The sequence below is a fragment of the Ptychodera flava genome, chromosome 8 (genome assembly GCF_041260155.1).
Source record: "Ptychodera flava strain L36383 chromosome 8, AS_Pfla_20210202, whole genome shotgun sequence".
Classification (NCBI taxonomy): Eukaryota; Metazoa; Hemichordata; class Enteropneusta; family Ptychoderidae; genus Ptychodera; species Ptychodera flava.
The window spans coordinates 44,348,638-44,420,726 of record NC_091935.1 but is presented as its reverse complement, the minus strand read 5'-3'; the positions used below and the strand labels follow the sequence as shown (position 1 = coordinate 44,420,726).

At 36.7% G+C, this 72,089-nt stretch overlaps 1 protein-coding gene across 2 annotated transcripts; it reads left to right on the top strand.

The window, feature by feature from the left end:
• The first annotated feature begins 21,317 nt into the window (after positions 1–21,317).
• LOC139139419 (glutamine-dependent NAD(+) synthetase-like) lies at positions 21,318–44,111 on the top strand. Of its 2 annotated transcripts, none has more exons than XM_070708326.1 (20): positions 21,318–21,430; positions 23,239–23,366; positions 23,732–23,792; positions 24,607–24,723; positions 25,298–25,351; positions 26,270–26,411; positions 27,338–27,426; positions 28,813–28,930; positions 29,225–29,356; positions 30,182–30,256; positions 30,649–30,822; positions 31,344–31,446; positions 32,426–32,594; positions 33,763–33,898; positions 35,601–35,707; positions 35,937–36,068; positions 36,783–36,852; positions 37,095–37,223; positions 37,952–38,128; positions 39,867–44,111. In XM_070708326.1, exons 2-20 carry the CDS (start codon positions 23,282–23,284, stop codon positions 40,476–40,478), a joined length of 2,682 nt encoding a protein of 893 aa, XP_070564427.1. In that variant the 5' UTR covers positions 21,318–21,430; positions 23,239–23,281; the 3' UTR covers positions 40,479–44,111. The 2 variants fall into 2 exon arrangements, with proteins under 2 accessions (XP_070564427.1, XP_070564426.1); XM_070708325.1 differs by having other exon boundaries at positions 21,407–21,494.
• The last annotated feature ends 27,978 nt before the right edge of the window (positions 44,112–72,089 follow it).

Genomic DNA, 72,089 nt, shown 5'->3' with positions numbered 1-72,089 from the left:
CTACAGCTTACTCTCACACATTGTTTCGGCTACATAGTTACTTTTCAACATTTACAATAGTGTCGTTCATGGGGATCTTTGTTTATGTTTAGACTTAATAGTGATTGGCGATATTTTCCCAACACATCTTTACGAATATATATATATATATATATATATATATATATATATATATATATATATATATATATATATATATATATACATATATATATATATATATATATATATATATATTATATATATATATATATATATATATATATATATATATATATATATATATATATATATATATAACATTAAAAGGTTTTCATATGCTTTGAATGGGTATATTATAGTCCATACAAAGGGCATGTTTGGAGAAACACTCTCTGACCTATAAAAACTAGACATTGGTATCGGATAATAATGCAGACAAGAAGAGCTATTCATGTGTTTTGAAACATACATTAAACAAACAAAATATTCATTTCCAGACCCCATTTCAGCTGTTTGTTCTCCGTGTTCTGTGCACTTTTTGCACATCATAATGCATGTGGTTGCATTGATACTGCTGTTTAAATTTTTGGAATACCGTTATTCAAAAGGGGAAAATAATTTTTTTCACTACAAATATGAAAATATTTCAGTAAAACTACTTTGTATATCTCTTTGGATGTCAATTTTGTTTTTTACATGCAAATACTTTTCATTTGATATATCACTCGATAGCTTAGAAGTATGTTTAGAATAGTTAATGAATTTTGTAATTTTATATTGCATTTATGCAAATTGCTTACCTATGTAAATTATGCAAATTTAGAGATACGGCCTTACTTGTTAGTTCAACATTGTCAATTTTCTTGAATTAGAGATAATAAGCTATAAAAATGACCTATGATGTGTCTGTATAATGTGGCTGTATGTGATGAAATATTTATAATATTGTTATTGAAAAGGGGAAAATATTTTTCAAATATGAATATGAAAATATTTCAGTGAAACCATTTTAAATATCTCTTTCGATATCTATTTCGTATTCTACATGCAAATACCTTTCATGTGATATATCACTCGATAGTTTAAAAGTATGTTTAGAGTAGTGACCAATGAATTTCTAAATTCATATTGCATTTATGCAAATTGGATACCCTTGTAAATTATGCAAATTAAGGGCTAGGGCCGTACTTGACAGTTCAACATTGTCAATTTTCTTGTAGTAGAGATAATAAGCTTTCAAATGATGTATGATGTAGCTGTATGTTGTAGCTGTATTTGTTAACATTTTTATAATATTGTATTCAAGAGAGGAAAATATTATAGTCAGTATAAATATGAAAATATTTCAGTGAAATCAATTTAAATATGTCTTTGGATATCAAAGTTGTATTCTACATGTAAATACCTTACATTTGATATATTATTCGATAGTTTAAAAGTATGTTTACAATAGTTAACAGTGAATTTTCTAATTTTATATCGCCCTTATGCAAATTGGGTACCCGTGTGAATTATGCAAATTAAGGGGGTATGGCCCTAATTGTCAGCTCCACATCGTCAATATTCTTAAAGTAGAGATAATAAGCTTTCAAATGACGTATGATGTGGCCGTATGTAAGGTGGGTACATTAAACTCCTTAAATAAGGCCCTTTTTGTGGATTCGCCGCTCGCCTAATATACCAGTAGATGAGAAAATATTTTCTCTAATAAAGTCTATCATAGTTGCAAACTTTCCAGATACTCAGTAATTCAAGCTCACGGATAAGGTTCTTGGGTTCATGCCGTTGAAAGGTATTCAGCAGCCGGCAAAAACAACTGGCAGTCAGCTAAAATTTGCTTGCTGTGAAAATTTAGATTGAGTAAAAATCAAGACATTTTGCACAAATTTAATATACACATACACTACTTGTAACCGCCTATTTATTTTTGCCACCTGTGACCAAAATTTTCTACATCCCTGGTATCTAAAGCAAAGAGAAAGTGGATCTGGTTTTGCTAGTAAAGTTTTCATTGTTCAGAGGATTTAGACGCAACCTACTTACCATTGCATTTTAACATTACATGTATTTTATGTAAAGCAAAGATGACAAATGTGTATTGGTCATGCTGGATTCTGTCAATATTCTGGTAGAGTTACCACATCAACAGCTTCCAGTCATAATTTAAAAACCATCGGTCAAAATGTCATGCACTTTTGTACAGAGCACCATCAGAGGGAGATCTGGATCTGCTTAGATTTTGGTAGGGACATGTGAAATTTGATATATGTTACGACTTACAAAGACATTCATCAAAACAAGAAAAGTACTTTGTGAACTCAAATTTACTTTTATCCTTTGTTGCCAGTTCTTAGCACTAATTTTTATGTACAGCAATAATCCAATCATCATAACGTTGGTTGGGACTGTGTCATTGGTAATGACTTGGATAGTGACAGTTACACTATAATAGTTATTCTATCTGAATGGAGTACAGTAGTAATGAGACTCTACAAAATAATATAAGGTTATTCCCCAAATACTGGGATTTATGTCCGAGTACATCTTGCAGCAGAGGTATTGTGTGAGACGCGTAGCGTCAAGGACAATACCAAAGCGTACGATGTACGAGGACATAAATCCCAGTATTTTGGGAATAACTTTATTATTAAACACCTTTTTAGTTCAACTTTACCAGATAAAAGTTAAAATTAAGGTGTTTTTGTACATCCGTTGCATACTGTACTAAGCGATGGCTAGCAGACTGGGAACACGTTAAGCGAGTCTGTTAAAGGCGCAGATCGAAATTTCAACCCGCACTGCACATTGCACATGGTAGAAATTGTAGGTCAGCAGCATAATTGTACTCAAATTCATAGGTTTTGGACTTACCATGACTTACTTTCTGAATAACTGAATATTAAGAAGTATATATTTTTGTAAAAAATGTAAAATTTTCTCTTCTTTTCCCCCCTTTTGACGGAAAAGTGTTTCGAGGTCAAAGGTCAAATAGCGTCCAATAACACCTAAGGTACTCCGTGTCAAAGTTATTGGACTCCGCGTCCTCTGATACCCAAACTTACTGTACGATGAAACTCCATAGGTTACAGACGCAGGTGTGTAATAATATAACGCATGGTTGATCATGAAAACTTTGCTATCAATAACTGTTTACACATTGCGTTCTGACCTGTTTTGCTGTTGCATATAAAGCGCTAGAGTCAGTCATATTGATTTCACTGATTTGAATTTCTCATTAGAAGCAAAGGAAGTTTATTTTAAGTACAACCGACCATTTAGGTCAAGTGTACCATATGAGTTGCAAACAGTGTATCATATATGACAGTGAATTCCATAAACAACAAACTTTATAAATGATGACAAGGATTAATTATGCAGGCTACAAAATCTTATTAGATCTACACCTTCCCATCATTCTATAAACCAAATTGCATGACACTCTCACAACCAGTTTTCAAGTCGTGGTTGCAACAAAATGATATGGACGGAATGATGCATATACACACATGCATAGACATTGTGGAAAAATTGGACATCAGGCACAAGACCACTAAATAATTTCCCATTGGCCAACTCAGTAGCGTTGAGCTCAATTTTCCTATTTTAAAACATTCGACGGCACAAATCCTCTTAACAGGTGTTAGGTCAATGTCAGCTTCAATTGACCACTGATGAATTTTTCGTGTGGGCATGCAAGTCCACGGAAATTTTGAGATGGCAATTAAATAGCGCCCCTGAGTGGTGTTTTTGATAAAATTCAGGCTTATTGTTATGATTTCTATGGGCCCTAGAACTCCTCATATTACCAACAAATGCTTCAGCCATTGTTGACAACAGTCTGCATTTTGATTCAGGCAGAAAAATATCTTTACAAAAATACTTCACATTTAAGTTCAAACTGAACAAGCATCCATGCAGGTATCAAAACTTCAAGGTCTGCACTATTTTTCTTCCAAACTATCTCCGTGGGTAAACGAACCCAGAAGTGAATTAGTGGTCTTGTGCCATCACTTTTACCACTTGGTTCATAAAAGGTTCATATCTTTGGTATTATTTGTATTTACATCATGTTATATATAATAGGGCTACATTTTATAAACCTTCCTACATCACAGTTACTAGTTACTCAGTGTAACATATCATATTCTGCTGTCAACAGGAGCTGATACTGATAGTGTAATGAAGTGACAGCGTTGGCTATGACTTCTGGACATACAGACACTAAGGGACCGTCTCGGATTGTAGCAGAAGTTCAAGAAACGAAATTTCTTCGTTTAGATCAAAACCCCCTCCCCCTAAACGAAACTTCAAAAGTGCGAAATGTTCATGTCTGCCTGGGACTACAATGTTGCATTTTGCTATAGCTACTAAAGATGTATGCCCCTTGCCACATTACAATTAAAGTAATCGATCAGATTTGAGTACTAACAGGGCATTTTACCGCATAAAAGTTTCATTTTATTTTATTTCCCCTTTTTGAATCTCTTGTGCTGTTCTTTGTCTTTGTGAACACGCAATTTGTACTTGGTAGGGGCGGTAAATATGTGAGAAACTTTGACAAGGTGGCCTAGGTATGTTCAATGATATTAAAACGACTATGATCAGGTGCATTACAAGTGAGAATAAAGAAATCTAGGGGTTAGAGCAGACGCTTATAAATAGCACATTTAAAAAAATGATACTTTGTTCTTTGTATAATATGATGAATGAAAGGTTTAGGGCCGGATACAATGTTACTATCGGTAAATTGTGTTTGTGGCACAAACGAGATGGAAACAGTTACAAATTTGTTGGCACGAGTGTGCAGTTTTTTAGCTCCCATAGCCATATGTATATATGGCAATGGAAGCTATTCTTATAGGCTAGGGAAATGTCTGTATGTCTCTAAGTCTCTATGTCTCTATATGTCTGTATGTCTCTCCGTCAACATCAAAAACTCCAAAACCGCTGTACATTTCATCTTGATATTTGGTGTGTACATGGATGATGGGCTGTAGATGAGATTTTGTTCAAATGAAGTTGTCATTGCCAAAAATATGCAAATTAAGTGAAAAAATGTAAAAACAGTCAAAATTGAAAAAACTCAATAACCACTGAGCAGATTACATGAAAAATTAGCATGTAAGTACTTTGGGCTGACATGAAATGATTGTGCACATCTTGGGTCAGTATCTTGGACTTGCTATTTTTCATGAATTTTTTTGTAATTTTCTCCCATTTTTGGTCAAAACATCTCCTGCTCTGAAACCACAAGTCCGATTGATTTGAAACTTGGTATGGAAAGTGCATAGGAGTGACCTTTCCCAAATCTGGGATTTTCTTTATATGCCTTTGTTTTTTTTTAATGCGCTCTTAAAGGTGTTAGATAAAGGTGCTTTTCAAGGAATTTTAATTATCACGCCATATAATTTGAATGGAGCCTCCGGGAAAAAATCGCACACACGGTTTTGAAGGATATTGTCAAGGCTTGTCAATGAAGAAATTTTAACCGGAAATCTTGCAGCGTGTTCGCATAAGGCGGGAAAAACCGGTTTTTGGAAGGTTCAGCAAAACGCTTGTCACGTGACTCTTATGCAAATAATGACCGTGTACTGTGCATGGTCGGATAGCTCTATATCAGGGCTTTCAGAAAATGTATACTTTATTGGGATTTGGGACGTGTTCAATTGAGAAAAAAATAAAAATCTGAAAGTGGCTAAAAGGTATTTAGCTACCTTAAAGTGCGTAACAATGACATCTACATCCAAGAGTTGCAGTCACTTGACTCGGTATGTTCACATTGGTAACGTACTGTGCCAGTAGTACTGTCAGTCTTGAATTTTTCAAATCGAACGTACATTTTCCACCTAGTACCGAGTGACACGAACATGGTTTTATGATGTTGGTTTATACTGTAATATCTCCCACGTCAGCATTTTACACGTAAGCATCTTTAATTTAAGAAAGTGACGTGATTGTACACATGTATAACGCGTGATGATGGCAATAAAAGTGCCAACAATGACTGTAAGTTTGCAGAGTCAACATATCATGAAGAGTCAGCATTTCGTTGTATCACGCGAGATGGTGTGTCAATAGAATACAATGTGTATTACCGTTTGAGTAAAGGTAGATTTGTAAGAGAGTAAACTTAAAAATTGTGATAAATGAGAAATGACAGTCAGAGCGAGACGATGATGAGAGAGCTTAAGTTGTTACTCGGGCTGAGTTCCCGAGCTGTAAATAAAGCCATCAATCTCAATTCTACCGGCGTGTTCGTCTTCAATCACACAAGTATTACGGTCCCGTGGTACCTCTGATATCTGGTAAGGACTGGACAACGTACAACTACTGTTCGCAACGGAAAGCTTGAGGCTATTCCCCAGTAAAACAAACAGTGAAGCTGAACACAGTTGCGACATTACTGAGCGTAAGTTAACACAATTAATAATAATGTTTATTCCCAAAAAAACAATTGAAGATCAAATGTAAATTTACAATGATTCGATTACACAGAAGGAGGGAAAAGGAGTGCGGAAAATAGTTGTCCAGCAACTAATCGAGTCCGCCTCCAGCCTCATTAACATATTTCGGCAAAAGAATGTGGGCAAGCTGTTCCTCAGAAACACACGTAATTACATTACAGAAAACTACTCAGAAAAGAAAAAAAAAATATAAAGAAATCAGAAATATATTACAGTGATACATTTATTTAGACAAGAGATTGGAGATGTTTTCTATATTCACGTTTAAAACGATTTCTATTTGTTATGTTCCGTATGATATCAGGTATGCTGTTCCAAGTTTTTGTTGCTGTATATTTTACTGTAAACTGACCTACTCTGTGTTTAGCTTTGGGTATTTCCAGATCATTTCGTTCCTTTTGTCTTGTACTATATGTATGTGAAATTGGAGTAAAAAAGTCATGAAAAGTACATGGAAGTCTGGCGTGAAGAGCATCATAAACAAAGACTGCAAGCTGTAATTTATGCTGTTTGTAAATATCAAGTATATCTAGTTTTTTAAAAAGTGGTGCTATGTGTTCTGTCCATGTACTAAAGGTCATTGTGCGAATCATCTTTTTTTGAAGTACAAATATTTCATTAAGGTATGTTGGATATGTGGCTCCCCACACCTCAAGACAATAAGTAAGATGGGGAAGAACAAAGGCGTTATACAACAGGACTAAGATCGATTGTGGCATTATGTGACGTTATTTGTAAAAAACACCAGTTAATTTGCTTATTTTCACACATACCTCATCAATGTGTTGTTTCCAAGAGAGGTTACTGTCGATAATTACTCCAACAAAAGAAGCACATTCCACTTTACGAATGTTATTGTTCTTCAATTGAAGTGAACCGTGACACTCAATATTTTTTCTACAACTTTTCATGATCATGTAATTTGTTTTTGTGAAATTGATTGTCAGTTTGTTGGCGTCACACCAGTTACTCACATGCCTAAAATCGTCATTAATAGTATGCAGATTAATACAATTTGAACTGTTACAAAATGTGTGGAATAAATTCGAGTCATCAGCATAAAGTCGAAAGTTAAACGCGTCTGATGACATAGGAATATCATTTATATAGATTACGAAAAGGGTAGGGCCTAAAATTGATCCTTGGAGGACTCCACATGTGATTGTTTTTGCGTGAGAATTAACACCGTGTACACCAACGAACTGACTTCTTGACGATAAATAACTTTGAATCCAGCTAAGAGGTAAACCCCTTATACCATAAAATTCAAGTTTTGCAAGTAAAACATCGTGATTGATTGTGTCGAATGCTTTTGAAAAATCTAGAGTGGGATTGCCATTGTCAATTTCATGAAGTAGATATTGAGAAAGACTGATCAGTGATAACTTTGTACTATACTGTTTACGGAACCCGTACTGGTGATCATAGAATAAATTGTGCTTGTTAAAGAAGAGAAGAACCTGTTTGTTAACAGTCTGTTCGTAAATTTTGCTGAGCACCGGTAAAATGGAAATAGGCCTGTAGTTGCCCATGTCATCTAGATTCCCTTTTTTGTGAATTGGTAGTACCTTAGCAATTTTTAAATCATCTGAGAACACCCCTTTTGAGAATGAAAGATTTATCAAGTGACGAAGTGGCTTGGAAATTTCTTCGACAGCATCTTTGACAAGTTTAACACTAATGTTATCATGCACGTGACACAATGATATCCCTTACTTCAACCTCAGTTACAGGACGTAAAAAGAATGACTGTTGATTACGATTCTTTAAGTACTTATTAAAATCTGTTGCAGTAGAAGTATCAATACTCGATGCTAAAACCCTGGAATTTCGCCACAGTCGAAACAAGATACATAAACGAAAGTTTGACAAAGGAAAATGCTGGAATATCTTATAGAGAGCCTGGAAGATGAGAAAGGAGAGGAAATGGCAGTGTATGGACAAAGTCGGTACAACTTTCGTGAAAACTGTTAAAAACGGCAGAGAAGTAAATTTAACGAACTCAACGTGTAAGGAAACGTTGAAAACGTCTTTCAAAATATTTGTTTCTGGCACTTTTCAGCCTTCGGCTACAGTGTTCTGAGAGTAATGTGTGACAAGGGCAAGTTCAGCCAATATCTTGCTTTCCTTTACTGCGTGCGCACCATTTCTCAGGGTTTTTTGTTCGCTCGTTTCTTTGTTTTTGGCGTGTTTCTTTTCCGTTTGTTTTTCTCGTTTGTGTTTCTCTTCTTATTGTCATGTTTGGTTTAATTTCCTTAATATTGTCACCAGCATTGTACCAAGAAGTAGAAGTAGTTTTTCTAGTCCATTCTTATCAAAAGTGCAGTTTAATGGTGGTTATTGTAAACGAATTTTATCCCAAGTAACTTATGAGTCAAAACTTGATTATTATTTCTTTAAATATACGCGTTTTGCGTGACACATCTTAAAGAAAGGACGTGATGAATTGGTCAGGTAAGAAGGACACATCAATCTTTTGTTTGCAAGAAACCCACTGCTCAGAAAATGATTTTACCAGGTGACGCTTAGAATGGGTGCACCGGTTTATTTTAGTGTAGTAACAGCAGAGGTGTGATGGTGATTTTTTTTTTGATTTTTTTTTCTTTTGAGGTGTGATGGTAATGTTCAAAAATAATTTTGAGTTTACAGTTCATTGTGTGCAATGCAATCATAACGGACGTTATATCCTTCTTGACCTTACAGCAGAAGGAATCTGTTTCACTCTGGTTTGTCTGTATGTAGACTCTCTCACAGCCCCTCGCTGGCTTCGCCTCAGACCATTATACCGCCCTCAGCAGTTGAACAGAGCAAAGCTCAGCTCAGCGTTGCTTGTTAGAAAGACTGTTGAGGGGCGCATAACTGCGTAGCCAACGAAGGGGCTGTGAGAGAGTCTAGTCTGTACACAGGCGGCCAAAACACTATTAATAAGCTTATTATTGAATATTTCTCAGTTTTCTCTGTCACTGTCAGTCCCTCTCCTTTTCTTCATGCTCTGACTGATCGTAGTAAATAAAATAAATGAATATATAGCCTAACCTAAAGCCTCTTGACTCTTTATTTATTTTACATCCCATTACAAAGACGTTTGTCTCTCATATACACATCTTGTATTAGTCAACACAACTAATTATGCTAATCCGTGGACTTATCAAGGGTTGGTCAACATTGCAAAGATAATAGAGATGTAACCTTTCCTATCTTTCGCGATGTTGACCAACCCATAAAATCCCTGATAAGTCCACGGATTAGCATAATAAGTCATGTTGACTAATTAATTACAATTATAATTTGACGGATATCTGGCGAATGCCAAATGAATCCACTCATCAATTTACATAGCGCAGGGGTAACCCTACATGTATTCAAAGTAGATTAGATTATTTTCTCTTTTCACCAGACTTCGTTCAAATGACATCTTTAGCCTCTATTCGTGCTGGATATTGTGTTTAGATCAAATTCAGTATGATAAGGGTTTCGGGAAGTCTAATACTTCGCTCCTTCGTGAGGATACTTACGCTGAGTTGGTCAAAAACACTTTTCCTGAAAAGGTCAATGAGTATATAGTAGCAGATCACAATGAAGGTGGGTCTGATTTTATTATTTCTGATGAGTTGCTGCTTGATACTATATCAAAATGAAAATTCGTGGTGCTACACCCTTACGCAGCCCGAAAAAAGCTGAACGGATTCAAGATGACAAAACGTTACAAGCTGCGATTGAAGCTTTAGAAAAGTAGGTTTTTGTTTCATCTATGGTGGCACCGTTTGATGAGCTACATGCAAAACAGGAACAGTTAACGGAACTGCGTCGTGGATAGGTCGAAGGCAGTCGAGTTAGAGCACGGGTTAGATGGTCAACTGAGGGTGAAAAGCCTGCAAAGTATATTTTTTTCTCTTGAAAAGAGGAATCTTATCAACAAAACCATTGATAAGCTTACTTTTGGAGACGGTAATACTGTAACAGATGACCATGCTATCACTAATGCGCAATCTGAGTTCTGGAAAAATCTCTATTCCATGCCTGGACATTTGGATAGCAGTGTCGACGGTTTGAATAGTTTTATGAAACATGGGAGTACACAAAGTTGAGTATGGAGGAAAGGGGCAGTTCGGAAGGGCCTCTAACTATGCGTGCGAGTATGTCGATTTATGATGAGTTGCTGACTTCACAATTGGATAATATTCGTGGTTGACTTTTGTTGCTAGACTTCAAGAAAGCATATCATTTGATACTCTTTCATTGAAATTCTTAGACAACGTGCTTAAGTGTTTGAATTTTTGATCTGCTTTTCGTAAATGGGTCAAAGTTTTTTCAAATAATACAAGTTGTGTGATTAATAACAGTAACTTTTCAGATCTCTTTTATTTATTCATCACTTGTGTAGAAATTCTGGCGTATGAAATCAGAGCAAACACGAACGTAAAGGGCATTAAGCTCCAAGATAAAGTTTGCTACTTTGGCAATATGCAGACGATACATTTTCTTTTCTGGATGGGTCTGAAAAATTCGTTTGCTTGATGTATTACACGAGTCTTTACATTTATCTGGTCTTCGCATAAACTATGAGATAACAAAATTGGTCTGCATGGGTTCTAAGTAGCATTCGAAGGATATTATGTTACCAGAAATGAATTTACTCTGGATTGATGGACCCTTTTCTTAACTTGGCATCGTTTTCAGTGTTGATATAGACAGACTTGAGAATCTGAATTTTATACGAATAATGCAGGTGGTGAAAGTTCTTTAAGATAATTGGACATGGCGTCCATTGTCTTAATTCGGTAAAATTACTGTAATCGAAACACTGGCGCCTTCAAAATTTATTCATATTTTTATTCTTTATCTCCTGTAGTATATCTAATAGTACTTCAACTATTTTGTCATAAGTTTTCAATAATTTCATTTGGAATGCAAAGCAGGAAAAGGTAAACAGATTACGCCTCTGCTGTGATTATGAACACCGTGGATTACGAATGACGCATCTCCCTTCCTTTATCTAAGCAGTTCACGTGTCATGGATTCACAGATTGAGTTAAATCAAGATTCACAGTGGGCGGTATTGCGTCAGTGTGTTCCCTTCATGCTCATTGTTAACAGGTGAAGATTCCAACAAATTATTGCCATTAATTTAATAGTAAAGATCATAACTTAGTACGGAAAAAACTGAGAAATGCAAAAGGGAACAAATACGTGGTGGCCCATTTGATTTCGGAGGAAATGGATGTGGCGACAATTTTTTTACCCACCCTGGCAGCATTTTTTCCAAACAGGCTGCTTCACAGCAACTTTTTTTACTAGGAGAGTCAAAAATTTTTTTTTAAAACACAAAATCATTCCATCACTATCTTGTAAAATTGAGCCGTTTTTAAAATTAAGAGGAAATATCCATGTCTTCACAAATGCACATATCCAACTTTTATGCAACCTTTCCAACGTTACTGTCTGATGTCTATTTTTCATTATTTTTTGCCATTTTCTTTAGTTTCGTTTTAAAACAATCTTCTTTGCAGCCGCTTGCCTGGTTTAGAAGTAGACATGGATGTTCTCTTTCACTTTTGTTTAAATCATGGCAGAATTAGTCATTTTGGTCAAATTAAAAAAATTCTCAGAATCTGCTTATGCTCTTTCTTTGAAATCAGGTTTTATCGGGGTATTCTTATCATGAAGTTTAAAAATTATTGTGAAATTATCAGTATCATACATTTTTGGCAATTTTTATCGTTCTAGTCAACATTTTATTCTTAGACACCACTGCTTTAATTGGAAAACGAGTTTAAAATTAATATCTAACAGGTAGACATAAGTGGACTGTTAGAAAAGTGTGAGATTTACATGTTTGTTCATTTTTTCCTTAAAGTACTTGAACATTTTCAGTTAAAACATTTGTAAAATTGTTTGAGTAAAACACAGTTAATTGTTCATTATTTCTTTGATACTTTTACGAAGGATTAATCTAAATAAAGTAATATATATTGTTTATTTTGATCTTATCAGGAAGGTTACAAATCTAATCCTTTACATTTCCAGTCATTGTTTAAAGTACACCACAAAGGCAATGTCAACAAATGCGATTGAAGGCTTGAGTTAAAGCAATTACACACCCAATTATGACACAATTATACGTATTTACTGAGATATGTATTAATTGCAGATTAATATACTTTTCTTCATCATGAAATATCTGATTAGATGGCATAGAAAATGACATTGACATTCACCAGTTGTTTTCTAGTAAAATTTGAGACAAAAAGTTTAACTTTAATAGACATATATCTATTAATAAAGCGTTATCGCTTTGTAATGAGATTTATTTGTTTATCGATTGCAATCTCTTTTGTAGACTTGACAAACATTCTCACGTTTATTCTAACACTGGCAGCATTGCATTTATAACACAGCCTTGCAGTTGGGGAGTGCAGCAGCAGAATACAAGTACACATTCATATACGGTCAGCTGTATGCAACGCCACTCCACACAGAGTGGCGTGATCCGTGCTACTGAGAAGAGGTTTCTGCTTCTATAGATACCCATTCCATAATGCCGCCACAGACGGCAGCTCGTAAAGACAATATAATTGTTATTCACCAATGCTGCCTCCTACCACGCTGCAGAAACCACTGAATGCTGGTGTACCACAAGAGTGTGCATCACAGCAAATTTTTTTACAAACTTCCTAGAAGCATTTTTTTCTTCCCTTATGCAGAGACAATTGTTTATCGAATATTTTTAAATCCCCCTGAATTCTTGCAGCCCTCCTAACTGTATTTTGTGAACGCAGCCTAAAGCATAAACAACAGCTTTCCCTTAACGTGACAGTCTGCTAAAGTTTATTCCTTCAATTTATTCTGCTTTGATATTTAGTCTAGAGTTTATGGTCAAATCAAGAGATCACCATGGTAAAACCTTGTTGCTATGTAAAAAAGTCTTTCCGTCAAAGCTTTGTGTTATGACTCTATTCAAGAAGTCCTCTCAGTACTAAATTTTGATTGACAGGTGTGATGTCACCTATCTTGATGTGTCATCTCTAAGAGGTCTTCTCTGTTTTGTTTAATGTTTGTACAAATGTGATCATGGGAATGTGACATTTAGACTTCAGTATAAATAGTGGTTTAATTCGACACATCGCATCTGCTTCTTTCTTGAAATCGGCAAAACTATTCTCCTCACATTAGTAAAGTGCAACACTAAGTGTATGTCACCCATTCCCTTTTTGTTTTAGTCAAGCTGATTGGCGCGTCACCCCTTCCCTTTTTGTTTCAGTCAAGCTGATTGGCGCTATGTTGGAATGTTTTATAGTCCAAAATCGTCTGTTTAAGTTGCGGTGCGTCATTTTTGTGGAATGATCTGTATAACAACGACAACTCCGTGTTCCTTTCCTCAGAGTCTTCCTTGCTAACTTGTAAAAGTCTACGGACGCTGAAGACCATCATGGATAAAATACTATCGACTAACTCGATCTAAATGTTGCTACACTGCTGGAATTGGTTTGGAAAGTTGTTTTTAACCTTGCTATTACATCCATATTTCTCTCTGAATTGTGGCCGATAGTTTTCTTTCATGGCAGGGTTCTTTGTGTAAACCAATTTATTTTGTAAACTAATTACAGTTTAAAAAGTCGCTTGTGGTTGGATACCATGGAGGCATATCCGTTACCTCAATCAATCTAATTACATGTCAAATCCCATGTATCATGCGTGCATGCATGCTGAGGTGAGGACCACAGAAAAAGGCCGTAATGCGAAAGCGTTTAAAACCGACCCATCGCTACATAGGATTTTAATCAGATTGACGGTGAATGGGATAGGCGGAATACATTGAGTATCGCGATAACTCCACTACATCACTTTAAAAATAGTTTTTTGCACAGACTTTTACGAAGTCTATGTCGCACAGTCTGTATAATGGGGAAAATTGCTACTTGAATTTTACCATAGAGTAAAGTAAAAGAAGAGAAAAAGTCAAGTTTAAATACCTACACCGGGAATCCTAATTGATGTTTGTGCAAGCTAATACAACACACAGAAGCCTGACTTTCCTGAGATAAAACTCAAGTTTCCGGAGCAAGTTATAGAGAAGATTTTGAACAAGTGTGTTTACACAGTAACTGAAAAAATCTTTTGCAAATAACATTATTTTCTGGGGTACGTTTCAAAATAGGGGTATAATTATTTAAATTTAGAATGATTATTTGATGAAGCTAATTATGAGGTATTTGTCGGGCAGGTACATGGTCGAAGTGGCATTCTAAAATATAGCGCATGGACGTAAAACTATCTCAGAAAGTGAATACGTTAGATCGAAGCAAAATTGAATGATTTAAAATGATAGCCAAATTTTCAGTATTTATCGATAATCAGGGAAAAAATGTTTGATTCAGCTTCAAATAGATTTATAAATTTACAGCTCTAATAAAAGCTAAAACACGGCTCCCGATATCGCACTTGATTTGAAAGAGTAGCCATATAGTCTTCGACTCTCTATGAGTAAACGAGGTAGTGATAGGGGTGTGGCGACTGATGATATACTGTTCTCCAAATGGTCTGTAGCTTCCGTTTGCGCAACGCACTAATAGACAAAACCAAGTTAATGCTACCATAGACCCTCGAGGGTCTATGATTCTACCTTCCTACCAACCTCGTAGATTTATTCGGCAAGAAATTATCCATGCGTGCTGTAGCATCATCGTTACGTGACACCTTTAAAAGTATTACAATTTTCTTTGGACCAGTCTTATTCTTTTCGTTTTTATTCGAATTACATTTGAGAGCCATGATTTCCAGGTACTGATGGGACTAGGATTTTCTTAGCTATTCGTACATCTTGCTTCTAAAGTATAACTTTTTACATAAGACTGCTTATGAGACCACGTGCATGGTCACCATGTGGAGTGCACGTGCCACACGACAAAACGCGTACTAAACCATAGACACCAGTTTGAGAGTCTGAGTAGATTGGCCGCTAGTCATTTTTACTCGAATTACATTTGAGAGCCATGATTTCCATGATTTCCAGTTGCTGATGAAAGACATAGAGTTTTCTTCTCTACTCGTATATCTTGCTTTTTAAGTTTAACGTTTTACACAACACTGCTTATAATTACACAGGAGTGCACTGCCGCGCGCTAAAACGCGTGGTAAACCATAGACATCAGTATTGAAGGGTTCGCTGGATCGGTCATAGAGGTATTAGTTTACCGTCTACAATGTCTGTGATTGGCACTAGAATTTGGATTTATTTAGAAAATAACAATTGCAATTTACTTGTTGGTGAACAAAATGGTTTTCAGGAAAGACAGTTGTCAAGATCATATTTGTTTTAACTTCAATCATCCGTAATATGTTGTGTACTCTTGCAACATTTTGATTTGAGAAAGGGGTTTGATAGTGTCGATAGAAACTACTCTTGGATGGTATCGATGGGAAAATGTATGAAAGTATAAGAACCATGTATACAGATACCTTAGCTTCTGTTATGCCTAATACATTTCAAACAAAATTGGTTTTCCGTTAGTCAAGGCTTTAGACAACCTTTCCCCTACTTTATTTTCTGTGTTTATGAATGATTTGGCTGTAGAAATTAAAATATGCGTAAAGATGTCAGCATAGATAATAACAATACAATCATTTTATTATATGTAGATGATATTCTAATTTGTACTGATAAAGTAAATGATATGCAACAGATGTTAAATCATATTGATGAATGGTGTAAGAAATGGAGGATTTGTTTAAATAATGCTAAATCGAAGATTCTCCATTTTTTTGAGTTTCACATTGGAAATTTATCTTTAAGTTATTCTGATAATTATTGGGAGTCGTACTGAATGAATTTGTAGATTATACGGTAACTGCGGGTGTAACTTCTGAAGTCGCAAGTAGAGCTTTTGGAGCCCTAAATGTTAAATTTAAGGGGTTGAAAAGCATGGGTTTTAGAACGTATACAAAAATGTTTGGAGCAAGTGTGGTATCGATTCAAGCTATCGTTCAGTGTTTGGGGATTTTCAAAACTGGACAAGTGTGATTCAGTTCAAAATAGAGCTCTGAGATTTTTTCTTGGAATACACAGATTTTCTCCTCTCCCAGCTGTCACGGGTGATATAGGATGGAGTTCATGTAGAGATCGTAGATTTCTTAATATTGTTGTTGAGATTATAGAAACGCTTGACTAATTTAGATGAACATAGAATAACTAAGAAAGTGTTTCTGTGGGATTATTCCCTGAAATATAATAAACTGGTTCTCAGGAAAATATAAAATCATAGACGATATTGATTTGCATGAAGATGTTCTTTTTAATATGGATATAGTGTAATCATGGAGGAAATCTTGCAGAAAAGCTGTGAAACATGGTCGGAGAATATTCATCATAAACCTTCACCGCGAACTTATGTTAAATTTAAGTTAAATTACAAAGTGGAAAATATATAATGCTTAACTTAAGCCGAAGTCAACGGTCTTTAATTGCTCAGTTGCGCATGGGTAGCCTAGCGCTTTTTATTGAGAGATTTAGACGACACGAACCACTAAAGGATCCAATTTATAGGTTTTGTAAATGTTGTTGGGGATGAAAGTTATTTTCTCTTTGATTGTCACCAATATGATGAAATACGTCAACAACATCTTGGTCAAATATTGACGACTATTCAAGGGATGCAAAATGGAAAGAAGTTTGCATATCTGTTTTTCTGGTCCAGTAAGACAGCTAGCAAATTTTGTTGAAAAGGTGTTTTATAGAAGGAGGGAGATTTTGTATGTTTACTTTTGATTCGATTCACTTGTATTGATTATCTTTCAATTCCTCACTTTCTGTTATTGTACTTGTTGAGATGTAAATGGTGACTTTTAAAGGCAGGGGGAGCCTATAAATACCCCCTATCTCCCTGGGCATTCATAATCCAATATGAGTGGCGTATGGCAACAGCGTCAACGAATGCTCCCGAAAATCTGGAGCTTTCAACAACCATGGTGTAAATTAAAGCACTGTTCCAACATATTACGTTTTGTGAATACTTGTTGCATCAACTTGTTGGTGAAATTCTCTCATTTTTTCCATTTTAAGTTGATTTTTGATGCCAAAACTGCTTCGATGTTGTGTTCAAAGCGTCCACAGAACAATAGATGAAAGCATTCAAACAGCTGCCAATCACGAGGGGACGCGAAAAGGTGCAAACGATCAAACATTTGATGTGTACATCGGATCGATTACGATGTCAACAATGAATAAACGATTCTTACCACTGAGCAAAATACTTGACCAACGGTTACTGAACACGAGTCTCAGATGAGTTCAGACACAAACGGACTGCTTCATGGTTTCAAGCAGATTGCCTCTCCCAGTTTGTTTGTTGATCTGTGTACCTGTAGGCCTATGAATGGGTGATGTGTATGTTGACCTGCAGTACGATATTTTATGATAGATCTCTTTTGGAAGTATATAGTGGCCTAGCCCTGCGTACGATGCCGTGTGTTCCCGGCATTATACGGCCTCCGTGCACCACGGCTCTGCTGATTGCCATGGACAAAACCGGCAACATGCGGATTCAATTTGACGGAGCACGAAAAACTACTTTTCTGACTGTTTTCGGCCGAAATCAACTCGAGTCCGATCCAAATCCAATTGCCTACCCAAATCACTCAACCGCTCACAGAGTGCGAAAAGAATGCTCTCGTGACGTCTAAAACCGTTGTTTGCTGGCGATGCATGGTCAATGGCCGAGGCAGTGGACGCCCATTGGATACGTACATGCACAGTCGTTTGGAGAGCTATTCAGCGCTGGGACTATTCGCCCCATAGACGAGTGTGCAGAAGCGAGAAATACCCCAAGTCTGGAAATGAAATGGCTATTTCGTATAGGGATTGTACACCATGTCATCTTCGACGTTCGATTTTACCGTGAAAAGTAGCAAGTTCATCTATCATGTAACCGTCGACCGTTCCCTAGCATTCTCAAAATTCATACCTGGTACTTGATTTGCTTCACAAACGCTCGTTTCGTGTGATTTTCGGCCGAATTCGACGGACACGTCGCTAAAACATAAGCGTGAGCAACATTCCGGTCACCTCACAGTGGACGTTGGGCACCTCCACTTTACTGACGTTAGCGCCGCGTACCCATGAGGGGTAACTGGAAGGTTGTTCATGCCTTATGTTTTGGCGACGTGTCTTCTGAACTCGGCCGAAAATCACACGAAAATTCATACCTGATACTTCATCTGCTTACAAAATGCTCATTTCCTGTGATTTTCGGCTGAGTTCGAGATAAACCTGGCCAAAACATAAGCGTGAGCAACATTCCAGTCATCCCTCATGGGTAGGCGGCGCCAACGTCAGTAAAGTGGAGGGACCCAAGAGGTGACCGGAATGTTGCTCACCCCCAGGTTTTGGCGAGGTGTCCGTCGAATTCGGTCGAAAATTACACGAAACGAGCGTTTTTGAATCAGATAAAGTATCAGGTATGAAATTTTAGAATGATAGGGAGCGATCGACGGTTGCATGATAGATGAACTTGTTAATTTTCACAGTGAAATCGGACACGGAATGTGACATGGCGTGGTTTTTATAGCCATTCTGTTTCCAGACTTGGGTATTTCTCGCTTCTGCGCACTCGTCTATGGGGCGATTAGTCCCAGCGCTGAATAGCTCTCCAAACGACTGTGGTTCAAGCTCACGATTATGCAGGTGCCCATGAGCTGCATTTCCTGTTGGGTCGGGGCATAGAAACTAAATAGCGATTGACTCATCTCTGTCGGATTTGACCAAAAAGAGACACTTGAAATAGATTATAGCATCAAATGTTGACATTCAGACTGAAACACGATGAAGGGTCTGAAGATCGCCGTGATGTCATTCTTTTCTACACGTTTTTCTGAGTTTGTTTTTTACTAAATTGCTCTAATTATCTGACGTTTTTTTGATCAATTTTCTTTCCCAACCAGGGACCAACATTACCTTTTTACTTTCATAGTAACGTAGGATTCATTTAATTCGCAGATTACATGTAATAGACTCTTATGTTCTTCCTCGATTGTCTGTGACTGATTTTGCTTTCCCGATACCGATATTGCGTTCGCACTCACGTCTTGAACCTTGCGTCATTCACTGAAATAGTTTTCGGACAAACTCAAGAAATTCGACAACTACTAACGAATAGTCGGCAAAATTTACAGAGACTAGCAATAATAATTATGGTCATTTTACCATCTTTAGCTAAGTGGATTCGCTTGGCGGAAGCAGTATATAACGATCTGAGTGAACTTCCCAGTTTTACCCTACCGTGTTAGTAGTATTCGAACGAGTGAGATCATGTTCCGAGTGGCCTGGAGATTTTTATAATATACAATAAATTGACCCTATCAAAATTACTCTGTTTTACATTGCTTGGATATTGATATTTTTTTCTATACTTTTTGACTTTTGATTTTTTGATTCTCCATTGGCGGCAGCACATGTACGGCACAACCGTCATGTGATGACCGGAGTGCGATTGTAAAGTTGTCGGGAACAGTTGTTGTTCAGAAGAAAAATCATTTTGTATTTAGAGGCTGCAGTTCGGGATTGTTCATGATAAACAACCAATTATACATTTCCTACATCTTTGGAACGGGGATTACGGTAATCTTTCATGTGATGAAAATTTTTTGAACGTGTTTGCAATGTGTTCCCCGATAAGTGTGAACTGATTCTTTTTCAGTAAAAATCGTCAGAAATGGTCCGGTAACCACGGTAAAATAGACAAAGATGAAAAAATCATTGCGAGGAAAATAGTAAGAAATTCACGTTGCAATATTTGCTGTCGTATTTCTCTGCAGGAATAATCTTTTTTTACACGTTGTGTATAAGAAGAGCAAGCAGGTGTTCTAGGGCTGGGCAACTTGAGAGTTGCAGGTCACAATAATAAATACAGTCCATTGCAGCTTACCTTCCCGTTTGGATGTCTGGTATGCACGGCCCATTGTGTGCACAGAGCACATGGTGTTTGTATCTAACACAAACAACAGGATCTCTTTTCTGGGTCTGATTTCTCCTCAGATTACTTTAGATTAATTACAGTATGCGGCTGTGTTTGTTTATCGAGTAGGCTGTTGATGTAATCGGTAGTGACTAAAATGTAAGGACTAGTGAATACACCATCTTTTTGCGGTACCCTGTGGTTTGTGTAAGATAAAAAAAAACATGCGTTCAAGCTGAATTGAATATTCATGAGATTTTCGAATTCGAGGATGAGAAACTCTAGCATAAGAACGACAAAGAAATAATGCTACTTGTTTCAAATCGAAACAATGGCAACAGCGAAAGTGCGAGTTAAAATATCAATCAACTCAAATGTAATGAATACAGACGTTATGAAAATGTCATGATCAAAGGGTGCGCTGAAAATGGAAGATGTTATGGAAATAAGGTGCCGAAAGTGCAAACATTGAAAGATATTATAAAATTGGTATGCCCGAAGGGCACGCTGAAAATAAATATGTTAGGCCCTAATTGGGCGGCCGAAGGGCGCGCCCAAAATTTTAGGAAAAAGGTTACCGTACTGTCCGTGCATTTTTTTAACTCCGTATCTGCTGACATTTTTACTTTTTCTGCCATCCATGGCTGGATTTTTTTTTCAAACACAACCTCTTGGAATCTTTTTTCCCGAAATCTTCAAGTCCATCCCCAACCAAAGGATACCAAATGGTCCATCCCACATTAACGATCCATGTGCGCCCTCAACAGTGGAGCTCGAGCGCAGCGCGTGCCGACGCGGACGTTGCTTTATACGGATAACTCGGCGATAGAGCGATGTCATCGCGACTCGCCTGGTTTAACACTTAGACGTGTCACTCTGAGGTAGGAGATCAGAGCTACGTACAATGACTTTGCGGAAACCACACCCGGAAACCACAGTCACAAAGGTGTAGGTCAAGTCAGTGACCTACTCCGCTAGGGGTAAAAGGTCACAGGTCAAACCGACGCCAATGCTGTGGAGTGAGGCGATCGCCAGGTAATCAGAAATCTCATGCTCATCGATCTTTTCTCGTTAGTTCGCCACCCTTGTCTCAGTACAGGTCATATAGCTGTTCCTCCCTCCAAGTTTGTGCCGCAATCGCAGTCAACTTGACAACATGTCACAATGTCTTTCATGAGCAAAGATAAGTCGCTGGTTAAGTTGTGCATTCGCTTTGTGGCTTTGCCGTGTATCGAACCACAAGCGAATAAAATTGTGCTCGCTCTACATTTTGCCTCGGTCGTCCCTGGACCGTGATTTATCCATAAACCCTAAAATGATTTAGCACAGTGATGAAGTTCCTTGTTGTCAGATGTACACTGCAAAGGTGGCTCCAACTGGCCTACAAAGGGATCAATATAAGGCATTGTTTTTCCACATACGATTACAAAACGCCCGTACCGTATTTGTGTTGTGGTTTACACATTGACCCTAGCTCCAGGAACGATGGTTTCGATAAATTTTCAGGCAGTGATCTCGCAGCTTCGTCCCTTTGTCAGTGTATATCAATTTACCCGGGGCAACAAATACCATAGGGATTGGCCAGTGGCAGGCTATAGGATTGCAGCAAAACAGAATAATAATAATAATATTTTTATTGCTTGCTTGTAAATATAGGATTTACATCACATTTGTGGCAATAAAAGTGTGATACAAAAATAAGTTAAAATTTTCTTCAATAAAGATAAAGTATTACAGTATAATAATAGTAGCTAATAATAAATATAACTAGGTATTTCTATGAGGGGACAAATAGAGGTAAAAGCGAGACCAAGTTTGAGTGTTAAATGCCGTAGGTCTGGCACATTGATTCTGTTTTTGGCATCCATGGTTTTGTGTAGGGCGTAGGGGAAGTCATGCAAAAAATTAATGTAGTAGATCTAAATGTTAAAGATATCTATGGCCATCCTTTCCCAATCTATTTTTGGTCTTGTAAATCAGCCAAAGAGAACCTTTTGCATTTTGCTATCTACCATTGACAGGAGAAAGTAAAATAATAGGCAAAACTATAATGTACATAACGACCAATGTACATGCATATTAAAGGTCATCAGATGTCTAAGTTTTATTAAGAACTTAATGTGTTATAAAATGTTTGGCATTGGTAGAGTGATAGAAGGTATTTGACATTATTGTGTGACACAAGGTGTTAATTCAGAAGATTCTATCTATACCTAGCTGTAATTTTTGGCAAGTTTTTCAGTATTGATCTGCTTCTGTATATCAACTACCGTGTCTGACCCAAAATTTCGAGTATTCTTTTTGTCAACACAGCTTGTGTGTGTGTCTAGTGATCATTGTTTATTGTTTACAAGTGAATTCTAGTCCATACTTGAATACAATTTTCAACAATAACAATGTAGATTATACTCATATAGGTTGTGTTGATATGCTAAATACTTGGCATAATTAAATTACAGTTTAGGGATTCAATGCAGAAAATGTAAGGAAACACTAAAACAAAAGTTCTGAAAAAATAGCCAAAAGATACAGCTTATGGAGCTGTAATGTGTCCTAAGTAACAATTTAATTTGTTTGAAACAGTACTTTCTTTTCCATGATACCAGTACACACAGTAACTAGGCCTTGAATACTAATGGTAACATCTGAGTGTTTTCAAGAACTTTGTACTGTGCATGCATGTTCCTATGAGAATTTTTCTTGACTCCAAGCTACAGCATTTCACTGCAATATTCCTTTCAATACAATATTCAAACAATAAATGTATTTTATCCACACTCCTTCATTTCACAGCTCATCCATGCATTGTAATTGTAACAATGTCTGATTTTTCCTCTCTTCAGGTTTTGTAAGTTGTAGTATTTAGGATCATTGCCAGTTACAAAGATGGGCCGTAAAGTTACTTTGGCTACTTGTACCATCAATCAGTGGGCGATGGACTTTGATGGAAACTTGGAAAGGATCTTAAAAAGTAAGAGTCAGAGTATACTAAGTTTCTTCCATTTTGTAATTTCAACATACATGTGACTCCATTCAGGTGTACTGTACAGTACCTCATATCGTCACAATCAATACTGCTGTAAAGTTTTCATTTGAAGCCATATAAAAATATCCAACCCTTACTTTGAGCCTTTTTTAAAAAATAATTTTTCAACCATAAAATTCTAAAACAATTCTACCAAAGTGTTATATTTCCCTTCTAAATAGGTTAAGAATTCTTTTTGGGTACTCAGACTGGTTGAAAATTTCCTAAAATATCCAAATCTGCAAATAAAATATATGGTAGTGATGAACTTTCTAGGTGAACCCAAGTTTGTATCTCTGAACTGTTCACAGGTATTGAGATAGCCAAGTCTAGAGGTGCAAGATACAGACTGGGACCCGAGCTAGAAATCTGGTAAGATATTGGTCACTTTGTAAGAAATGTAGCAAGACACATATATGTATTGAACACTTGGCCAGTGAGGTACATGTACCATCAAACAGCATTGACCTGATGAGAGCCTCTAACCTGATAAGTTCTTCAAGATATATCTGGCACAAAACGTTGGAAAGAGTATATTTATGAACTATTTTTCAATTGAACAATGTCCTACAGGTGTAGAAAACAGACCTTCCAGTTCTAATGCTTCTCATGCTTTTGTAAACATCTACATCTATAGGCATTGTGGAGAACACTTTCAAAAGGTACTTTATATTACCATGGGAGCTAGAAACAGATTCCAGCCCTATGATAATACTTTATTGAGAGGGTCACCTTCTGAAATTGAAAAGAACATGACTATCAAGCATAAGTTATGTGTAATGTACAATCATGTGCAAAAAAAGTAAGAGATAACATGCACCTTGAAAAATAAACTCTTGTAATTTCCATCATTAAACTTTAAAACAATGGTGCCACCACCACCATGTGTAAGGGACTGCATTGAAATAATTCACTTTCACAATCAAGGATGAAAGTCAAGGCGCACCCTGAGAATATTGTGAAAGAGGCCAAGCTCTCTAATACCTCTTTGCCAAAAAAGTTCTATTCTCGCAAAAACAGGAAGGTGAAAACTTTTTTTTTCCCCCACAAAGATCAGTTCGAGTCAAAACATCAGGTCTTGTCAGATTTCACAAATGTATCAATGAGATGCATTCAGCCTGTAAGAAACCCAATTTATGTAATCAGATTGAAGTAACATCTCTTGTAATGTTATTCCTATTTCCAGCGGGTACAATTGTTCTGATCATTTCCATGAACCAGATACCTGTCTGCATTCATTCCAAGTGTTAGCCAAATTACTGCAGTCTCCAGTCACTACAGATATCATCTGTGATGTTGGCATGTAAGTATATCAGATTGGATATTGGCATTCAATCCTGAATTATTATCATACAGTAATATCTACATGTGCGTCTGATATCAATTCTGACAATTAAAATACCATCTTGTATTTTCACTTTTGGAGTGGACTTGGTATAGTTAGTTGTAATACATGTATGTGCTATGACTATCTGAACAGTGATGGAACAAAATCAAACTGAAAAATGTCAGTCTATTGAACTGCATCAGAAGAATAACTATCAAAATATTTTCTGTCAAGCAATGATGATTAGGATAATAGAGCGAGTGAATTACAACCATACTCTATTGTTCCTCATACACAACAAATGCAGTTAACAAACTATTCTTTCAATAATTCATTAATTTTTTATATCAATCGGCTATGAGAATGCTGTTAAATTTCAACTTGGCAGATTTGACTTGAGCAGAGAAATCCAACTTTTCCTAATCATCATTTTGTTATCATAACAGCAGGAACAGTGTCGGTAGAAAATCCAATTTCATTTTATAATGGAATTCATACAAAGTTTTGTGACTTACTACTTTTAAAGTAATACAGCATTCTGTTTTTACAGGCCTGTGATACATAAGAATGTTCTCTACAACTGTAGGGTAATATTCCTCAACAAGTAAGTAAAATTAAATGTTATACTTCTGTGTCTGTTTGTCATAGAGTGGGTATGATGCAATGAGACGTTACAAGGTACATGTAGCTGACTGACTTATTCAAGTGTATCTTGTACTGCTTTGAAAAATCTGAACATGTTTAGTTTTAGAACACAAATTCATATCAGACTGCATATACATCTGAAGTCTCTATGGTTTTGATTGATTTTTTGAATGTCAACAAGTTTTTCAAAATTATCAAACTAGAGCATTCTGTTTGTATTGCTCAGCTGTGCCGTATGTCAATCGGTAAGCTGAACACATCTACAGTTTTCATGCACTGTTCTGTTTTTCACTTACTCTTCAAAGATGATAGGATCCATTTTAAGATACCAGTGTATGACATTTCTCCAAAACAAACTCCTTGGATAAATTTTGTCAAATATTTCTCTATTATATTTATGCTATTTTTTTAAGCCATTTACCAATATTAAGTGTAATTTTGATGGTTCAGAAATAAACATCCATAGTCCAGCTGTTCATGGACATTGAACATAGCTTGATTTAGAAATCTTGTTTGATTTGACATTAAGCACACTGGGTATTTTTAACTACAAATTTCATGTATGCTCTTGTAAGCTTTTCATAGATTACATGTAATGCATCTTCTGTAATGATCCTACTGATAGAGCATATGCTATCTTTCTGTACTTCCTTCCAGCATCTCTCAATAATGTTCCAGTTTTAAATGAATTTGTAAATGTGATTTCACAACATGAATTTTTTTGTGTGTAAAAACTTGCAGTCTAATAGTATGCATTCTACTTTTATCTTCACCATGGGTTTAGAAAAATTGGTGGATGGTATATTCATATATATTGTATTACATACAAGTAAGGAGGTAACTGCTTCAAAATTAAATTGTCATTTCTTTTCAACAGAAAAATCTTACTAATTCGTCCCAAGATCGATCTGTGTAACCAAGGCAACTACAGAGAACTGCGCTGGTTCAAAGGTTGGGCAAAGATTCGCACTGTGGAAGATTACTGCCTACCAAGAATGATATCAGAGATCACAGGCCAGGTAATGTGATGTCATAATTCACTGAGTGAGAATATCTTTCTTGCTACAATACAAGTTGTAAATCCACAATGATCATAGTACAGAGTTATGGTTGACACTGTATCTAACAGTGCTTTGAAATCAGTATCTCTTCAGATGTACTAATTATTGTACAAGCCACACTTAGAATGTCCTTCATGTCAAGTTTGGTCACTTTCATTAATAATGTAGTCTAGGTAATACACAAAATTTTGACTCAAATGAATCATCTTAGAATTTATAAATAGAATTTATAGTAATCAAACCATCCGTTATTCAAAAATGATTAGACAAAAGTCATTTTGACAAGTCAAAAGTACATAGTTATATTACATACGACAAACACAGCACAAAACAGGCTATGAACAATGTACATGTACTCATGCACAGAAGATAGTCAAAGTTGTGAAAGAACGACATACGTACTTCTGGTGGAACAACCAAAAAGAGATGGCAATTGTTCTGAATTTAGAATTTATAAAGTGACTACCGTACAGGTACATGTAATGTTGGTGGATTTTATTTAATCTTTCCATATTTAAGGATAAATTAAATTAATATTGCCCTGTGTACAGAATCCATACTCTTCGGTTTTGCCATCATAGTAACATCACAGCTGGTATTCTTAATAAATCAAGAATGTATTGCCCTTAACAATGATACTGAATGACAAATGATGGTGTCAAATTATGATCAGAATGTCTCAACATTAATCTTCTCACCAGTATTTTATGGTGATATATAGTATTGTGGTGATAGCCTTTTAGTGAATAACATTAATCAGTACATTTTGTAGAATTGTAAGTGTAAATATTCACAATAATTCGGAATTCCATCTGCCTTATCACCAGTAAGTTTGATAGTTTTATTTTGATATCAGTGTGTAATCATTTGTGCTTTCCTTACAGAGAACTGTACCCATTGGTGATGGTGTCATATCAACACTTGATACTTGTATTGGCTCTGAAATCTGTGAAGAACTCTGGGTGTCTAGAAGGTAAGACAGGAATGAAATCATCAAGTCATTGATATTCATTGGAACCTAAGATGGAACAAGCAGTAATAAAGAACAGTCCTTGAATGACTATTGATATGACAATAAAACAGTCAAACTTCATGAACAAAAATACGTCAACAATCAAAACAGACAGTGCGTTGACCGACAGATATATTTCCGTTTGTACACAGACGTGCTCAATCCAAAAATCTCAACATTCACAATTTCCATTCTACAGTGAAAATCTGACCATGGACGGTTAACGACCATGATCTGACTTTTCAAAACACTATTTCCAAAACAAAGCAAGTACACTCTTATGTACTTTATGTGGCAAATGTACCGGTATACTCCCTCAAGACACCTACGTTCTTCATCTGACACACGTCTTTTTAGAATACCGTGTTGCCACAAAATCCTTTGGTGAAAGGTCTTTATCCCACTCAGGACCAAAAACTTGGAAAAGTCCTTCTGTCAACCTATGCCATATGGATTCACATATTTCATTCTGCCATGTCCTCAACATATTTTTTTTAGAGAATAGTGTATTTTGTCCTGCGCCTTGAGCTCCCTTTTGAGATCAGGCGCATTATTATCCATATGATACTATGAAGTTTCAGTTTTTGGCCCTCTTGCTGCCAAAAGCACAATGGAAGGTCATTTTCAACACAATATCAGGGCCATGAAAGTCGTGTACATTGATGGTGACTTTGTTCGTAGACTGTCTTCCACTCCAAGGTCTATGCTTTGTTCAAGCAGTGGTAGTATTATTCACAAAATGGTTCTAGTTCAAACAATAGTTACTTTACTCAATAAGTTGTTTAACCAAAGTAACCACTATAAGCAATGATTACCAAGCTCAAACAATGGCTATCTGTTCATGTAGAGACAGTGTAGCCCAAGAAGCAATGACTATCTTGGTCAAACAATGGTTACTGTCTTCTAACATAGTTTGAATTTATTTGACACACTAATAAAAAGGACTTTTTAATAGATTCCTATAGAGAAGTGGTTGTATTAGAAATCGTGATCTCTCTGACTGAGAGATGTTTTACTGTTGACAATAAGACTGACAATAGACATACATGTACTTACATAGTTGCCAGTTTTCAAATGTCTGACTCTTTTGAACAACAAATTGGTCAAAAATACCTGCTGATGCATTTACCATCCATTCGTTCAGTATAACGTCTGGTCAAATTGGCCAACACAAAAACTCTCTTTGTTATATCGAGGACCTGTGTGCCCTTTGACTCAAGAAAATTTTAGATTCTGTACTTGTGCTAAAATAATTTGAGCAAAATGCTGTTATTGACTCAATCAGAAAATGATGTAAATTAGAGGACTTTGCCATCAAGAACTAACTTGTATTTGTTTTGATGACAGTCCACACGTTGATATGAGTCTTGACGGTGTGGAGATATTCACAAATGCAAGCGGAAGTCATCATGAACTGAGGAAAGCATACCAGAAGGTGGATTTAATCAAATCTGCAATGTTAAAGGTAAATTTTACAAAGCACTACAAGGGTTTTGATACACTATCACATGTACAGTAGACATCCTAGTATATAGTCAGGTGAATAATATATTACATAAATGCTTAAGTGTGTCATTCATGTAATATAGGAACATACAGATATTTCTTTATAAGATTCGGTTTCATGATATTGGTAAGGTGTATCCTACCATATCAGAACTATGTTCCAGGAGACACTGATACAGTCATTGGCATATGAGAAAATCAACACTTAATCCATGGACATCACAACTCATACACTGATCACATTATGTTTCAGTGCGGTGGTATTTACATGTTTTCAAACATGAGAGGATGTGATGGCGAAAGAGTCTACTTCGACGGAGGAAGTATGATTTGTATGAATGGTAAAATTGCCGTACAGGGAGAACAGTTTTCTATCAATGAAGTGGTGAGTATCTTTAATCAAGCAATGGCCCTAAATAATATCACCTCTACAACTTTATGGAGATTGTTTTTATCAGTAGAAATATTATCTACTGTAAAGCACTAGTAGATGTTGTATGTTGCCTAGGCATGGATAGTCACAGAAATCCACCATTAACAAATCCAGCAGAAGCGGCGTATACCAGAGACAATAGCTCACATGCACTTACAAATGCTCTCCTTGTTTTTTTTCACTTTTTTACAATGTAGCGTATACTTTATTACAATGAGATTTCTTTCTTTAGTTTCTGCACATATGTTGTTCATCACATTAGCCAGATAGATAATTCATTTACTGTGTTTAGATTTCAGTGTAACATAATAAACAGCAATACCTTTCTGATAAAGTTAACAAACTAATTCTTACATGAACAGAAATGCCTCAAAAATGTTTTCATGGCCAATAAATGATCAATTTCAACAAGCAATCCCTGTAGTCGACAACTTCTCAAACATTTCAACAACTAATTCAGCTGTGGATTTTACATATATACCGGCCAAGGGCTGATACAATCATGTCATCTAAGATCATGACAGATTTTAAGAAGTATTCTCTTGTCTTATTGGGGCATCAAAGAAAACAGCGAACAGTCAATGCTGACATAACTGTGAAAACTGACTAATATACTTGCAATTCTGTAATTTTCTCACAGTTAATGTTTGTGTCAAATATTCATTGATACCAGTATATTTCAAAGATGTTTACATTCAGCTGACAACCTAAAATTCTTTGTTTTTGCACTCAATTTTTGTCAACCTGTTTTGTTTTCCTTTTTTTTGCATGATAAAGGAAGTATGCACAGCTGTGCTTGATTTAGAAGATGTGAGAGCTTTTAGAGGAGAATTCTCGAGCAGATGTGTGCAGGTAAGAATTTGAAATTCATAAACATTAATGGATAGTTTGTCATTAGAAATTTATTCATTGGAAAGTGTTCTGAAAGCAAATAATAATGTTAAGTGTTTTGAGTCTGAAACTGTGCTTCAGGACATCTACATGTAAATATACACTGCATGAGAGCCAACTTTGGACATGTCTTGAATAAATTTGACACAAGTATGGTATTGTCTTCCTTGCTCCAGCTTCTACGCAACTCAGTTGAGGCAATAATTCCAGAAATGTTGTCATGACAACAAAATACAATGTCTGACAGGTAGCCATATTTGGCAGTATCACAATGAGTTGATGTTTATCTTTAAATTATTGCTTTTATTTTTATTTTACGCTAAGTCAAAAGCTACTGTGTACATGTCTTGCAGGCTACAACGTCAGTCAGATATCCAAGGGTACAGGTAGATTTTGCTCTGTCACTAGAGGGCGATGTTGCACAGCCATCATTTGAACCAATTCAATGGAAATATGCGACTGTTCCCGAGGAGATAGCCTTTGGTCCTGCATGCTGGCTCTGGGATTACCTCAGAAGAAGTGGTCAGGTAAGACATGAAATTATTCTTTGTAAGTAAAGTGTGATCAGGAATAGTATCATAATCATGATTGGGTAAGATATTGCAAAAAGTTTTTGGCTGTTTGCTGCAGAAAGCAACGCCTGTATGCTCCACAGCATTCAAATTTATTGTCCAATATTTCAGACATTCTAATTAGAAAAGTGGCGTGCATGGATCTTTGATGATGTCAATGAAAGCGATGAATCATTATTTTGAACAAGCATGATTAAACCAACATAAAACTTTTGAATGTCTTTCCTACAAGGATTGAAACGTGCTTTGTATGGCATACATGCTCGAGTTCATTCTTACTTAGATAATGTCAGCACTTTTATAGCTTGATTTTGGCACTACGACCAGTCCATTATGTACAAATTTGAAAAGTTTAAAACACACTTTTCTGCTGTGCAACTCAAAAGCAAACACCTACATTTATAGATTGTTCATTATCAATTTATCTACATTTTGTACTAAGTCAGTCAGTCAGTAAGTCATTTCTTTGATTTCAGGGTGGCTTTTTCTTACCACTAAGTGGTGGCATTGACAGCTCATCTACAGCCTGTATTGTGGCTTCTATGTGTCATATCGTCTGTGATGCTGTCAGGAATGGAAGTAAGTTCATTTTGGACTGTGGGCTATCTGAGTACTTGTGGGTTCTCAGTGTTTTTACTAAGGGTGGTAAGCATGTAAATGTTACCGGGGTTTCCCAGTCATTTTATCAGGGTTCCCCTTGTTATATCAATGCAATCAATAGAGGGACAGCAGCAATGTTACCGGGGTTCCCAAATCATTTACCAATATTCCCCAACCTTAGCAAAAACACTGGTTCTTATGTCATTTTTGTGTCACAGCGCAGTAAAAACAAATAATTGAAGTTTGGATATTTCAACCATCAAACCAATATTCAAAGTTTCAACATACATAAATGACATAACTTTTAGTTCTGCTTTTTTCACACAATTTCTGTATCATTCACTCTTCTGTATCATCTGATCTCTCATTCACCTCACTCACATGCATTTCACCTACTGACGTCACTCCACGGTCAAGAATCCGGAATGTTGAAAAAGTGATATTGAATATACAAAGTATATATCAAGATGTCAACTGCATTAAGATATTTATTTAATGAAGCTCTTTAAAGTTTGCAATCAGGTACTCCATTGTGAAAATGCACAAAATGATTCATTCATAAATGAGCACGTCAGTAGAACACTAATTTGCAGGGGTCCTTAGGTTCAGTATCAAAGTAAATGCATCTACTCGTAATCGCAGATGATATGATTTGCATTAATTTGAATAAGTCTCCTAGGCAATGAGATCAGAATTTTCATCCCAAGCCACAAACAGTACTTGTCCTTGACCTATGACTTTTACATGTATTAGCCATACACTTTATCAGCTACGTGTACATGTACTTTGTGAGTGACAGCCACTGTCGCACTACAGTACATTACAGAAAGAGGTCATACATTCTGTTAAAGCCAAGGTGAAAAAATGATTAAGATTCCTACATGTTATTTTACATCTTGACAGCAATTGATCAGAATGTTCCTTTGCAAAAATGTAACCTCCAATATAAATTTTTCAGATACTGATGTTCTTCGTGATGTACGAAGGATTGTTGGAGACACCAATTACACACCTTCAGATCCTAGAGACCTAGCTAAAAGAGTGTTTACAACATGTTACATGGGAACTGTCAATTCATCTGAAGACACAAAACAACAAGCAAAATCATTAGCAGAAGACATTGGAAGGTGAGAATATGATATATTGAATACACAGTAAAATACTTGTCACATGTATTTTGTTTGCCTATGGTTGGGGCCTTAAGTACAAGACGATTTCATACTGTTTGTAATAGCACGGGCTGGATTTCTGTGTACTGTAAGCTCTATCTGACTCTTAGCTGAAATGTTATGGATTTTTTTGAAACAGTTTTCCATAGCAAGAAGTGATGCGAGAGAACACAAATGTACTAACATATGTCTGTATATTTAGGTCAGGTATACCTCAGAAACAAATCTGTCAGAAATCTTCCTGTGAAAGCTTTATGGATTCATTGGTATTCATTGTTTTACGGCAATTACATTCATCATCATAAAAGTTAAGATCTATGAGTGTTCCCACTTTTGAATTTACAGCTGCCATGTGAAAAATATGACTCAATATGGTTTTCCTGAGAAAGTGAAAGGGATTGGTTGAGTTTCCTGTTGATTTTCAAAGTGTAACCCTAAGATAAGGCCTTATGTAAAGCCAAGGAATTTTTAAGTGTGAAAAGAAAAAATACCCATGAAATGACAATGAAAAAATTTGCTATGGATTGGCCAAGAAAATTAAGTTGGTAAAATGATGATCACTGAAAACCTTGATAGTACACATGTTCCTGCAGTTGTAGTTGTCATTAGTTTTCATAAGTTGTGGTTTCTGCCATGAAAATTACTAAATGATTTTGTAACTTTGCCATGATTTCTGCTGTTTCCTACTATGACAGAGTTTACATACCTAATAGATGCCAGGTATAATAGACTAGGAACCCCAGTAACATTTACATAAACTAGTCTTCACAAAACTCTTTCAGTGAGTTTATATTTCACGACCAAGTAGAATGTAAAGGGTGATACTAACACTACTGACAGTCCGTATGAACACTGCATGAACACTGAAAGCAACATCGATGTATTCAATTCAGCTGTGCTTCTATCTCAGATTTGAAGTCATTTGTTTTGTTAATTTGAAACAAGTCTGAAAACCAACACCAATCTTGTCATTCTGACTATTCCAATCCTCAGTTTTGCCAGACTACCGTACCGTAGTTTTTCCACTTTTCATATCAGGTATGCTGGGTGTACTTTACTATAAAGCAGAATTCCTCGTATTCTACTGAGTAAGAAATGAAATGTAAGTTTGGACCTTTTTCCTCAGCTACCATCTAGGGATCACCATAGATACAGCAGTGAATGCCGCAGTTAGTGTTTTCTCCACTGTGACTGGCAAAGTACCAAAGTTCAAAGTTCATGGAGGTGGTGTTAGAGAAAATTTAGCCTTACAGAATGTACAGGTAAGATAGACTCTTACTCCTTAACTGATTTACATAATGTGGCCAGTTTCATCAAAAAAATATTGAAGCTACATTATTCTGAAAAAACAGGGACCTGAAATTCTAAGAATTGTTTTCATTCATTCACTAGGTGAGGCTTGGCTGGGATTTGTATGTAATTCAATTTTTAAAACGCGTTCCCTTATCATGTTTTGTTATTAAAGCAAAGTGCAGCATCCTTTAGATTTAAACACAATTAGGCATTGTCATACAGCTACATCTTATGAAGAATTTCAAGTTGTTCTTTGAAATAGAATGAATAATAATGATAAAATTCAGAGAAATGGAAAGATTTGGAGAGTGAACTTTTAAGAAAGTGTGTCTTTCACAAAATATAGTTTATCATTCAGTTGACTTCCTCTCTGCCTCCTTGTATAACGTAATGGGGATAAACACAAAAATACCAAATATCAGCTATCATTAGTATATTTGAATATCAGGATATTGAGTCATTTCTGCCCAACTTCCAAAAACCTTTGATCTATTAGTAACAGTTCTAATTTTTCACAAGACTTTAAACAGGAACTTCCCCTATTAAAGCCGGCTTATCGTAAATCTATGCAAATGTAAAAAAGCCACGCTACTGATCAGACGTGCCTTGTTTGGTCCCAGAATCCCACGATTTTGTCATGTGTCAGGCGTTCATTGTGATTGAATCTTGCAATGATGTCTGTGAATATATAGCGACTAAACTTGAGTCAAAAACAAACTGAAAAAAATGTTCCGTCTCTTGTCGCAGAACGCATGTGTTTCAAAATGTGTTCCCTATAGGACCATTTGACCCCTCTTTGCATGTGTCACTTAAGTGCCGATCAGGATTATTTAAATTTATCACACGGTCAGAGCAATGCTTTGAGAATTCAAAAACTCCCGCCCAGTGTATGTAAATGGCTGTGTCATCAGTAATCCCCCTATTGTGCGCTCACGGTCCTGGAAGTTCCTGTTTAAGAAATTTGTAAACTACTATACAAAAATGGTACTTAGCCATCACCAGTGTTTTATTGTAACCAACCAGCAACAGCAGTAAACATGCTCAAACCAGAGGCCTTGTTCAAATCTCTGTCAGCATGTATTTCATGTCTGATGTTTTCTCTAGTAACAATCTACAATTTCACACTGATGCCATTACATCGTTTTAATGTTTACACAGCCTTTCTCATTCCCATAGTTCATTGATACACCAAACTTGGATGAAACTTGGATGAGAATGGAGAAATTAAAACTGTCATAGCACTGGAAAGTGTACCTGTCAAAAGATCTCTCGTCTCTGTGATAGTGTATTGTCACTTTGGATTATAATAATGAAAATTACCAAGACTCACAAACCTGTGTTTTATGATCTTATAAAAGATCACATTCTGAAACAAATCGGAAAGGAACAGAATTGTAATTGCTCTTTTGCTGGTAGGTTTTACAAGCTGCCAAATTACAAATATGGAGTAAGTGAATAGATACTGTGACTCTTCACTCTTTCACAATGTAGCTTGTTTTTGGGATTCAACAAGACTTTTAAACTAAATAAGGTAATTGTAATTGTATTTATAAAGAAATGTGACATCACTCCAGAGCTGAATTAAACCATCAGAGAGACATCTACTGATTACGTTGGTGTTATAGACCATGTATGACTATTTAACAAGTTTTTTTGACATTTGTGTTTCAGGCCCGCATGAGAATGCTGATGTCCTACATGTTTGCTCAGTTGACATTATGGTCCAGAGGAGCTGGTGGTGGTTTACTGGTGTTAGGATCAGCTAATGTTGATGAGAGGTATGACAGAATCAATTACCATCAAGGAAAAAAATAATTATTTCACCTTCCTTCATGTATAATTGCAACATATTGTTTCATTTTTGTTGAAATGTCAACTCAACAAGGAAATATGCATTAACTTTGAATTCAAGGGTTATATCCAAAAATGCACTCATGCACTGCTTATGACAATGCAAAGAGAGGATTTGGATGTTTCTTGAAATCCAAATTGTGTGTTTGATTTCAGTTTGCGTGGTTACTTCACCAAGTATGATTGTTCAAGTGCCGATATCAATCCTATTGGAGGCATCAGTAAAACTGACTTGAAGGAATTTATTATCTATGCCAAGGATAAATTTAATCTACCATCCCTTCAGAGGTGAGTCAAACTAGCCAATTAGCACAACTCTTTGTGACTTGAGTCACAATCAGACCACTTGCATGATATTTTACAGGGAGCCAATTGTACAAGGAAGGTAATTCACCTGGTACATTACAGTACTTGAGTTGAAAATGCTGTGTGTCAGTCATGTTTCACAGTTGAAAACATGATTTTATCATCAGTTTAGTTCAGAAGTGAAAATGTCAATTGAATCAACTGATTTTAATAATCCATGTCACCAATTGGGTAAAGGGCAAGTGAGATTGCATTTCAAACAAAGGATACATTGTTAGATTTGAAAGAGAAATACATATTTTTCAAAAGTCTTTATTGTCCAGGATAATGAAACTTGCAGCGGACATGCATGTTCCACCGTTCATGAATCAAATCTGCTGAATCTGCTGAAGATATCTAGCTGAAATGTTCCTGTTTGATACAACTACCAATTCATAACTGTGTTCAGTCAAGAGATGACCAAAATGCAGATGTAAGTGTAGTGTTTCTCAAAATGAATGAAACAACTACACTGAGAATTTCTCATCTAAAATTTGGGGGCATTATTCAAAGTAATGTCGTTGCACATCATGAAGTTTAAAACTTTTGTTTTGCAAGTTTGTTCATTATTCAAATTGTTTATTGTAATAATAACATCAAGCTACTAAGCTCAATGATTCTTTCACTGCATTAGAACATTTTGTATTATATCTATAGAATTCTGAAGGCACCACCCACTGCAGAATTAGAACCACTCTTGGATGGACAAATTGCCCAGACTGATGAGGTAAGATAAACACTACAAGTGATCATCATGTATCAATGGCATACTATCCTTTCATTACCATGGTTTGGCCCATTTCTATTGTTTCTTGTGGAAAAGTTGGACCTCTACACAAGGAAGTAGTGAAAGGGTTGTATTATAGAGTGACCAACAGTTCAGACGTACATAAGGTGGTCAAATTCTGTGAAACTCTGTCGGTAAATTGCAAAACTGATGTATATGTTTATTATTTATGCATTTTGCAGGAAGATATGGGAATGACGTACAAGGAATTATCAGTTTATGGAAGATTACGCAAGATGTCCAAGTGTGGACCGTACAGTATGTTTTGTAAATTGATTCATCTATGGAAAGATACTTGTACTCCAAAACAGGTAGGTTGATCATCTGTCCGCCTTTATAATGTGTCATGGCTTCAATGCACCATGATGGAGATTTTGCCCATAAACAAAATTTGATGAGATGATATTATTAAAATAAGCAATCCGAAAATTCATACGGCATAGAAATAAACTGAAAAGCAAAGTACAGTAAAACTATGTTAATATTAGTGCCATACAGTATCATATCAGATGCAAATATTTTGTGTTTATCTTTGATAGAGAAAGTAACCTCTAACAAAGTGTCAGTCGACAAAAGCACTGATTGCTATTCTTCCACTGTTACTAGAGTGCAATATTGGCCATTAGCAAAAAACCTGGAATTAGCAGATTTTTACTGAAAGAGATCATCTTAGTAAGTTTAATGGCTACACCATTAGTGACGCAAGGTGCTGTTGGTATGATAGAGCCAACTGCCTGTTGATATGATGTAATCACATTAAAGCAAAAGTCAATCCAACAGCACTTCAATTACAATGAGGGGTTCTTAATACTTCCTCCTATCAACTTCAATAAAATCATACATTTAAAACATTTAAGAGAAAATTCCCTTTGTGATATCTTGATATTGAGAAGAGTCGTCCATGGTCGCTAGCAAGAATTTTGGTTGAAATGGCAAACTAGTGGTGATTTGCAGGAAGTCTCTGTGATATCAAGTGCTTTATTTTCTCTATGATGATATTTATTTTGAAACTGACTCATTTTGCTTTTTTTAATACCAGGTTGCCAGTAAAGTGAAACATTTCTTCCGAAGCTATTCAATCAATCGTCACAAGATGACAACGTTGACGCCATCTTACCACGCGGAGTCCTACAGTCCTGATGATAATCGCTTTGATCTGCGTCAGTTCCTCTACAATGTCAAGTGGCCATGGCAGTTCCGTTGTATTGATGAACAAGTAAGTAAAACCTCAGCAACCATTCTGTTCTAAACTAAACCAAACCAGTCATCTATACATCAAAGGGGCATTTACTGTAAGGTCTGTTGATTTATTTAGTATGTATGTGACAATCATGCACAATAATCCAATACATAGTTCCATTTCATGTAGAGTAGTATGGCCTGTATTTGAATAAACTATGCCATAAAATTTTCTAACATGCTACCAAAATGAATTTGTATCTCAAATTTGCATTGTAATTCTCATCTCAGCAGTTGCAGTGCTAGTGTGTGCTAAAATTTTCCAACAAGCTTTAGAGTATAGAATAAGAAAATGAAGTTGATAAAAACAGGAAAATTAGTCAATTTCCACAAAATGACAGTAATGCACCTTCATACATTTGTATTTTACGTAAGTTGGTGATATGATTCCATTACAATGTCATATTGTGTTATCAATCCTTTGAAATGATGCACTTATTGACAATATTAAATTTGATCCTTACAAGGATCATTATGATTTTGTCTATGAGTCATTACTTTCGATTCAAAGGGACATAAGCTGTAACTTGTGGCAAGTTTTTCAGTATTCTGCTTATGTATATCAACTACCGTGTCTGACTATAGTCCATTTGTCATGCTGAAATTTTGAGTATTTTTTTGTCAACACAGCTTGTATGTTTGTAGTGATCATTGTTTATTGTTTACTAATGAATTCTAGTCAAGATTTGAATACAATTTTCAACAATAACAATGTACACAAACTAATATAGGTTGTGTTGATATGCTAAATACTTAGCATTAAATTACTGTGTAGGGATTCAATGCAGCATAGACCCTCAAGAAAAACGTTGTTCTCGGGAGTCTATGAATGCAGAAAGTGTAGGGAAACCACAAACCAAAGTTCTGAAAAAATAGTCAAAATATACAGCTTATAGAGCTTTAATTTGGAGCAGAAAGAAACAAAGACACGTACAGCAATGCATGAGAATACATTGTATAATTATAAACGAATACACTCAGTAAAAAGCATTAAAATATTACTTATTATTTTCAGCCAACAATTGAAATATAATATTTTAAATCAGGTAGATCATTATTTTCAATTTTCAGCAAAGTTAGATAAACCTTTTCACCAAGGTTTATAATGAAAACTGACTGGTAACAGCATACTGTACAGAGCATATTAGCTGTGTTGTTATTTGCAAGTCTCATTCCTCCAGGCAAATGTTTGTACACTTTGATAGCCATCTACTGTCAGCAGGATCTCGACACCCCTGGATTGTCCTTGAATTTGAAAGCTTCCTGGACAGTCCAAAGTCCTTGAAAATAAATTTGAGTCCCGGAAAGTCTTGGAAAATTGATTATCCACTGACAATAAAGACTTACAAAGCTCTTGGAAAATTCCTAAAAAGTCATGGAATTTTCAGTGACTGTGTGAGTATAGACCCTATATCAGTACATAGTGGTTAATGTAGTTTCAGTTTTCAGTAGTCAGAGCTAAGAATTGCTTTTATTTACCGCAAGTTGAGATTTCAAACAAGTTCACTTTGTGTCAAGCTATCTGTTAATGGTTTTTCCTTAGTCTCTACAGCTTATAGTGTCTTCAGATAAACATCATGTCAAGCTACCTATCAATTGTATTGCCTCTGTCTCCATAGCTGCCAGTGTCTACATATAAACTTCTTGATGAGCACCTGCTCCAAGGCAGAAAATATCAATGACTTTGAAGTGATGTCAACATTGTCTCGTTCCAGGTTAAAAAACTTGAAAAGGCAAAAGGACAAGAAGATAGTGATTTCCATGGCAGTGCAACACAGGGTAACAAAGAGTCTGATCCTGAGGGTGGGGGACCGAGTAGTCATGGTAACCAGAGGAAAGGGCAGAAAGAAAGTAGGTTTGAACAAACAACTTCACCATCAACACGTGCTGGTATAGTAGTTTCCACGGAAACAGTGGTTGTGAATGAGGATACCTTGTCTGCTGTCATGGAAACTACAAAAGATCCTGATGCTGACAATGCTAACAGAAGTTCTGGAAGTGCAGAAGTTAGTTTTGTTAAATGCTATGAAAATAATTTGAAAAGCAGAAAGCGCCGTGCCAGTGCCATGGAGGGAGATTTTGGTCTCACAGATCAGCTGAGTTTGAAGAGCAGAAAACGCTGTGCCAGTGCCATGGATGCAGACTTTGGTCTCACTGATCAGCTGAAGTCTCTAGCATCAAAGAAACGACGCTCCATTGCTGGTATCAAAAGATCAACAAGTATGAGAAGTGATGATAGTGATGAAAATACAAAATGGTGGAAACCTTGGACATGGAAAACACCAAATAAAAACAAAGTGATGAGAATTACACCAACATATGTGTGAAACCATGTCAAAGATCTTTACACTTAGCTCAATCTTGGTTCATACGATTTTCAGAAAGCACCATGTCTATCCATGAAATTGATATTATGTGGTATTTAGTGATTCATGAATTTTTCGATATGGAAAACTTTTTTGTATAGAATTGCTGGTCATCTTTCGGATATTAACATTTTGAGTATGTTTTTCATTGCCATGGAGACTTAACTTCATCCACTGAATCAGTTTAACCAATTTTAAAATGTTGATGTACTTCAGATACAGGAATGTTGCAATAATTTCTGCCCTAGGGTTTTACTTGAACACGTTAATTTCAAAAATATATATATAATAAATGTAAGTATTATTTCTGTTTCTCAAATTAACACCAATAACAATGATCAGGTAGTACAATTTACATTTTGGTACTAAACGTTCTCTCAGGGCCTGTATCCGTCAATTCTAAATTCTATGAATGGATGGATGTACATGGTTGTAAAGGTGTTCATATGAAGAAATATATATGTATATACAGGTTGCATATTATACACACACCATACATAGCCTAAAGCTAGTGGTTTTAGTTATGGATATGAGAGCTTATATGATCAGAACAACTAGCCTGTAAATTATGGCTCACTCAATGAAATTTCTACACCGGCCAGTAAATGCCAATTTTTTATTTGCCATTGCATTTGTTATCAATACTGATATCAAGAGACTTGTAGCCCAAGAGACAACTTGAAAATTGTTCACAAATCTGTCAGGTATTTTTTGATGATGTGTGAATTCTTTACGTCACACCAGTTGCAAAGGAGCCTACCGGTAGTTAAGTTTGCACTTAAAAAAGCAATACCAAGAGAACAGTTACAAATTTCATGACACTGAAATGGATTGGTTGTTAGGTGCATACATGTACGTGTATGTGCAATGTTTGAGTCTCACATCTCACCCATGGTCTCTGTATGCAGACTTGCCCTGCAGACAGTGGCATAGTAACACATTGCTTCAATGACAAAGGTAGAAAGAGAAGCCGTTCGGTTTCAGAAAACGGACCAAACAAAGATTTATGAATCAAAGTGATTAGAAAGATGTAAAAGTTCAAAAAACTTGAAGCCATCAGTTGTTGTGTACAGCTATTAGGTTTTCAGATGAAATGATTATTTGTATACAAGGTTCTTCATTCATACATGACAACTTAGATACTTTAATTTGCATGGTTACTTAAAGCCCCAATAGCTGCAAATGTAAAATAAACCGATCACAAAATATCCTGAGTTTACCCAGAGTTTTCTTTGAATAAGACCCATTAAAGACTGAAAAAGTATATAACACTATCGTAAGTGTCAAAAGTGGCATGTAAATTCAAATGATTTAACATCATTTTAGATTTCCCGCCATTTTCAAAAAGTAAACATGTGACAGAGAGAATAAAGATTACAACAACAAAATGTTGGCCATTGTGCATTCAAGTAAATAGCACCATGCTTGTTTCCTTTATGATAACGATATGCATGTGCAGGAAATACTGCATTTTTCATACTTTTCCTTTTTCCGTTGGAGTGCAATTTTATGAGTGCAGCACAAGTTTATTTAAACAGTTAAAACGCATAGGCAAGGTCCAAATCAGTGAGCAGTGATACTTTTATACATGTACTTCAGTCAGCACATTTACACGAACGAACCTTGGTTTGAAAATAAAATCTTGAAGTTATGCATAAAATTCGCAGCCATAGGGGCTTTAATGCATATGTTATCAAGAGGATGAAATGTTTGTTACAGTATTTTTTTTGAAAAGTGAAAAGAATTTCAAATTACCGTAATACTACAATACCAAGTCATTCTGTAAAGTATTTGTTTTCACTATTTATAGCAAGAGAACAGGTAACAGTTTCATGACAGGGAAATAAATTGGTTGTTGGGTGCATACGTGCAATGTGTAATTCACAAGTCACACACAAGGCCTCCACAAGCAGACTTACTCAGTAGATAATGTCACAGTAACACCTTGCCGAGATGTTTGCTGCAATGACAAGGACAGAAAGGGAAGCTGTTTGGTGCAGATAGAGACCAGACAAAGATTTATGAATCAAAGTGATTAGAAAGATGTGGAAGTTTTAAAAAATTGAAGCCATCAATGGCTGTGTTCAGCTATTTGGTTTTCAGATAGGTTTTCAGATAAAAATGATTTTTTGTTTACATGTATACAAGCTTCTACATTCACACATGACAACTTGGATGCTTTAATTTGCATGGGTACTTAAGGGTAATCGAACCTCTAAATTTTTTACCAACAATTTTTGTTATTTTTCTCTAACAGTACTCTAAATTTTTTACTAACAATTTTCGTTATTTTTCTCTAACAGTAAGACTTATATGCGAGGATGAGATTACGACAAAAAATCAATATGTCACCAGATTAATTTGGCAGCTAGAAGGATTTGAAATACACCCACTTTATCCCATTCGAATGACAGAAATTATGAATCTCCCGTAAGTGTTGCCCATCCCGATATATTTACTTTCAGTTCCTTTCTTGAAATGCTGTACTCGTTTTATTTACGTGTGAACCACATTGAATGATAAATGAAAGTTTTAGCTATTTTTGCTGCTGAAAATGTGCAAAACAATTTTATTTATCACTTCTCAGGCCTTCCAAAACAACAGACAAAGCTGTTGCAAATTTAAATGTAATGACCACGCCTCATCCAAACTGTACAGAATTATTTAGATTTCCAATCCAACAATTTTGTTTATTTTCACATAAATTATTTTTCAGATATTGCACATTATATGCATCAAATAAAAATACAGCATCACCAACCTATTTTCAATGCTACATCACTTACCATCACCGCCTCCCCATTATGTGAAATGGGAACAATCATAATTTGATAAGAAATATCTCATTTTCAAATTATTTTGTTGAGATTTGTAAATATATCAACATTCAAGCATTTAAAACTTACAACTCAAAAATAATAATGATCATTCAATCATCACTAACAATATCTGCTTTCATGCTAAAAGCTCTGACAATAAGTTGTATGACGATAAGTTTTCATCAAAACCACGGTGTAATTTTACAGTGAGCAGGGTCCCGTACAGTGGAAGCACACAACATAGAGTGCGCATTCTATTGTTTGCAGCTATGCTGTAGCAAGTGACTGGATCACCTTTAATGCTTAATATGTTATCAAGAGGGTGCAATTTTTAAATTTCTTTTGAAAACTAAACACAATATTACAGTAACACAACAATAGCAAGTCATTTTGTAAAGTGTTTTGTTTTCACTATTTGATTATTACCAGTATGCAGTGTGATTGAGTTCCATATGATGTTTATGTTATCCCTAGACTATGGCTTCAACAAAATAATTGTCAGCCACATCTTAGACATTTTGGTATGTATATTTTGTATCCATGTTCTTGTAAATACTTGGGTCATTTTTGTGAAATAGACGTAGTGGTTACCTGTAGTGTCAAGAGTAACTTCTACAGTAGTACCAGATTTGTTCATATCTGATTTACTTTTGTGTCAGCATGCTGTGTAACCTTGAACTTTTGTTCTTGAGATTCAAAAACTGAAATATGCTAATGGGAGGATTGTATCATTTTTGTGTATTAAAATGGCAAAGTTTCTTAATTTTGACTCAAATTTTGGCTTGAAGTCTTCTTTGCTTCATTTAATATGCATACACATGAGATATTCCTACAGAAGTGTCTGTAGCCATAACTATATCAAATAAGTTATCTGATGGCAAGAACATGTCTCCTCTATGTTTGAAATCACAAAACCCTATGATTAAAGGAACTCAATGCTCTTTTGTCTTCAGTGATTTACATACCATGTCAAAATCTATAATACTGACCTCATTCATAAGTATGACTCAAAGTTCTCCATCGGTCATCTTTATCATTTCTACTCTTACACATCACATTTTATGAAACTTTTAACATGACCAGAATCAGGTTGTCCTCTTAAATTACAACATCCATTTAAGTTACATGGCCTGTACATGTAGCTGTAAATTTTGGTATTTTTTCTCTATTTTTATTTCATGTGTCAACTACAGATTCTTGTTCTGCTCCACTAAGCATATTTGCATACACAGTATTCAGCTTGTCAACTCAGTCTGTACATGTGTAGACTGCATTGATATTGTTGACCAGTGAATTCTAGTCTGAACTGCAACTCAAGCATCATCAATGACTACAGTGCACTTTACCCTGTGGACAGTGTGTTCACAATTTGAATAGTGGGTGTTTCAACATGCAATACTATTCTGTAAGTTGGGCTTCCACTTTTCAACAGTTTAAGTGGTTGATGTAAAGACATAATCAACACAGTGATAGATTTCCTTTGAATAAACCTTTTCCCCTTTCCTAAAGTGCCACGCTTTGTGACCAGGCAGCATAAGGGAGCGTTCAGTTATTATGGCCGGGGGTGGGCCGGCAAATTCTTCCTGCGCATCAAGCAAAATAAGTGAACCCCCCCTATCCATTGCACCAAAAATTTGATGACCCCCCCTTTTAAGATGACAAAAATTTCATGACCCCCCCCCCCACATTGCTTGAGTAAAGCTGCACACACATACACCTCGGAGGGATAGACTCAAAAAAAAGATTCTCAGATATTTTCAAATGACCCTCACAAACTCACAAAGTGTTAATGTTCAAATTTCCCCTTCTGACTTGCTATAATTTTGAAATTACCCCTTAAAGGGATTAGACAGAAATTACACATAGATCGCAATATTTTTGCGGAAGCGTGTGTGAAAAAATTTTGATATTTGGAGTTAATTGATGATTAGCTGTTGATAATGTTGATTCACTATACATGATAGTGTATGAGAAAACTATTAATACTTTTTTAATACAAAACTATATCTATGCATTTATAGATGTTTGATATTGACATAAATGTACTTACAACTGGTATGTGAACAAAAAATTTGACTTTAGAATTCACCAAAAATGTTCATCCACTATACATAGGAGTCTATGATAAAATTGTGAACAATTTTTTTTCGAATGAAAAACTTGCTATACATGAACATATACAGACGCTGAATATTAATCATTATTGTACTTGATTAGAATATGATGGTTAAGGTGCATATTATGTGTACAAGAATCTGATTTTGAAATATCACTGAAAGTGTTCATCCACTATACATGGGAGTCTATGAGGAGACTATAAATATTTTTTTCCAATACAAAAATAGGTAAATCTGTGTATTTATGTACTCCCGATTATTAACATCAATGAACTTGATTAGACTAGGGTGGTAACAAATGGATGTGGTTGCCAAAAATTGGATTTTGGAATTTCACCAAAATGTAGATTCACTGTACATGGGAGTCTATGAGGAAACTATAAACAATTTTTTTCCAATACAAAAATAGGTAAATCTGTGTACTTATGTACTCCTGATTATAATATGAATGTATTTGATTAGACTAGGGTGGTAACAAATGGATGTGTTTGCCAAAAATTGATTTTGGAATTTCACCGAATGTAGATTCACTGTACATGGGGGTCTATGAGGAAACTATGAATAATTTTTTTCGGATACAATAATAGGTAAATCTGTGTATTTATGTACTCTTGATTATTAATATTAATGTACTTGATTAGACTAGGGTGGTTACAAATGGATATGTGTGCAGGAAATTGGATTTTAGAATTTCACCTAAAAGAATTATTTAACTTTTCATGGTATTCTTAGTCTACAGGTAACTGTTTAAAACTTGCCATATCTCTAATATGTAAGTAATAGGAATTGTTCATTGCCCTCAGTGAGCTCCATTGACAATAAGACATGCCTCAGAGTTGCCAAGTCAAGATGTTCATGCAATAGATAATTATACTTTTGTTCAGATTTACAATTAAATGACTTCAGAGCATGAAATCATGCAGCAAATCATTTTTATCTCCCAGAATATTTCTGAACACTGAAACTGCATTTTGACGGGACGGATGCTTATGAAAATTAAGTGACCCCCCCTCTGAGCTGTTTGAAAAATACATGACCCCCCCTTTGCAGTTTTCAAATTTGAGGTGACCCCCCCCCCCCCCCTGGATTTTGCCGGCCCATCCCCGGCTGTAAAAACTGAATGCTCCCTAAGCAAGTTTGTTTATAAGACTGAGAGCAAGTTCTTTATAACAGCCATAGTTTAAAAATTTTGTTTGGAACTATGAAGTTGCATTAGAGATTTTGCATATCCCTATGAAGTCATGTCATCGGCATCATTTTCTGCAAAGTCATTTCACTTATTGAGTAATTCATTGATTGATTGATTGATTCATTCATTCATTCATTCATTATTTCAATCCATTATCTATCAAATGAAAGCCTAATTACAGGATGAGGTACCCATAACCCACAATCTAGACACTCCACAGTCGCTGTGCCTTGTTCGGTGTGCGATGGGCCTGCATTCGAAAGCTACGCCTTGCAGCTGTGAGAGGACGCGCTGCCAGCTGGGATTCGCGTCGCGTCTTTGAAGGGCGCGCGCGTGCTCCAGCCAACTGTTTGACACGGAAGAACGCGAATCGCGGGGTCTGAACCAAACTACCCACAACCCTATGGAATCAGTAATGCGAAGTCATTATATACTGGCAGAGTGGAGAGTACTTCGCTCTCCAAAAAGTAGCAATGTTTTCGTCGAGTATTTTTGACCAGTCATCTTAATTGTACTGAGCAGCTAGGTTAACCACCCAACCGTCCTCTATTGACCATGGGAATTGATATTGACAAACATAGAGCAAGAATTGGGGGTTTTGCTGGTGGTGACCCGAATCGTCAGAAGACACTGCGAAATATGCCAAATATGGGCACACAGTCCATGTAGCCGACAATGAGATGCAAATGATATGCGGTCAAGGTCTCCTCAACTAACTTTCAGCTGGTTCTTCACTTTCTACTATTTTATGTTATTTTTTACAAAGGCACAGACTTATTCTACCTGCAACTTAAAACTGATAGTGATTTTGTAGCTCATTCTTTACTATTTTTCATAGTTTTTGGTAGCCGGTAACAGACACTTCGTGTTCGTGTCGGCTACATGGACGATCTGCCGAAATATGGCGTCCATTGTTGTGCCAGCGTGGCTGTCCGGCCAGGTGTCACTTGCCGTTAAAATTTCTCTCGCACTGTTACTCGTCATGAGTGGAGATGTGGAACAGAATCCAGGGCCGCCAAGATTACGAAGTTCCGAGGAACAACTGGCAACAAAACAGGATGTCACAAATATCTTACAGAAACTAGAAACTTTCATTTGATAAATGACACAAAACAAATGAATAACAAGCTGGACCAACTACAGACGAGAATGGACAATATGGAAGATGAGCTGCATGAACTAAAAGAGAACAGCGACGAAAATAACAGTAAAATAAATGACATAGAAGAAACACAAACAGAGCTGAAGAAAACAGTAACACAACTTGTACAAGAAAATGAGAAACTGAAACAAGAGAAAGACGATTTAGAGAATAGATCGAGAAGAAACAATCTCATTTTCTACGGGATTGCACAAGACGATAAACAAGAAAATTGGAATACATCGGAACAGAAGGTGAGAGAGGTGATTAAAACAAATTTAGAAATTCCTGAAGAAATTGAGTTCGAACGAGTCCATAGAATCACAAATGCACCCTCTGTACGTGGATCCAAACCAATAATAGCAATGTTTTCAAAGCATAAGGGAGCCTTCAGTAATTACAGGGGGGGGTGGGCCGGGGGAATTGGGGGGGAGGGTCACTTTTTAGAAAACAGTTCAAGGGGGAGGGTCACTTTTTATAAACCTATCTTTGGGGGAGGGTCACTTTTGACAGAAGCTGATATTATGGCCAAAACTTTGATTGTCCGTGTGATATTTCCTGAATAGGAAATCACCAACAAAATACGCACACACGTATAGACCGCCATGCATAGTAAATTGACATTTGGTGAGATTCCAAAATCAAATTTCTTACACAACCATGGACTTGCAACCACTCTAGTCTAATCAAGAACAATAATCTTAATAATCAAGCATACATAAATGTACAGATTTATCTAATTTTGTACTGAAAAAAATTATTCATAGTTTCATCATAGACCCCTATGCATAGTGAATCGACATTTTGGTGAAATTGCAAAATCAAATTTCTTGCACAACCATGGACTTGTAACCATTCTAGTCTTATCAAGAACAATAATCTGAATAATCAAGCATACATAAATGCACAGATTTATCTAATTTTGTACTGAAAAAAAATTATTCATAGTTTCATCATAGACCCCAATGCATAGTGAATCGACATTTTGGTGAATTCCAAAACCAAATTTCTTGCACAACCATGGACTTGTAACCATTCTAGTCTTATCAAGAACAATAATCTGAATAACATAATCAAGCATACAAATGCACAGATTTATCTAATTTTGTACTGAAAAAAAATTATTCATAGTTTCATCATAGACCCCAATGCATAGTGAATAGACATTTCAGTGAAATTCCAAAATCAAATTTCTTACACAACCATGGACTTGTAACCACTGTATTCTAATCAAGAACAATAATCTAAATAATCAAGCATGCATAAATGCACAGATTTATCTAATTTTGTACTGAAAAAAATTATTCATAGTTTCATCATAGACCCCAATGCATAGTGTATTGAATGACATTTGGTGAAATTCCAAAATCAAATTTCTTACACAACCATAGATTTGTAACCACTCTAGTCTAATCAAGAAAATTAATATCAATAATCAAGAGTACAGAAATGCAAAGATTTACCTATTTTTGTATTGGAAAAAACTATTCATAATTTCATCATAAACACCATGTATAGTGAATCGACTTTTTAGATGAAATTCAGAAATCAATTTCTTGTACACAAATGTTCATTTTACTTCCCTATTCAAGCAAAGTACATTTAAATACATTATCAAACATGTATAAAATACAGATATAGCATGTTTTGTGGGGGCAAATTGTCAATAATTTGCCTGATAGACTCCATGTATTATGATTTGATATTTTTGGATGAAGCACTAAATCAGCTACATCTTGCCTTCTTATAGTTGCACAAAATATGGTGACCCTCCCTAAACTGTATGAAATACCATATCTCTTGAAAAATTCTTGAGTGATAAATTGCGACTGTCCCTCCAAAAACACCAGCCCTCCCCTCTGTAATTTGTCCCTAACATAACAATTGAACCAATTGTTATGTAAATTAGCTGATACTGTTTTATTTATTCCCGGGGAGAATACCGCAGTGGTGGGGGGGGGGGAGGGTCAAGTTTTAGAATGTCGGACAAGGGGGAGGGTCACATTTTAGACAGGAGGATTGGGGGAGGGTCACATTTTACGGTACAGGTGTTCGCGAAATTCCCCCGGCCCACCCCCCCTGTAATTACTGAAGGCTCCCTAAAGATCGCAGCCATGTTCTGGACCAAGCCTCCAAACTCAAAGGTACAGCAATTAGCATCGGCGAGGCTTCTCCAAGAGAAAACGTATCATTCGTTCTATACTGTTGGACTATCGGAAATGCCTCATTGCAGAGAACAGTAAGCTGAAAGCTTGCGTTCGATATGACAAATTAGTCTGCACAGATGAAAAAGGTCGGAAGAAGATTTACACAGTGAATGAAGCTACCAGGCAAGTAGAAGAACGCGAGGTCCGCCATTACGATAGTCACAGCTAGGAGACTGGCCAAAGCCCAAAACGCGCCGAGTTGTCATTTATTACCTGGAACGTTAGAGGTCTTAAAGCTACGTTAGCAAATGTAGAATTTATTTCTCTGTGCAAGCAGTTTGATATTTGTTGTTTTGTCGAAACGTTTTGTCTTTGCCATGATTCACTCCAATTCGTAGATAACTACAAGCTTTTTTCGTTCCCTGCCGTGAGACATAGCAAAAGAGGCCGACCAAGCGGTGGGGTTTCTATATATATACGTAAAAATATTGTATGCAAAGTTCGTAGACTTCAAAACAATTTCGACAATTGCATTTCAATGTGTTTTGATAAATCCTTGTTTTCCTTTGACAGAGATGTTATTTTTCTGTGCTGTTACATTCGACCACAAAATGCTGCTTCTACCATTGATGAGCTGGGCAATTATCTTGCCAATTTACAAAGTCTGTTTCCACATTCTCTCTTTATTGTTACTGGGGATTTTAATGCAAGGACAGGAACAGAACCAGATTTTATTTTAGATGATTCTACAAAATATCTACCTATTGTGGGCACAGAGTATACATCTGATAGTTTTCAATGCCCACGTAATTCTAAAGATGGTATTGTAAATGAAGCTGGTCACACACTTGTAGGTATCTGTAAAAAATTTGATATGCATATTGTAAATGGTAGGCTGTCAAATGACAAATACGGGAATGTTACATGTGTTGCAGCAAATGGAGCCAGTGTCATTGATTATTTCATTATGTCTTCTGTACTTTTCAATTATATTACACATTTCGATGTTCTTTTGAGGGCCGAATCAGATCATTTCCCACTTATTTGTCACCTGGCTATAAAGCAATCAGTTTTCAGTTTGCCCGACCATGCAAATGTATTGAATTCCACAGTTAATACAAAGGGTCATTATCGATGGTCTGAACAAGGTAAAAGTGCATTCCTTCCAAGTCTGGCTTCTGAAAATGTCCAAATGTGTTTGGATGAAGCCACGTTTTCACTGCCTAATGCAAGTGTCGCCATTGCAAAGTTAAATGAAGCACTCCAGATTGCGGGTAGTGAATGCTACTCCCCCGGTGGTAAACACAATAGGCGTACGTTTGAAAAACAACCACCTTGGTTTGGAGAGACTTGTAAAACCGCAAAATCTGTTATGTATAAAAAGTTGTCTCATTTCAGACAAAATCTCACAACTTCAAGCCTTGACAGTTACAAATTGGCGAAAAGGATTTTCAAACAGGCATGTCGTGAAAGTAAACGTGAATATCAACGTTCCATCAAAACACGGTTAATTGAAGCGTCTTCCACAGGTTCAAGGAGTTCTGGAGTGTGCTAAAATCAGTTATTATTAAAAGGGTTCTGTTCGTAATGACATTGACATGGATACATGGTATACTTATTTTCGTGATTTGTACAAAAATTTCAATGTAACACACAAGATGGTAATCAGTGTGACATGGATTTTTATCACTCTATTAAGGATTTAGTTGACAATTATGTACCTTTAGGGGAAACTGATTTACATTCCGATGACGTCATCAACTCACCTATCACAGAAGAAGAAATCATACAATGTAAGTGCCTTACATAGTTTAAAACATGGCAAGTCACCTGGTTCCCGATGGGATTCCAAGTGAATTTTATCAGTACTCTGCTAATGTAATTCTTCCACTTTTAGTTGAATTGTTTAATTATATTTTTGATTCTGGAAACTTTCCCAGTGAATGGTCCAGTGCTATTGTCATTCCCCTCTTTAAGAAGGGATCCAGGGATGATGTGAACAACTATAGGGGCATCTCTTTGTTAAATGTACTGGGTAAAATTTTTACTTCCATTCTAAATGCAAGGCTCACTAGATGGTCGGAATCAATGAATATAGTGTCTGATTGTCAAGCAGGATTCTGCAAAGGTCATAGCACAGTTGACAATTTATTTGTTTTGCATGCCATAATTCAAAAATATTTAAGTGTCAGAAGGGGTAAATTCTACTGCTTATTCATTGACTTTTCAAAAGCCTTTGATCGGATTAACCACACCTTGTTAATGTATAAATTATTATCTTTGGGTGTTAAAGGGAGAATGTATAACATTCTACACTCCATGTATAGCAGTGTTAAAGCGTGTGTAAGATCTGGAAATGTCATGTCAGAATACTTTGAGTGTCCTAACGGCGTACGCCAAGGCTGTATTTTAAGCCCCATTCTGTTTTCTTTCTTTATTGAAGAGCTTAACTCAATGTTGATGAATTCAGGCCAGTTGGGTGTACAATTAACGCAAGAAATGTATGATTTATTTTGTCTTCTCTATGCTGACGATATTGTTTTATTTGCCGACTCTGTCAGTAATCTTCAACATCTTATCGATGTTCTTGCACAATTTTGTAAAAATGGCAAATGACAGTAAACCTAGATAAAACAAAAGTTGTTGTTTTCCGTAAAGGTGGTCATAAGTCTCGTTTTGAGACCTGGCATTTTGAAAACTCCGAAATAGAAGTAGTGTCGTATTATAAATACCTCGGTTTACTACTTTCCTCACGAAATTCATGGTCTAAGGCAGTATCAACCCTAGCTGATCAGGCCAGCAAAGCCATGAAAATAATCTCTCTGGCTTCATATAGGATTGGCAGCTTCCCAATGAACTGTCACTTCAAGCTTTTCGACAGTATGATTCTTCCTATTTTATGTTACGGAGCGGAAATCTGGGGGTTTCAACGTTATGATGTACTTGAAAGGGTACATAGAAAATGGTGTACTCAATATATGGGAGTTCCTAGCAATACAACTAGTGAAGCAGTGATTGGGGAATGTGGGCGTTTGCCCATATTTGTAACAACGATGAAACGTTGTGTTAGCTAGGCCTACTGGTTGAAGCTTCTTGAAATGCCCAGGGACCGTCTTCCAAAACATGCATATTTTATGCTAGTTAGACTCGATGATTTAGGGAGACACACATGGGCAACATCCTTGAAAAACATTCTTTTTTCTTATGGTTTTGGATATGCCTGGGTATTTCAGGAAGTTGGCGACAAAAAGATTTTTCTTTCAGAATTTTGTAGTCGAGTAGCTGATGTCTGTAAGCAGCAATGGCAATACGGTATCTCCCAAAAACTGAAATTGCGTATTTACTCAGGTTTCAAAAGCTTACTGGAAACTGAGAAATATTTATATTTAACTTGTAACAGAAAATACATTAACGCATTTGCTCGTTTCCGATGTTCCACTTTGTTATTGGCAATAGAAGAAGGGAGGCACCATAATATTGATTTAATTGACAGAGTCTGTAAGTTTTGTATCTTGAGAGAGGTGAGTATCATTTTCTTCTTATTTGCCCTTACTATAGAGAACTGAGACAAAAATATTTTCCTCCATATTTTCATTTTGAGGTGAATTACGACAAGTTTTACAGTCTTATGCGAACTCAGCAGCCAGATATTTTAATTAATCTATGTAAATTTGTTTATTATGCTTTTTCCAAAAGAAATCAGAATTTGTAAAATAGCTGATTCCAGAGCCATGTATGACTTCATCTTTCTTTTTGTTGAGAGACAACCCTATGGAGCAACTAGGGATAAAGTGCCTTGGCCGCCATTGCTTAAGGGCACAACACGGTTCTTGAGTCTCCAACTCGCCATCTTCTGACAGTGAGATACGATAAAGCTACATTCTACAAAAGAATAAGCAACTTGATGAAAAACAAAATCGATCGCAACATGAACTTGACCATCGAATCAGGACTTCAAACGGTAACTGACACAGAAAGTGGGATAATCAGAAAAGTTGTTTGTGGTGGTATTGCAAAGTCTGACAATACATCATCATTGTTACAGTATGTCTTTACGAACATTACGTGAGTGTCCCTTACTAAAATACCGTAGATTCAAGAATGAAATTATGTCGATTCATCAGGTAAATGCAGTACACGCGAATACCTGGCAAAATATCTTGTGAGTTAAGTCGCCTTCAAATTTTTTCTTTGCCTACTGCTGCTATAAATACACTCATACAGGTGAGATCTTCGTTGAAAGAGGTTTTACAATTGAAGAGAAGGAAGGCGGATGTGTGACTGTTCCTCCTGCTCCCGATATTACCGAAATATTGTTTTCATACCAATAAAGGGAAAGACTACTTTCTCAGCTTATACAACACACAAAAAGTGTGGTTTTGATCAGATATGAATTAAAATAAAATAATACATCCAATCAAATATATCGATACAACTCTTGAACTTCAATTTACACGTCAGAAATAATAATTATTTCAACGTCACTGTTGAACGTTGCAAACCCGGCACGTGAAATTCTCATGTTCCTTCATTTATGTGTTGAAGGTATACTGTCACCTGTTCCAATTTTGCCACAGTTACCATGGAAAGAGAAAATCTAACCAATCACAGATTTTAAGCGGGTGCCCGCTTTTTAAAAACGGCGCCATCACATGGGCATTTGAATAAGAACACCTCTTTGACCATATATTTAGGTATATTTAGATTACAGGTGACTGTATACTTTAAGCGTTTTGATTATTTTAATATCATTCAAACACATTGCGTCCAAAATTCGAAAATATCCCCGTAAAACGGAATTAGCTTGTTTGTTGTTTGTTTACCACCAATATCCATTTTTGAATGCAAATCGAGTTATAATTGAGCTCTTTTTGGTTGAATTCATAATTTTACTCGTGTCGATGACCATCTGTGCATGAAGCTTGCTTCGTATAACACTCCCCGTGTGTCAAGCAGTGCGTCCCGCATTGTAATTCATAATCAATTGACATTACAAAGTTTAAAGAAAGCAAAATATCACACACTATCTTAACTTGTAAAGTCTTGGGAAAAAAACCCGAAAAATAATATATTACAGGGTGATACCTTGTTTCGATCGAGTTTTAAATGGCATGACCATCCTCGCAAACTCTGAAGAAAATAAAAGTATTTTTGTTTTCATTTTCCTTACTTCGTCATCATTACATCGTCTTCAAATTATTACAATATCATTGATTCTTATAATTAAAATTTTCCTACAAATTTATTGTGCAATTTCGTCATTATAAATGGCGGAGTGGGATAATCGCCGATTTCTCAAATCAGTTTCAGAGATTAACGACTTAAATATTACCGTCCTTTTTCATGGCTTCCCATTGGGGGCATAATGATAATAAACTCTCACACATCTCTTTCTTTCCCTTTTTGAAACTTCAGAAACAAAGAATAGAAGAACATATCAAAACAATTTCATGACCTTACTTACTGAAAAGAATAGGCAACTTAAATCACAACATCGTAATAGGCTATGCATTCTTTGAATGCTCAAATCAAGAATGTATCAGCATGCACCGCTGCTTCAACAAATGCATGGTCAAAATATCTCATATAAAATAATCTCCGCAATACAAATTTTCCCTTAACTTCGTACACAAAAAAGTCACCTTTACACATCGTGACTAGACAAAATTCTCTTGAAACTCTGAAATCTCTCGAAAATTCGGCTTCTACATTAACAAAAATAAGACATCTTTCTCGTTTTTAGTCCCCGCGGACGAAGTCCGGCGGGGACTTATAGATTGGGTCCCGTCCGTGTGTCCGTCCGTCCGTCCGTCCGTCCGTCATCAACAGTTTCTCAGACACTGCTTAACTGATTTTCTTCAAACTTGGCACAAAGGCATAGGACTATGACCTACAGATGCACGTCGATTTATTTTGTGATACGATCCAATATGGGCGCGAGGCGGCCATTTTATTGCGATTTTTCATGTCTTTGGACCATAACTCAGACATCCTTGAGCACATTCTGCTCAAACTTGGCACAAAGGCATAACATTATGGCTTTCATATCCATGTCAAATTTTATTGCGATATGTTTCAATATGGGCGCGTGGCGGCCATTTTGTTGCGATTTTTCATGTCTTTGGACCATAACTCAGACATCCTTGAGCACATTCTGCTCAAACTTGGCACAAAAGCATAACACTATGGCTTAAATATCCATGTCAAATTATTTTGCGATGTGTTTCAATATGGGTGCGTGGCGGCCATTTTGTTGCGATTTTTCATGTCTTTGGACCATAACTCAGACATCCTTGAACAGATTCTTATCAAACTTGCCACAAAGGTATAACACTATGGCTTACATATCCATGTCAAATTATTTTGTGATACAATCCAATATGGCCACGAGGCGGCCATTTTGTTTGCGATTTTTCGTGTCTTTGAACAATAACTCAGACATCCTTGAACCGATTCTGTTCAAATTTGGCACAAAGGCAAAACATTATGCCCTTCATATGAACACCAATTTATTTCGTGATATGATCCAATATGGCTGACAGGCGGCCATTTTTTTTGCGATTTTTTCATGTCTTCGAACCATATAACTCAAACATTTTTTGAACCGATTTGGTTCAAACTTGGCACAAAGGCAAAGCACTATGGCATACATACGCATGTATCAATTAAGCTCGCGATAGGATCAAATATGGCTGCAGAACTGCCATTTTGTTGGAATTTTGCATGTCTTTGAATCATAATTCAAAGTTCATTACACCCATTTTGTCCAAACTTGGCACAAAGATCAAGCACTATGGCATACATATACATGTCAATTTACTTTGTGACATGTTCCAATATGGCTGCCAGATTGTCATTTTTTTCCAATATTGCTGTCAGATGGTCATTTTGGATTTTTTCATGTCTTTGAGGCTTAATCATATGCAAATATTCTTTAACCAATGTTGTTGAGACTTGGTACAAAGATAAAGTACTATGGCATACATATGCATGTCTACTAATTTTGTACTATGATCCATATGGTCAATAGACAGCCATTTGATTTAAATTTTGGTGTGATTTTTTTATGTCTTTGAAACATAAACATAGGTCACATCCCTCGATGGACTGATTTTGTTCAAACGTGATACGAAGATATAATACTATGGCTGCATTTTTGTGTACATTAATTGTTTCATTATATGATCCGAAATGGCTGATTACAACAACATACCCGATCCCATACCATTTCGAAAATTCCACCAAACCATGTGTATAGTATGTGCCATCATGACACTGGAGGCAGTAAGGGCATCGTTATGGGTGATGTAATCAAAAGTTCCTTGAGTGGTCATTACCGGCAGAGATGAGTCATTTATTGAACGTTCCTCAGATTACTTTATTATGCAAGTCACAGGCCTAATGCACCCGTTGCATCAATGTCATTCCACAGCTACCTAGACCACAGCTACCTAGACACCAAAGATTATAACAAAATGGACAAGCGGGGACTGTGTCATCAACGATGACTTGTCAAGTATTGTTTTACACAGGCAATGTATCAGTTATTTAGGCGCGGATTCATATCTTAGAATAACTTTACAAATAAATAAGTCACCAGTGGTAAATGATAGAAGTGGTTACGTGAAATGAAGGTTAAATTTGCTTGCAATACTACATGCAACCAGTTGGCTTTTTAAAAATGAATCTGACTGGTAGGATTACATCATACTGTACACAAACTCATTTACACTGGAGGCCTCATTACATTGATATCTGAATCAGTCATGTAAATCCATACCATGACGAATTAACAGATGAATTTCTCAGTTGTTTTGTTAGCGATTAATACTAGTTTGCCGGCTGTATCAAAGATCCTATCAGCTCTTGAATCGATCAGACGCGATTTCGACAAGAAACTGTATAGAAAATGAAGACTATGACGTCCATGGCACCACGAAAAAGTTTATTCTAGTTTGAAGTGCTTCCGCGTAAAATAAGTTCTCTGGATCGAATCCCATGAGCTTGATCGAAACAAAATCTCGTATACCATTTCATTTACGATTAAAGTATCTCTACATATATTGAAACCATTATGAGGTAGCGGATATTTTTCCCATTCATATGCTCCAAATCGGTAGCGCATAGAACACAAGGTAGCGGCACACACATACAATCATTTACAAACATACACATAATACACAAATGTATGTGTCTGTCTGTCTGTGTCTCTGTTTGTACACATGCTTCAGTATTCGAGAGACTTTTTTTCATATATCAGCGTTTGTAGCAGTATTAATTTTAACACAATATTACACGTCAACAACACGTCTGTTAATTTTTATCAGCTTCTGAAGAGACACAAAAATTTATTTGTGTTCGTAGGGGTTAACGTTCGATTGATTTGATGGAGGCGCAAGAAGAATTTGCCGGCCAACCCGCGGCCATAATAACTCAACGTTCCCAAAAGCGCAAAAACACAACGAGACGAACATTGTTTCTTCAAGACATCAAAATTGACAACTGAACTTAGTCTGGAAGTCGAACTTAATATAGATCCTCAAGGTCTACGAAGCAACAAAAAAGGAAAATCTTTTTGACTCACGACCCAGAAGAAAAATATATCTACTTACGGATTACAAAACATGTCAATGGTAACGATGGTGCAGAAAACAAAAGACGCGATAGGCAAGATTCATGTAGCTGTTCTGTGAGACAGTAGGCCCTATTCGGTGATAGTGACACTTGAGACTGTGCTGTTACGCTGGGTCAGAATAAATGTTCAATTGCGCGATTGTATTTTTTAATTCGGAAACCTAACAGCCCATAGGTTAACACTTGATAGAAACTTAATGACAGGGTAGTGATTTGTTGCTGTCTGGAGCGGCGAGAATAGATATCGAAAACTTTCAGTAGGCCTAATATAAATTTTATTGCATGCTCGAGCTTTAGAAGGGTTCCTTTCCGGTTGCTCTTCAACCATCGGGAGTTGATTTATGCCTTACATTGTTGAATGCTTTATCTGAACACAAAACTCACCTCGTTCGTGATCACCCTTCTTGTAAAACAAACCTCAGCGGAGAAAGCTCATGGGACACACCCGGACCGAGGGACACAAGGTAAAGTCGTTGAAAGTGTTGCTTTAAATTAATTTCCCCCAATATTCGTATACGCATTTTCTGCTATTAAACATCAAGTGTACTTACTGTCCATTAGACTCTCCACAGTCGCTGTGCCTTGTTTTGTGCGCGCCGCGATGGGCCTGCATTCGAAGGCTGTGCAGCTGTGAGCACGCGCTGCCAGACACAGCGACTGTCCGTTTTTGCAAGGGTATGAATTCATAAGGGTAGTGACCTCAAAAGAAACACCTATCTAACTGGGCGGAAAGAATTTTACACTATTAGCCAGTAGACCTATATATGCGGTATGTTATTATTTTTCATTTTTGATTTTATTTGGCTATGGTACTTGTCATTTTTTGTAACACAATAAACGAAGTGCAATAAAGTCATTTAAGGGACCGTTCAGTTTTTATGGCCGGGGGGGGCGGCAAAATCCAGGGGGGGTCATTGTAATTTTGGAATCCGCAAAGGGGGGGGGTCATCGCTTTTTCACTGGTAGGAAAGGGGGGGTCACCACATTTTCAAAAACATAATGCCAACAATAAAGTTCACTTTATGCTATGGCCATGATCGACCCTCTTTACCGGCGGGCCGCCGAAGCCCACTACAATAAATATACATTATGTATTACCCGTGACCCTCTTAACGGACACCTTTGGCGGCCCATTCCAATTAGGTTCACTTTATGCCATGGCCATGATTGACCCTCTTTACCGGCGGGCCGCCTGCGGCGGCCCACTACAATAAATTGACTTTATGTAATACCCCATGGCAATCTTACCGTAAAATTCCCAATTGAAGCCGCGGCTTGTATTAGAAACATTTTTTAGGGACCCCTGGGATCACGCACTGAATAATGGTAATGGCCGCGCGCCTTCAGCGGCCCTGTCCAGTAAAGTCTACTTTATGCAATAGCAATGATCGACCCTCTTTACCGGCATGCCACCTTTGGTGGCCCACTAGAATAAAGTTGACTTTACGTAATGGCCCATGACCCTCTTAACCGGAGGGCTGCCTTTGGCGAACCACTCCAATAAAGTTTACTTTATACAATGTCCATAGACATGAGTTGTCTATGGAAATGAAGTTAAAAATTGCCTTACAGTCGTCCTAATTAACAGACGTTTCAATGGATGTGGCTGAGAAGTTTGTGCACTGGCATCTCTGCTACACGAATAAAGTGCGCCGCGTACCGGAGTTCAAATCCAAACCATGCGGGTAAATTTGACATATGGGTTTTGGTTATTTTTCAAGGGGGGGGGGGGTCATCAATTTTTTTTGTCTGACAAAGGGGGGGTGGTCATCTTTTTTTCACAAAAAACGCAGGGGGGTCTATATTTTTTTGAACACCGGCGACAAGATTTTGCCGCCCCCCCCCCCCAGGCCGTAAAAACTGAACGCTCCCTAATTGATTTGATGATGCCACATAAGTTGACCATTATTAAAATGACAAAAACAACGGGCTAGTTGACAAATTCAACACTATTTACCTGATCTCTAACGTCATATACAGAACATTCTGCTGTTCTCTATTATGCCAGGCCGCAAGGATACTTTAAAATTACCCTTTAGCGAGAAAAGGGAAGTGATCAAAACTGTTATCAATAAATGAATTACGATCTCAAAAGGTGGATGTGTATAATTTAAATAGATCGGGTGAAATTTTATGGACAATAACTTCAATAGAATATCACTCACAGGGTGAGGCGTATTGTACTTTAGAAGAATATGATATTATCGCTTACCTCTCGAAGCCCCGCCGAACGTTTGTATAAGCTTATATTCAGTAAATACAACTTCATGATGTATGCCTAAATAGGTGAACTTCAATGTTCTTTCTTGTAAAGAGGACACATTTTCAATGACATTTACACCGTCTGTTGATGTCTTGAAAAATTGGTGTCACAGCCATGCAGATATAAATCCATGTCAGGGTAGTCATCCTTTTCTAAAAATATATCAATATAACTGTATACCTTTGGCGTCTCCAAGAAGCAAATAACCAGTTCGAGTTCAGTTTCGTTGAGGTAGGAGAGAGTAAGGCTTATTTGCACCATGAAATGTATTGGATAATATCCCTGCCTCACAGCGAGGTCAACCCTCTTCGACACACGGCATGGTCCTCCCACTTCAACAGAGATATTATAGCCACGTGTATTGCAATTATTGTTTGATGTTGGTAACCTTCAATGATATCGTGACGTTGTTCAAATGAAAATTGATCAATAAAAACGCGGCCAATAGCAACAAATAGCACAATCTGTCTGTGCCAAAGCCCAGGTGTTCATGACGTGTATACTTGCCTGCCTAGTGAATGTACGTTCAGCCGCGATACGAACAGAGTCACAACCTTCCACATATGCCTTGTCCTAACTTGAGTGCGTAAATACAAGTGTATTGTCTTAAAGGTATACTGTCACCTGTTCCAATTTTGCCACAGTTACCATGGAAAGAGAAAATCTAACCAATCAAAGATTTTAAGCGGGTGGCCGCTTTTTAAAAACATTTTGAATACCACTTTGACCATATATGGGCATACTTAGATTACAGGTGACTGTATTCTTTTAAAGACTCGAGATTGATTTTATTGCTGTTGTAACTATAGTAGAAGTGTGGTGCAGTGTTCAAGTGAGCCCAAGAATTGACCGTCCTATGCACTTTGAAATATGAACGGATGTGCTCTGAGCATTTTTCGGTGCAATGAGGAGCAAGCAAAGCGTAAAAACAGCTGTGAAATTATACTAAAATTTCGCAGTCTGTTTAGAACACAAAATCTCCTCCCAGGCCTGGTACCATCACTGTCACCTGTGGTCTATTCCGCTCTGCGTGTATGCGCCCCATAGACGTGTGTACATATGCCTGAGTTTCTCAGGCATGTGTACACACGCCTATGGGGCGCGTACACGCATAGTGGCATACACCACAGGTGACTGTGGTACCGTACAAGGTTTAACTGATGATAATAGACAAGTTTGGCTACACATATTCAAGTGCAAAAATATGTTTGGCTACGCGTTCAACCCGTTCGTGTGGCACGCGCAAAAATCATTTGGCTCGGGTCCCCGTAGTTTTTTTCCGCATCACAGGGATGACTGAATGGTTACCCGGTAAGCCACGAATCATAGACAACAATGTTTAAAGCAATTTTTAGTTTTGTTCTTGCTATACCGCACTTTCCGAAGTGTGTTGTTATGCAATAAAGTGAAAGTGATTATTATTATTGAAGAAATTTCGAAATGACGGAAATACATGAAAATTGTTAGTATGTCACTATCATATATCCAACTTACAATGTGCATGAATGATTCACAGTTTATATCATGTTTTGCTACCTAAAGATGAGAATAAATTTACACGTTTACGAATTACGTGAAAACAGCTGTCTCCTGGACGTAAATACGCGACGCCGGCTCCGTGTACGTCGAGAACGCACGCACAAGTCGATGGCATCATCGCAGATATTCGTGACGTTAGGAGTTCACGTTCACGTAAAACGTGTAGCCAAACCTGTCTATTAAATATTACTGAAACGTAGAGGAAACGTTCTTGTGATCTTTACAATGTTGTCTATTCAACAAGGAACAAGTCATTTCTTATGGATAGTATTCATGGTTGCGAAATGGATGATATGGATTTTAGTACTACCCGCTAATGTAAAGAAATTTATTGTTAAATTACAAGCAGGAAATCTGCAGGGCCAAACTTCCTCTCAACTAATTGTATTTTGTTTGCCTGCAAAAGGATGCCTGTACTTTTGAGTAAGTGGCGTACTGCTATTCACGACATATGCCGCCATAGACTCTCTGATTATTGGGGATTAGAATGATAACGTCACTGATAAAAACAACTAGTACTTCGCCTTATGGTCATTCCATTGTCAACAACTGCCTCGAAAGTAATGGAACCCGTGATTTTGAGCAAGATTGAGTCCTATCATGATTATCTCACTTCTACTTTCAAATTGGCTTTAAACCTTCTCATTCTACTGATATGTATATACGTTTTTGAACGAGAACAGTAATTATCAGAGAAAAAGTGGTAACATTTATCATTGCATTCATCGATGCTTCTATAGCATCCCATATCAATCATTGGACACTCTTCAAGAAGCTGATATCTCAAAATAGACCAGTTTGTTTCATGAGGTATCTCCTTGTATGCTGGCCCTGAACTGATAACATTGTTCGTCACTGGGGCAGTTGTATAGTGAGTTTTACCGAAATAAATGGCATTACGCACTAGGGTGGGGCTTTCTCTCTGAACCCTTTAATATCAATTCATGACCATCTAAGATTAGATATTTCAAAAGCGGGATCTAACATTTGTAGTATCATAAAAAATTATCAGACTGATGTGTGCTAATTATCTGTGTCTTATTCGTCCCTCCCCAGTTAAGAGGCTTTATACTTTGATACGCATATGTAGTCATGGCGACTAACAGGACACTGCTTGTCGCACGATGACAACAAAACGTACATTGACATTTCTAAACGTTCTTTGCACTCCCACTGTTTATTTCTGGTCTAAAGTACATGTACAACAAAAAAGCGTGCTCACACAGTTTTGACGCGTACACACGTTTGTCATTTGTCAAATTGAATCTCATACATTGATTTTAAAGGCGATAAAACCCCTCGAAAGAAATGCCATGTGACTTTCAGAAAGGAGGATGCCTGACTTGTAACTAGAACAAATCCCTAAATATACTTTTTGAGTAAGACGGTCACCAAAAAGTACTATAAATTTGAAATTAATCATAATCATTGCATGGTCAGTTATCCTTAATTAAAACATTTGTATTGATAACCCTTTCGTATGTTTCAATACCGGGGTTTAATTTAGAATCATATATTTGATCTCTTATCATCCCATTTCTCCCTGAACGAAAATTTGGAAGAATCAGTGAGAAAATCTGTCGACGTAAACGTGATTTGGAATACGCCTCAAACTAGATAAATTAAACTGCCGACAGTGTTCTTAAAAACAAACATTCAAAAATGAACTCGAAAGGATGGTTTAGTATCACGTATATGATGTACACAATTTCCATCACGTAAAGCATTAGTCCCAATTTATACACAATAATTGAAAGTGAGCAAAACACAATCCCGTTAAGTTAAACGCAGTGACTTTAGTTTATGATGCCTGTTTTTGATAATTTATGTTTTAAACAGCCCAAAAGTTGTGAATTGGAATACATACCAGTATAGCATCCAATTTAACAAGTTTCCTGCAAATTGTTTTTAGCCAAACTTGAACATAACCAACCTCTATCAACATAAAAATTCAGACCAAATTGGAAAATGTTTTTCTTTCATGTGGAGGAAAATCAGTTGGTATTTTGAAGCCCCTGTGTCATGTCCATATTTGGTATTGGAGTCAAGCTTTATCAACTTTAAGAACTCTTCACCATAAATCATTTATCCGCTATATAAGATTCTGTCAAAAATTATCAGCGCGATCCTTCTTACGATGTAATGGAATATTGTAAAGTTTAAAGAAGCTTGCATGGTTTGCTCTATTAAGTCATAGCCTTGCTACAAATGTGATATAACCTTGTTTCAAGAGGAAAAGATATCTGAAGAATACTGTGTCATCATCGTCGAATAAATCTTGCCAAATTCAGGACTGGTTGAATGTAATGATTGAGAACTGAGTATTCTAAAAAGTATGACATTTGAAGATTGTTAAATAGGAATGTGAAACGATATTACCTTTGACTATAGTAGATAATAATGCATACAGATAACGAAGGCGATAACAATGATGACGTTTATTTCGTTTTCGCAGACAGTGAACTTTATAGTGGAATCACTTTTGTACTCCACAATATGAAGTAGGAAAATAGCATCAGCATTCACTTATATCATGGTAGCGAAAATTAAGTGTTTTCAGGCAGCTCAGCAGGCTACAGATCAGCAGATTGTCATGTTGCCAAAATAATGTTATTGATAGTGACAGTGCAAAATAATATCATTCTTTGATTCAATATTTTTAAAGAACACAACCCAGCCCCCATCTTCAGATCATTACATAATGTTATATAAAGTGCATTGTTGTGCAGCAAACGAAGTTGCTCTGGTAATTTTTTCTCTAGTGCTCCATTAGAACATATCGATGAAATGTAAGATTATTTCAAGTAACACTTGGATTACAAGTATTCAGAAAGTGTCCCTGTGGAAACTAATGCAGTAAGATGTTGCATATACTTTCCAAACTTACGACAAGTGACAGTGCTATAAGTAATCAGATGATTTTGCAACTTAATTAAAAGTTTGCAACTTAATTTTGAGTTTGCAACTTAATCAAAATTGTTATGATTAACGTAACGAGCGATATTTATTTATTTATTAGCCTAGCTTAATTTGAAAATAACGTTATGCCCATAAATTATGATTAGCTGAAAGGTAAATGCTAAATTCTTTTGCTGTTGTGATATCACAGTATCATCACATTGTGTAGCAAGTTTAATTACCAGTAAGTTCTTCAAGTTTTATATACCGAATTCTGACAGTTCATTAAACATTCAAATTACCGATTAGCTGATGTGAAAACGCAATATGTCTTTCATAACTATTACGTAATTGTTTCATTAATATACATGGCACTGTCATCAATTTTGGTCAAGTCCTTCCATTGAAACAATAATTGGGACAATTCAGCAAATCTGTATATGACTACATAGGAAAACACAAAAATCTTATATCTTTTACTTCTGTTACATCATTGTAAAATCAACATACTTGGTAAGTTTTGTCACTTCGGTCTCAAGTTCTTTCAATTTTATGACCCCTTTCGGTAAGAGTTCATTAAAGGTATACTGTCACCTGTTCCAATTTTGCCACAGTTACCATGGAAAGACAAAATCTAACCAATCACAGATTTTAAGCGGGTGGCCGCTTTTTAAAAACAGCGCCCTCACATGGGCATTTTGAATACCAAGGAACGCCCCTTTGACCATATATGGGCATATTTAGATTATAGGTGACTGTATACCTTTAAATACTCAAAGTGTTAACTATCTTACGCGAAAATGCAAAATGCATTTCATCTGTACTATATCATAGTTTCACCTATAACACGATTGGGGCTAATTTGGATAACTGGATGGTGATGTAATGTCGATTAAATCTGCAAATGTAATCGTATCTGCTTTTCCTTTTCAGTTACACACTTGTTTTATGAGTAATTTGTGATATTGCAACATTAAGGTAAAAGAAACCTAACAATTTTGAGAAATTTAAAAAACATGAAGATCCAATTATCCCAAATTAGTTCCATCAATTTCGGTCTAGTCCTGCCAGTTAAATGTGCCAAATTGGAAATGTTTATAAATACATGAATTGGTAATTTGCTGATGTAAAAATGCGAACTGACTTTCAGTAATGTTATGTCATACGTACATAGTTTCCTTACGTGAAGTTTGGTCAAGTGAATCCAGAAATACCGTACATTCCTCATGAGGAAAGTTCGTTAAAAATGCAAGTAATTGATAAAGTGAAAATGCTAAAGTACTTTCACTGATGTCATATCATAGTATCTTCAATATTTACAGCAAGTTTCGTCAGCTTTGTCCAAGACAATCCAGTAATCATTAATTATGCAAATCTCATAAATTATTTAAGCCACGCTAACCAAACAATCAAATCTCACAAAGCTAAGTACATCCGAGTGTTAAATTTTGATTAAATCTGGTGAGCGGTTCTTGAGATATCGCGTCCACAGACGGATAGAAAAACAGACAGACATATATTGACTGGACATTGGCTCCTTTGTGAAAACTGGAGCTAAAATATAGGTTGAGACAAAATGTTAAAATCTATCAAATGGCTGTCTGTTGAAGCTGGATGGAAATTCATGAATCATGGCATGGGTACGTCTCCACTACGTATGATGCGACGGCTCGTCGGTGACTACAGGTAGGCAGATGTGCACACGTACATTTACATAGACTCTCTCTCTTTCTGCATTTTTCAATAATGCCTTGGTTTTGCTAGATGTCCTTATTTTATCAATATTCTTCATATTCTTCATATTTTATTTAACATTCAAATGCAAAAGAAATTTGAAAAATGAGTTTTTCCAATATGACTCTTACAATGACCAAACGAGTATTCTAAAGGCATAAAGGAGGACAATCTTCTTCCGCTGAATTATAAATAAACGGTGGGGCTTAATATCAAAGGTGAAATGCAAAAAAATATCCATTCGAATTTTTTCGTCTCTAACAGTCATGTATTATTCTTATCTGACTTGCATCGAACAATATGACTGATATATTTCATAAGCGTCTAGCAGCTTCCATATTTGGTGACTAAAAGTAATGTTTAAAGTTAAAAATCTCTTCACACGTACTGTGACAATTAAACAACGTTGGCATTGGGATTAACTAGTTTAGCTTGCTGAGAGGTACCTGGGATCATGATTCATTCACTCAAAGTATTGACAATACAAAGACGAGAAGTTAGTTTCAACAACGTGGTATATATTTCCGGATAGACAAGGATATAGTAGATGCCGTGGCCAAAGATACAACTTCTCGTATTCCCAGGCGTATTTCCCGAAAGCGCTCACTTGAGCCGGGAAGCCCGCCGATTATGAAAACATATTCTTCTAAAATTACAACTCTAGTTTATACTCTGATAATAATTCTACATTATACATTTAAATTAACCATCACTAAACATATGAAATCTTACAATTTTCATAACAAGCTACAGAGCTTAGTTTGTTGAATGCTTTGGATGAAATGACTGAGATAAGGTTATGGTCCAGGAATAGGTGCTTTAGTTGTAACAGTGAATTGAACCCTTCTGTCGGAAGAGATGTTATGCTATTATGGGAGAGGTTAAAGTACTCAACGTCTCCTGGAACACCTGTTGGTATCGCTGTCATGAACTCAAAGTTGCAGTAGACTGTATTCGATTTGCAGGAACACCTCGTTGGACAGCCCGGCATTCCTCTAATACACATTAGTATTATGGACAGTCCTAGCATAAAAGTGGAGTGTTGAACCATTTTGCTCAGTGTACAATATGCCTTGATGAAGTACCTATCAAAAATAGAAATACAGGTTATGATATTTTGCTTGTTTTGCCAAGCTCATTAAACTTTACTCGGTTTACAACGCATTTAAGCATAGAACATCAGTTCTGACTGTAACAAAGGTAGGGAATCCAATATTGCTAGGAGACAGCAACAGATTCCTTTGCTGTTAAAGAGTACGTATTGAAGGTTGTCAGTCACAAATAGGTAAAAATCACTGAATGTGAGTTTACATATGTTTACAACATGGTTGAAAGGTGCTAAGGCAACCATGTCATCACAGTTGATGGCTCTAATGCTGACCTGGTGTTATCGTTGCTGTTGTTTTCATGAAAAATGGCTTAACATATAACAGTGAAAGTCAATCTCCTTGAAACGACTTCAATAGTAAATACTATAAACATAAAAACAATATTTGCACCAAATAGATAAAATGATGGTACATGTACTAATAAGATGGAGAACTCGGAAACTTCGACGTATGTTAATGTCAATAAGGCAAAACCTAATTAGCTTGTCTGTCATCCTAGGTGTCTTACAAAAATAATCCTGCAATACGAGTAGTATGCAAACTACTGTTTTGGCACATACCTCCCTGAGAGCCCTAGGTTTGTGCTATCACTCAAAATGTACACACACACAGAGGGGCCTTCCTCCTCTTTCTCCTCCTCTTTCTCCTGCTCTGCGGCATTCTCTTTAAAAAATGGAATAATTTATGGACGCCGCCCTTCATATTATATATTTACATATTTATGGCGTGATTGACACCAAGACCCTTGTTACCCTTGCTATTAAACTTTGTTCTTCACTGTTATTCAGAAGGCCTTGGGCATGTTGGCCGCCAGAAGCTTGTCTAAGGAGGTCAACAGGAACTGGGTGCTGTTGATGAACTGGAGCTGTCTATGTGAGAACGAGATGTATTTTTCTGTGTTATTGGGTTTTGAGATTGCCTGCATCGGAAGATGGGAGTCATAGTCCTGCAGGTTGTGAAAGTGGTTCTGGACTTCAGTCACAGCTTGAGGTTGCAAGCATTGTGGGCCGCCCGCTGTACTCCCCTGTGATGTGACAGTGATCACAGACAGACTCTCCGGCCAGAGGCATCTGGCATATGTAGCAGGTCATGGCAGAGAGATGGAACTTATAGTCCTATTGGGTCACCCGCAAATCTTTGGGGGTTGCCAGGATTTTGTTGATCTGGTGCTCTTCTTCTTGAACAGCTCTGAAGAAATGCTGTGCCAAGTTGGGCCCTCTGTACTCCACAGGGTGTTTGTCATGCCATCACAGTGCACGACAATGTAGTAGAAGCTGCAGGGCTAATGATGCTGGGTCACCTTGGTGTTACTGGCCACGAGGGTTGAGCTCAGGGCCCCCATCTTACTGATCAGTGCCTCTAAGTCAGTGCAAATCATAAAGAGGGGAGGGGAGCTGCTCATGATAGGTTTGAAAGGCGAGCTTGATTTTGCTCTCTTCTGTCATCTTTACCCTCACAGCCATCTTCCGGGTCCCCTGACACTCGTGGGCCTCCAGAAGGCCCTGCCGGGTGTATCCATGAAGGCAGCGTATGTAGTGTTTGTGATGTATATGTCCTTTGACTAGTCATTCAGGAGCTGCTTGAGGTCTTTAACCCAGGTGTGGTGGATTTTCCCTACTGTTTCAATCAATATAATGTTGATCCAGGTCATTCCCCTTGACTGCTTGCTGATGTGGAAGACAATGACGCCTTTGTCCAAGCAAAAGAAATTTAAGGCCAGGCCTTACTGTCTCTCAACTTTACCAATCTGGGAAAGGGTTGGGAGCATCGACCCCTCTGTAGGCCTTGTCAAGCCTGTCCTCGATGGGGTATTTTGTCGGCCTTTAAGGATCCTCCTTTACAGGTAACAAAGCTCAGCGCAGTGTCCCACAGAGGCAGTTGTCATCTTTGTTTTTCACATTTATGATTGCCGCCTTGTTTCCGAGAGCTGCTAGTATTGGTATGTGAGAGCCGCCTCTCAGGGGCTGGTATTGTGCGATGTCAAGCCAGAGGGTGGTAACTCTATCAACCGCCCAGGCTGAGCCCCTCTTGTTCACTTTATCAATGTCTCCAGGAGAGTGGGGAAGACTTCATATAGCACCTCATCAATTTCCCTGGCCCAAAGGAGTACCTCTTGGCTGTTGCGAAACATGGGCTCTGAGTGATCTGGGTTACCAGCTTGTTTGTCTAGTCTAAGGTGGACCCTCAGCGCCAACTGGAACTTCAGGCTCGCCAGGTCCCGAATCTCTTTGGTAAGTCTCGCTGATCTGAGGTCATACACCGTCCAAGAAGGCTCAGGGGTCAGCTCCGAGTCAATGCGTTTTGGCAACATCCATCTGCCATCTCAGCATGTAGTTCTCAACTGCATGATGTGTGTCGTGGAAGTTGAGATCCTGACCTTTGAGCACTTGGTTGGCCAAAGCTATATCTGTGCACCACTTCCTTAACTTTATACCTTCACTACCAACCTCTAAATGGAAATAAAATGTCCGTCAAACTCCTGGTGCAGAAGTATCATAAGCATATTTTTGTACCCACACCTCCCACAAAGGGACATCTTATTCGCATCGCCCTCCAACAGACATAACACGGATTCGTGCATGAACCCCTCTTGACCTTAAAGTTGCGAATGCAGTAGTACTCCCCAGTGCACTTGCAACCACATAGCTCCATCGAGCTCAGCTCAATCCAATGGCAAATGCTCTTTGGAATTTTCATGGTTACTTTATATCTTTTTACCTATTGTCACCTATGTATATAAAATGATTTTCTGTGTTTGGTCTCATCCAGCAGTTGGTGAGCCTCCTGAGTGAAATGGAGGCTTAGAGAGGGAGGTGTGCGCCAGAATTGGTAGTTTGCAGACTATTGGCAGGGCTTTGTATTTTGCTTTGGTGAGCTTATAAAATCAAGTTTCCGAAATGTAAAAAAAATAATGAGTGCCTAAATGTTTACATACAATGGCAATGCTAACACCAGGTATTGTGACAGAGATAGACGCTCACGAAGTGAGAAACAAAATTTTCCCCTTTGGCCTGAGGCTGTGTGATTCACTAAGAAGGCCTAAGGCAACACGCTGTCACAAATCACTTTTTCATACTTACCTAGTCAAAAAATTCTGATTTGATAGGTAGTCGAGCTGCACTTCGAAGATTTTATTTCGCCTTCTGGTGTCAACATCGGTTCCTAAAGTAGTGAGCCTGAATACTGTGCAAGGTATTGGTGCTGGCAGTCTCCTGCAACCCAAGGAAACAAGTTTTTAACTTCATCAAACTCTTTCGTCGACCTGCAATAAATTAGCACTAAAAGAGTGAAAGAAGAGTTAATTTGAAGCAAGACTTTCAAGTATTCATTTGTCACTTGCATAAAGTTATCTTGAGAATTTGTTGAAAACTCATTACTGAATAATGTTTAATTTACGCATTGACAGTACAACGTTTCCTGAAATGTTCAAGCGTGGCTTATTATTCAGATTTACGGTAGTGTGAATGAACAATATATGAGTTTTGAAGTACCGGCGATACGGATTTTAAAGAAAATGATGAACTCAGTTTAAACCTATTTTTGTGGTGACAGATATTGCTCAAAATTTGAACGAAAATATATCCTTTTTCTTGATAATAATGTGAATACAATCCAAAAATAATGGAAAATGGACTTGACTGTAAGGCGTGTTCAGACAATTGTTTTGATCTAAGTCTACATTTAGTTTGGATTTAAGAAGACGTCATTTCTTTGACATTTTACTAGGGAAGTTTACTTACTTCACCAAATTTTCAAACGATTTTATTTTAGTGTTTATTCTGTGTGTTTATATACTTTTAATTCTCCTCTTGCCAACGAGAAAATATTTCACCAATGAAAACATAACGTAAAATGAACTATAGAAAAAGTGGGTTTAGTAAACAACATGAGAAGACGTTCTGAACCCCGTCGATCTAAAGAAAACATTTATGGGATTTTGGATTTCGGCCTAAAAATGCTTAGTAATCATGTAAGTCCGTTT

What these genes read in the sequence shown, in the direction of transcription:
- LOC139139419 (XM_070708326.1), top strand. Translation starts at nt 23,282, where the DNA reads ATGGGCCGTAAAGTTACTTTGGCTACTTGTACCATCAATCAGTGGGCG. An exon ending in GGACCCGAGCTAGAAATCTG is followed by an intron (nt 23,793 to 24,606) that starts GTAAGATATTGG and finishes TCCTATTTCCAG; the next exon opens with CGGGTACAATTGTTCTGATC. An exon ending in AGGGTAATATTCCTCAACAA is followed by an intron (nt 25,352 to 26,269) that starts GTAAGTAAAATT and finishes TCTTTTCAACAG; the next exon opens with AAAAATCTTACTAATTCGTC.